The sequence below is a fragment of the Neltuma alba genome, unplaced genomic scaffold (assembly GCF_004799145.2).
Source record: "Neltuma alba isolate B1F8T4 unplaced genomic scaffold, ASM479914v2 tig00012729_pilon, whole genome shotgun sequence".
Classification (NCBI taxonomy): Eukaryota; Viridiplantae; Streptophyta; class Magnoliopsida; order Fabales; family Fabaceae; genus Neltuma; species Neltuma alba.
The window spans coordinates 6528-78362 of NW_021637150.1; the positions used below are offsets into that span (position 1 = coordinate 6528).

A 71835-nucleotide genomic window follows, 5' to 3' on the forward strand; every position below is an offset into this window, starting at 1 on the left:
CTTTGATTTGGAATAAGATTTTAATAACCAAGTGGTTGGGAGGTCAACAGTCATCACTTATCTTGTATAAAAGTTTTGTGCAACATATAGTGGACTTGTGTTTTGTCCCCACTTCAAGCCCAAGGGGCTTAGTCTTGTCGATAATGATTCCAATCACAGATCCTCACTTAGTTGGTCAAATTTTTTTATTAAAAATGGTCTTGAACTTATAAACTATCATTGACTCCCAAACTGTGCAGCCAACACATCAAGGAAACCATATTACTTAGACATAGTTTGATGGAATATTGACTTTTTACTTATGATGTAGGTGGTATGATGTCATTGATGGTTAAATCAAAGACGGCTGATTCAGTGAAATGTGAAGTTGTCGATGGAGGAGAGCTCAAATCAAGGCGACATTTGAATGTTCGAGGAAAAAGTGCAACACTGCCTTCCATTACAGGTTGGTCTTTACTTACTGATCCTGTTTTCTGTCTTTTCTGATGATTCATGTTCCATCTTCCCCTTTGTGTCTAAATTTTTTATTTGATGTTAAGCTGGTCTCATGAACAAAAATTCTGATGCAGAGAAGGACTGGGATGACATCAAATTTGGAGTAGATAACCAAGTTGACTTTTATGCCGTTTCCTTTGTTAAGGATGCTCAAGTGGTTCATGAATTGAAGAATTATTTAAAAAGTAAGAAATAGAAAAAGAGTTTTTAAACAATCAGTTATATGAGGGGTTATAACTGTAGATAATAAATTTCTTGTTCAATACCTCAGGCTGTGGTGCTGATATACATGTCATCGTGAAGATTGAAAGTGCAGACTCTATACCAAACTTGCACTCAATCATTACAGCTTCTGATGGGGTTTTGATCTAATCCTTGCTTTATTTCTTTATATTGCTGCGTTATATGGGGGTTGCTTTGCACTTATATTGTAAATACAGTGATTGTGAATAATTCTGTTAATGTTGATCGATCTATTTTTAAAATCCTGATTTAGGCAATGGTTGCTAGAGGTGATCTTGGTGCAGAGCTTCCCATTGAGGAGGTTCCACTTTTGCAGGTAATGTCATTTTGAATAGAAAGCAACTATACAAGTATTGTTCTGTTGGGTTAAACTTCCAGAAGTTGACATTAAATTGAGCTTATCTTAACATCTGTTGTGACTGATAATGTCAAACTATAGGAAGAGATAATCATGATTTGCCGTAGCATGGGGAAGGCTGTTATTGTAGCAACTAATATGCTGGAAAGCATGATTGTACACCCTACACCAACCAGAGCAGAAGTATCAGATATTGCTATTGCTGTTCGTGAAGGTGCTGATGGGATTATGCTTTCTGGAGAAACTGCCCATGGAAAGTAAGTAACTAGCTTCCTGCATATCTCAAGGTAGAAAAATGAATGGAGAATTTTTGAGGGAGAGTTTGTTCGGTCGCTTATTCAAGTGGTTCCGGACTCAAGTGCCCCCCATGCATCACATGTCTCTTTAAAATGGGTCAATTTTGGTAGGAAATTGAGAGGATTTGAACCTCTCAAATTACATTGATTTGCTAATGTAACAAATAGTGGGGGGGTTACTAACTTCAACAACATGTCATTCAAAAGGAATGAGAGTTGTAAATGACATTGATATTTCTCCTATATAGCTATGTGTTAGATAAAGTTAGTCACTTTAACAACCCAAAACACTACTAAAAGAAACACAGGTTGTATTATAATCAATTTTGTCTTTGCTGTGATTTAAGATAAATGGTATTTAGACTATGTGCATTATTAAGGGAGGAAATTATCATTTTGTCCTTTAGCTGAGTAGACAGTGAATTGCAATATTAGCATTTTGGGTCATTTGGAAAAACTTTGATGTTAACTGATAATATCGTTGGTAATCTACAGAAGCAAGAAACAGCTGAAAGTTAATAAAAGTTTTCAACTAGTATGCTTACCATCACTCCCTAAGAAAGGGAATAATTATATTTGTTGTCATGCAGGTTCCCACTCAAAGCTGTGAAAGTAATGCACACAGTAGCATTACGGACAGAAGCAACCATTCCAGGTGGTCAAGTGCCGCCTAATCTTGGCCAAGTATTCAAGGTTTGAAGTTACAATGCTCTGTAGCCATGCTAAATTTTTTTCATCCACTATAAAGTCTTGCTATGTTTGACCATCAGAGCGGATATATTGATTCTTTATCTTGGATATCTGCAGAACCACATGAGCGAGATGTTTGCATACCATGCAACAATGATGTCTAACACCCTTGGAACCTCTACTTTAGTCTTCACTAGATCAGGTTTTATGGCTATCCTACTGAGCCACTATCGACCTTCTGGCACTATATTTGCTTTTACTGATAAGTAAGTACTTTATCTTCCTCCTCATTTGTTATCAAGAAAATTTGGCCTTCAGAAATGTTCAATGTTTTTCTCCTTTCCCTGAAAGACATATTGGATGCATTTAGTTATGTTGTACTTATACCTTTTTTGGGCTTGAGTTCTCTCATCTTGGTCGATTGTCTGTGCACATTGGTGAATATTTACATTTACAATGTTACAATTTCCCTAATCCTCCAGGATTTAACCGATGCATCTGATGGAATTCATTCCATTCTTTCCCCGAAGATGTGTGCATTATGTCTTTAAAAGCTAAACTGATACATATTACTGTTTTTTGTTATACATTGTGTATTTGTGAAAGCTTTATGATCTGAAAACTGAAAATTTTGCTGCCCACACAGCAAGAGGATACAACAGCGGCTGGCTTTGTATCAAGGGGTGTGTCCCATATATATGGAATTTTCTGACGATGCGGAGGAGACTTTTGCTAGAGCGCTAGGCTTGCTCCAGGTATTGTTTTGAAGCATTTGTGTTTTACACGCCTGGTAAACAAGCTATTATTGATGTGTTAAAGTTGATATTTCATACTTCCATGTAAACACCCCTTTCGCCCAAAAAAGTAAAGGAGAAAAACGAAAAAATAAAGGGAAGAAAAGGATTGCTGTGCTACAATGCTTGTTTTACTCTTGTGTTTGGTCTTTTACGTGCACTTATGATGAGTATATATTCATGGTTTCTACCTTCAGAAGCAAGGAATGGTAAAGGAAGGAGAAGAAGTGGCCCTTGTACAGAGTGGCAGACAACCCATATGGAGGTCCCAGTCCACTCACAACATCCAGGTCCGGCAAGTGTAAACAGCAACAAAAGATGGGTTACAACCACTGGTTAAGTTTTGAGCTCATAAAACAGGATAATCTAGTCTAGAGTAGCATTACGTTACCTCTTTGCCTCTTGGTGGTTTGATGTCACAATTGCTTTGCTTGCTTGGTTTAGATTGTTTCTGTTTCAATTGTTTTATTACATGATATTGTATTTGTTCTCTTATGATTTAAAATTACTATATAGGTTGTATGTGGGACTGAATTTTGTTAGAGACTGGAAAGAGCAGTTTCTTCCTTGGTTGACGGACTCGGGATCGAATTGTTATATTCTGTTGTATTTTTTCAGAACTTGATCACTGTAAGAAAGCAATCAATAATACTGAATGGATGTGATGAATTTAGAGAGCGGTGGATTTTATTTATATTACCCTGTTCTCACTTGAAACCATCGATGCATTTATTTCGAAAATGTGGATGCAATGTCTTGTCTTTGGGAACACTTGCGTCACGTATCTAAAGTCGAAATAATTTGACTTCATTTAAAAAAATCAACTTATAAAATCAAAATAGTACTGATCCATTGAATTTTGAGATAAAATTTGTAGGAAATTGAAGAGGTCCCACTCGAGTTAGTCTCCTTCTGTCAACGGTTCCCTCGGTGTCTCTGTAGTTTTAAATAAATTTACTCGTTCAATGAGCTTCGTAGTTGCTATTTACTTTTCCTCACTTTTTTTCCCGTTTTGGTGACAAAGATTAAAAAAAAACAATTTTATTTCATTAAAAGAAAAAAGGTACGTTGACCCCCGCAGCCGAATGCATATGCCCCAAGCAAAGTCGTCTTATTCTCTAAAATATTTCAATATTTTCAAATGGATTTTTTAAATTATAATTGATGTAGATAAACAACATAATTAAATTTGAAAATATGTCTTGCATTAATAAAAGGAGGGAAGTTTTTTTATTTGGTGGATATACTTCTTCCAACAATTCTCATAACCTAGAGCCAGTACGTTTTCCTTTAAAGAAAAAAAGAAAAAAAATTATATTAGAGGTATCTATATTTTCTTTCAATTTTTAATTTGGTACCTATGTTTTTCCTTAGTTAAATAATTTGATTTTACTTTTCTTAATAACATTAACTCTTGTAATTTTATTCTATTAGCATTTTTAGTCTTCATGCAAGAGGAAATGACGTTACTAGAACAAAATTAAATATTTAATTAAGAGAAAAAACATGTAAGTACCAAATTAAAAATTGGAAAAATGTATACGTCCCTTTAAAATGGTTTTCCAAAAAACAAAAAAAAAAAACCTGGCTTAATTGAAATTCGCTTTTTCTTTATTAATAAGGTAAATAGAAATTACGCGCACAAACAATCGTATAAGTTGTACAAATAACTTCAATCTTATCAGAAACAACTTAATGCGAAAATAGTTACTATTTCATGCTCCAGCCCCTCACACGCTGCTAATAATGGAATCAGTGTATCCACTATTCTTATCATGAAACCGTGACCACAGCATCACTCCTCCGTACTTGGGCGACTTCTTGATCACAGGCAAGATTTCCGATGTCAACACATCAGCCGGAACATACCCACTTCCGGCTGCTGCCGGAGCTGCCGGCAACCCCAAAAATATCAGCCCCGCCGGCACCGAACTTGTCCATGTGTTCCACGAATTGACAAGGTTAGTGATGTTCCCATTAGCATACTGGCATGGACGGTTGTTATAGAACTGTACCCAGACAAAGTCAAAGAGGCCTGTGTTAAGGGCAGTGCCCAGAAATCTATCAGGGTAAGGGCACTGTGGGGCCCCACTTATGTACACCCTCCTTCCTCCTGCCCTGCCATAGTTCTTCAAGAAACGAGCAAGATAATCATAGTACTGTGTCGAGCCAAGTTCAATGTCGAAGTCTATTCCGTCCAAAACTGCGTCGCCTAGAGGCCTTGACGATGACTTACCTCCCAGGAAAGTGTCCCACAAGTACTTGGACACGTTTCTGGCATCCTGAACGGAGGAAAGAGAGTAGCTGCCGACGCCGCCGCCGATAGAGAGCAACACTTTGATTCCCTTTGCCTGACAGGCTTTGATCTCCGAGCTAAACTTGGCGCATGAGCCGGCAATTGCAGGGTTACAGTGCCCGGCGAGATTCATTTGTGGGGTTTGGCCGTTGCCGAACTGGATGAGAAAGGCTACGTTGACGTAGGCGTATTTCCCGGTGGCACAAGCCTCCGACAGGGTTCCCTCATTGCCGTTTTGGCCCCAGTAGATGGCGATGCCGCCTTGTGAGGCATCGGAGAATCCAAGGAGAAGAAGGAAGAAGAGGAGGAATGGGAAAGCTTGAGAGGATTTAGCCATGGTCGTACAAGTTGTTTGATTTGTGGCATGCTGGTGATTGGTGAAGCTATATATATCGTAGTCGAATATTTATTAATAGGGCCAGTTGGTTCCTTGTCACCAGCCACAAAGTTTGACGTTTGAATAGAAATTGGCCGGTTCGTAGAATATGAGGAGGCCATTAAGTTTAAGGGACCAGTTCACAAAAAAAAATAATAATAATAAAAATTTAGAGGACCATTTCCCACTAACTAAAGGTCGGTCCTAGATATTTTACTTGATTCCTCTGTCAATTAATTAACAACTCTTACGTCAATTAATTTTTGCTGTTTGTTTATATATTTTACCTAGAAACTTATTTTCAGTTCGTCCTAAGAGGAGGCATGCGTGTCTGTTTGGAATAAAATTGGAACGGTACACATTATGAGGGGAATTAGTATGTGAACTTTAATTGAAATATATGTTTAGTTTAACTTAATTAAGGTAGATGTTCCTACTTTCTTATATTCAAGCCAAATCTGTTTTGTGAGGAGCTTTAGCCCAACTAATATTAAGCCTCTCCTTTAATTTTTCAAATGTGAGTTGTGAGGGAATATGATAGATGTGTGAATATATCGCCAAAAAAAAAATCAAAATCTATTTTATGGGGAAAAATTAGATTTAACTTTTTTGGGTAACACCAATAGATTTAACTTTAATTAAATAAAATGACGTCCGAGTTAATCCGAACTTGTCCTTATATTTAATCCGTGTCTGTCATATAGATAATTATCGATTCATACGCAATATAATGAAAAGCTTCTTATTGAAACATTCATTTTTGTTTGGCTACGTACCCTGAAAGTTATCTTCAAAATATAACTGGGTTTGCCTAAACTGATTAACCATATGAGTTGAGCTAATATAAAAAATTATTTTTATGAGAAAAAAATGTGAGGGGAGCTGAGGTCAACAATTTTAATATTAATTGTTGTTTACTTACTTTTAAATTTAAGTTCCACATGTTTTGATTTGACTAAAATATATTAATTCTGCGAGCATGAGTATGTAAATGTTCTTATTGATAAAGATAAGCATAAAACTGAAATTTTCAAAAGTTTGCCAGCAAGTTATTTAACCAAGATAAGCTAAGACAAGTCAGAAATAAAAATATCGCTGCAAAAATAGATTTGACAAGCTTACGCATATCTTTATAATTAAGTTGATCCATTGTCTTTTGACAGATCAGATGCGTCAAGGAATAAAACCTCATCTAGTTTGTCCCGAAAACACATAAATAAATATCGATAGAAATTTTTCTTAGTAAAATAATATATGTTTGAGATAAGGGAAAGCGACAGAAGTGGGATAACATAGAACAGGACACAAATACTTGTTAATTGTTTGAATTTCATGGCCTACTGTTAATTATTTGATGTTAAAGTCAAGCGTATCCCTATCTGCAAGGAAGCATTAACTGCAACTGCAAGTTTAATGAAATTTGTCTCCCCACCTAATGTTCAGTTATTGTTATTTATTATATTTCCCTGTTACAAATAATTTATATATGCATGGTTCTATACAATATTGCAACGGATAGCGTTCATTCTTTAATCCAATTGTTGACCGAGAAGGGGATTTGATAATGATACTGTGATTAAATCAAGACGTTGAAAATGTCAAAAGTCTAAAGTTTAGTCGAATTTGTAGATTCATTAATCATAAAGATATGGAGAATAAGATAACATAACGATGTATGGAAGTCAATGATGTGGGAATCATATTTTGTCCTTTGAAAACATCAAACTATAATTTCTTGCTTAAGAGGATTAATATGTAGAGATGCTTCGTGTCTCTCTGGGAAAAATGTCAAAGGTCGGCCTGGTGAACCTGTAACATATATTATCTCCGATCTTTAATATAAAATATAGTTGATTAATTTAAGTAGACTAATAAAGTACTACCTCTGATCCTTAATATAACACCCTGTTTGACTTTTATTTTGGTTCTAAATATAAGACTCTAATTTACTTTGTCTATCATATTTATACTTTTTTTTTCCCAAAGTAGCCATTCTAACAATGATAGTTCTAGTCAATACACTTGATTAGTAAGGATATTTTAAGAAAGACAACACCTATTTAGGACAAATAACTAACTCAACTTACTTCCTTAATCTTCTCAAATTAGTCAACTAGCTCTTATAATTAGGATTGGAGGTAGTATGTTAACTTAGTTATTTCTAATAAATATATGTTGTCTTCTCTAAAATATCTTTACTAATTATGTGTATTAACCAGAACTACCATTTCATGAAACATCTAACGTATGCAATTACTATAAGGCATACCTAAAAAAATATAGATAAAGATGATAGACAAAATAGATTGGGGTTTTATATTTAGTACTAAATTAAAAGTCAAACTAGTTTTTATATTAAGAATCGAATATAGTATGCAATATGGAATGTATCATACTAGTACAACTTGAGATCGATCCATAAAACAATTAAATTAAGTATGAGGAATATAAACCCGATCGATCCGCAGGTTCGTGGTCGATCGCTGGCTCAATGATTTATGTGGAATCCGAAGTTTCTATAGTTTCTCCCGTAAATTGCTTGAATCCTCCTGATGGCGCGTTAAGTGTTCACCACCAGGAGGATGTAAGCAATTTTTTTTTAATACTCATTAATATTCGTTATTATCCACTCACTTGGTTTCTCTTTAATTATCCGTAGTTTTACTACTTTAATTATCCACTCACTTGGTTTCTCTTTCCTCATAAATAAGGGTGTGCTGAAAATAAGTTGGAATTTATTTTTATATTTAATATTTTTGACTAATTTTAACGAATTTTATTCACATAATTTGGTTATTTATATCTTATAAAAGAGGCTGAAGCCGTTGGCGGGGGGCTGAAGAGGGTAATTTTTATCGTGATGAATGACAATGCTGGATAATAACAAATTACACATTCTCAAATCAACATTTGTTTTCCTTGCTCTTCGTTAATTATTAATCTAATATCTTTATCACTCTTTTGGTGTTCGACGTTGTTGCCCAAATGCAAACCTATTAGAATGACGATATATATGGGCCAGCTTAAATACAAACCCAATGGTCAAATATTTTGCCACGGCATATCTTTGCATTTTTTAAACTTAAGATCAGTTAGTCATATTAATTTTTCATGAGCTCTAGCAGAGCATTGGTTAGTAAAAATGATTATCATTGTGAGTTTGCTCGTTATAATATTAAAAATGCTGGAAAGAATCTAATTTTTATATTTAACTAAATACAAATGAAAATGAAGAGGCCTTATTGAGAATTATATATAATTTTCCCCATCCCCTTTCCTTTTCCTTATAGCTTCTCCTTTCGACGTACTCCACCATCATAATTTATTGCGAGTAATAATTTTTTATATCAATAAAAACAGCAATTTTTTGGCCCAAAAAATATACAAATCACTCAACTCAAATCATCATATAACAATTAATATTCCGTGTCCCGCCCCCAAATTGGCTTTTCATTAATCAAGCAACTGTAGTTTTACTCTATTATCTTTTTCAATGTTTTAACTAAATAAACGTACAAGCTTGGCCTGTATTTTATTATTTCTGTTGTCACGATTTGCTTACAATCTAATACTATTAAAATCACATTAGAAGGAGTTGGGGTCCGTGTAATGGGCATGCTAGAAATGCAAGGATATATCAAATTAATTAATTAAACTGATTATTTTCAACGAAAGAATTTGAGAGTTGTTCTTGATGGGGTCCTTTCTCACAATTTTCCTAATTGTAATTGGAGAGGAATTTAGGAATTAAGAGCCTGGAAGAAATGAAATTTGATATAAGGCATTTAGAAGGCAACTCCAGTATTTGGAACGAAGTAAAGAGAAGACAAGCAAATGAGCTAAATACATGAAGGGAGAAATATAATAAAATTACAAATGAGCTAGTGCACAGTGCAGAGGATTTGTCTTTGTATCCTATTTGTTTATAAAATAATCATTTTGTCAAAACTACATGCCATATATATATATATGTTATTTACTAACCTATTTGTTTATCGATTAACATTATTCCATGTTAATCAAAAGAGGGTGGTAATAGTCTTTGAGAAGAATATTACGTAAATTTACAAATGTGAAGATCCATATTGTTTTTAAATTGTCAACATGTTATCACATATAAAAATGTATTTAAATTATGATTTTTTAATCAGATAATTTTATATGTTATAAAATCATATCCTTGATAAATACACAAAATAAAGAATTTGAGCCAACGTCCCCAACGCCCCCCCCCAAAAAAAAAAAAAGAAACTTCATTGTTAGCTTGGTACTTAATTATACAAATTGCATGTGGTTAATGGCTTTAATTTGTTACTTAAAGTTTCCCAATTTCTAGAATTTTGACAGTTGATATTAAATGTCAATTTTAAAGGCCTTCTAATTTAAATTGAGCCAGACCATCGATTTCAAAAAAAAAAAATTACAATCATACAAACAAAAACTAAAGAGTAATAATTATAGGATTAAACTTTTATTATAGTTGATGACAAACTGACGAGAATAATCAAGTTTGCCACGTAATTAAGATGCAAGGCACTAGCCTGCTCCTACAACTTATTCCATACATGATAGCAGCAAGAGAGGCTGCAGTCACAGTCTAGTAGTGCGATAAAAGGCGATACAGAACCTCCGACGCAGATTTCATCATGGCAACCAATGGTGCACGAACAACATTAAAAGCTTGAGAAGCATGGCATATGATCTGATCGCTATACCTAGACATTTTGTCATAGTCATAGCTCCATAACATAACCCCACCAAACTTCGAAGAGGTTTCTATCTGCGGAAGAATCCCATTGTTGAGCGTATCCATCGGGACATAACCACCGGCACTGCCATTGGCAGCGGGAGACGCGGGGAGCCCGACATAGAACTTGGTGGCGGTGAAGGTGGTGGTCCACTGGTTCCATGAATTTATCAGTTTTTGAGTGTCTCCATCATCAGTGTATTGGCAGGGAGGGTTGTTGTAGAACTGGACTCAGATGTAATCGAAGAGGCCAATGGTAATGGCTGTGTTTAAGTAGTAATCTGGGATTGGACATTGTGGTGTTGCTGATAAGTAAAATTTCTTTTGTTGGGTGTATGCGTAAAGCTCTTTAAGAAGGACATCCCAGTACAAGTTTGTACCTCCTTCGATGTCAAAATCAATGCCATCTAAGGCCACGAGTCCTAGGAGACCTGGGCTTTGGCCACTGAGGTAGTAGGTCCACAGGTGGGAGGTAAATTGTTTGGCTTCTTCAGCTGAAGTAAGGGAATAGGAGCCAGAAGCTCCTCTGAGAGAAAGGAAGATTTTGACGCCCAGGCTTTGGCAACTGGCTATTTGGGAGGCATATTTAGTACAAGGGACACCCCAGGACCAATGACAGTGTCCTGCTAGGTTTATGTCTAGAGTTTGGCCATTGCCGAATGTGTTCATGAACGCTATGTTGATGATCTCGTACTTTTTGGTTTGGCATGCTGCATCCAACTCTCCTTCATTCACATTCTGGCCCTAATAAGTGACAATTGGGCAACTTTGGGATGAGCTCAAGTGAGAGAGAAGCAACAAGGGCCAAAGGAGGAGGACCAAAGCTTGTGTTTTGGAAGCCATGGGGGTAAGGTTGAGAGAAGAAAAAGGCAATGCTTTCTTGTTGATTGCAAGAGCAAGAGAAACAGCCAACTTATAATGGGCTAGCTAGGGTCAGGGTCATTAACGTCAAATACTTAATTTTCATTTTTCCTCTTTTTATGCTCCTTGCCAACGTCAAATACTTATACTGTTCACATGTATGACTAGGAAAGGAAATGAATCATATTAAACTTTGTAGCTGCCAAGAACTTAGCCTTGTGATTCAAAAAACCAATGAACCCGTGCGGTAGATGGATTCTGCTTTTCACTATAAAGAATAAAATCTAGATAGGGGCAAGATTTTTACGTAGCCACTGTTTCTATAAGAAGCCAGCCATGCGACCAACAAATGGTCGATCTTTGTATTACATGTGATTTGGATGGGGATGTGTTTCTTTTATCTTCTAGTTTATGAGATTTTGATCACCACTCTAACGTCGGAAAGGTTTTCTTGAAAAGGGAACCTTATAAAGTGTTGGTTTCCTAACTCCTAATTTTTAAAAGGGAGAATTAATTTAGAGTTCCTTATAATTTATCTCAATTTTGTATCAGGTCCTTGAATTTTTTTTTATTGGATCATTTAATTTTTCACCGTTAGAGTTGTTAGTCCCTACAGTTTAAATTTGTTAAATAAGTATTAACACTGTTAAGAATTTCTGTTAAAAAGCACTGTCCACTTGATTGCCACTTCTAGAAACATCATCTTCTCTTCTGGTTAGTATCGTCTCGATTCATTGCAATGCCAGGACCAAGCTCTCCTCTCTCTCTTTTCTTATTCATCAACATCTCCCCTACCATTCTTGAACGACACCATTGTAAAACTGTACCTAGAAATGAATTCATAGATGAGAAGGGATTGGCAGTCCAGTTTGACATGATAACCAAGGAAGTGGACAAGTTGACTTGGCAATGACTCAAACCCTGTTGAGGATTTAGTCTAGTTTAGTTTTGGAGAAGTTGTTGGTTACTTCCTTGATCTCTTTGTTTTTCTATTACTAAAATAGGGGCTTCAGTAAAAATAGAATTGTTTTTCGGTGTTCCTGACAACTCTTTGGCCATTTGAATATCATTACCTTTATTTTCAAAGGCATTAGAAAATTGTTTAGAACCAATGCACCTTTACTTTTGTGCTTAAACATTGATCTGTGAAGCATCTACATGGCATGGCCAAGATTCTGGGTCCTATTTTTTGCTTTACCATGACAATAATATTTCGTTTGGTTAAAGGACCTCCAATACATTTTATGAGGTTGCGTCCATCAAAACTGTAAAATAATTTTCATTCATTAGAAGAAGTTTCAAATGGCCTCAAGTTGGACGGAGAAAGAGATGTGACGGTAGGGAGGTGTTATGGTGAGATGAGAAGAAATTGTGAGCCATTTATAAGTTGAGAGAGAATGGAGGAGAAGAGGAGGAATGAGCAAAAGGAGAGAGGAGAGCTTGTCACGGGGGAAGAAAATGCAAACAGAAGATAAGAGGATGCTTTTAGACATGGCTTTTTATTGTTGAGCAGGCCGTGTCTTGTAACGGAAATTCTCAACGGTGTCAATACTTAATTAACAGATTTAAACTGTTGGAACTAACAGCTCTAATAGTAGAAAGTTAAAATTCCCAATAAAAAGAAAAATAAATTTAAAAACCTGATTTAAAATTGAAATAAATTATAAGAACCTCTAAATTAGTTGTTTTTTTAAAAAAAGTGGTCCTTCTAAAGATTTATGCGCTCATTGAGAGACAACCAACGAGAGACGGCCTATTAAATTTTAGTACACACATGTTAAATGAGTATATTATTTCAAACTTGCAATTCCCTATTGATTCTTATCTCCAAGAAGAATGCAAAATTGACACGATTGGTTGATGACATCCATATATCTAACGCGTTTAAATTAATAAAATGTACGCGTGCGCGCGTGAGAGAGAGAAAGAGACGGCTACTCCTATTAAGTCGCTCTGTTCTTAATCTAAGCAACAGTTTATCTTTCTGCACTTCAAAGTTAACCCTAATTGGAGAAGGATAGCAGCATTGTTTACAGCAAAATACACAACTCGTAAATGGTGAAAAGTGGGACCCATTCTATCAAATGTTGAGTATAGAACCAATCAAGAAACCGTACGTGTCTCTCGTTTTAAAAGCAGCTTTGAAACGGCAACAGCATTTATCTAAGCAACAATATTTATCTAAACTACTTCTAATATGTTCACACAGACAAAATTTTTTTTAACTGTATTAATTTTTTATTAAAATATAATAACTATTTAATTTTACCTTATTTAATATCTACATTTTTAAAAAAAACTATCTATAATATAATAAATAAAGAATAAAATAATATACTCATACTAAAAATTTAATAAAATAACTTATAAATAAGATTAAGAAAAACCTTCTCTTTATCTTATAAATAAGATCAAAGAAGTATATCAAACGAGATCAACCAAATATCGATATGGATGCTTGGTAAGATTTCTTGTCATGGAGTATAATATTAAAGATTAAATTTATTTCTATTAATTCCTTATCCAAAATAATTAAAGTGTATTCCCTCCGTCCCCCTTTTATTTTAATCGTCACTTTCAAAAGATTACTGCTATATATTTGTTTGTCACCTCATGCTACTTTCCTATTTTTTATTATAAGATCTAATTTTTTAAATGAGTTTGTCTCTTTCTATAAGATCATCTTTAAATTTTTCTGAGTATTTAATACAGTATTACTTATTTTATCTTGAGAAAACCATATTGAAGGTACATATACTTTCTCTCAATTTTTAATTTGGTACCTATGTGTTTTTTTCCCTTTAGTTAAACATTTAATTTTATCTTTTTAGCAACATTAGTTCTTGTAACTTTGTTCTATTGATATTTTTAGTCTCTACATAAGGATTAATGATGTTAATAGAGGAAAAATAAAGATTTAGTTAATAACAAAAACACATAGGTACCAAATTGAAAATTGAAAAAAAAGTATAGGTACCTCCAATATGGTTTTCCCTTTTATCTTTAATTTAATATATTTAACACGTTCTCTTTCTTCATTTATCTTACTATTATTCTTTTATATTTATCTATTTACATATATATAGGGATATATTTGAAAAAAAAATATTTGCTGCATATTAATTACTTTTAACTAATTTTAATTATTTTTTTAAACTACAGAATTTAATTTAAAAAAATTTATAATAAGAGACAGAGTAACAATTGTTTGAAACAACAGGCACATCATTCGTTTACGAGGACAAAAACGTGAAGAATGAATAAATATAAAGCAGCCGATTGTTGAGACTGTGCGATGTGGGAGCCACGTCTAATCTAACTGGGCCTTCTGCTGATTCACGTGATGGAGAGTTGGAGGCTAGCGAGGGATGCATTCGGCCGTATTCTGAGATATGGATGGGTACATCGAATCCCGTGTCAAGTAAGACACAAGTGATCCTTTGATTTGGCAGTAGAGGTATTTAGATAAGATTAAAACTATAATTTCAAAAATATTTTTATGGTATATAAAATAAATATATAAAAAATTTGTTTCAATTTATGAAAAAATACTTTTAAAAAGTGATTATTGAAGTATCTAAATATCTTAGTGTCACGACTCATAATTGCTTACCCCATTACATGACACGGTGTATGTGTGTGTATATGTATTGGCAAAAAAAAAATGTATATACTCTTGGGTAATCCACAGTCCTGATATGATATTTCTTTTTTGGACTTCCCAGGTAAAATAATTAATCAACCACCTATAGATTTACCCTATTGTAGATTTACTCTATCATCTACATCAGGGCTCAACTAGACATGATGATTGTGGTTGGTGAGCACAAACTAATAAATAATGCCGTTGAGCTATGGGTCTGCTTTGATTTGTGTTGTTAATACCAGGATTTTGTTTTTTTTTACCAGAGGTGTTGTTAATACCAGGATTGCCAAAAACATCCAAATCAACAAGAAACAAAAGTTAAAACCTCAAAAGAATAATATCACGTACATACTCAGTTGAAGTTTATACTTCATTCTGGTCTTTAATATAAGACATAATCAACTAATTTGAAGAGATTAATAAAATTATTAAATTGTTTAATCATAACATATATTATATGACTTTTTTGAGCTACTTATATAGATTGTTAGATTATATCTCAATTTATAAGTGAAACAAATTAGTTTGGAGGAAAATAATAAATATAAATACTCCTCTGGTTCTTAATATAAGACCCTTTTTGTAGTGTAAACTATATTACAATTTTACACTATAAAAAAAGTTTTATATTTAGGACCGGATGAATAGTTTAAAATAATTTAATATTTTTTTAATCTATTCAAATTAGTTAATTAAATCTTATATTAAAAATCAAAATTAGTGTACGATGTAGTTTGTAGTTTAAATTGTTGAGTAAATAACGTGATCAACTTAGAGATTCAGTAACAGTCAAATAAACGCGGACGATGTTTTCTCATTAATTGTATCATGGTGCAATTAATTAGACGCCGCCTATGTTTTTATTCATTGTATTTTCTTTTCTAAAGTATTCCACGTTCTTCTTATGGAGCTAGTTAGCCAAACAACTGTTTCGTTACTGTCACTATTTTTCTAATAAATTGTTTTTTTTCTTCAAAATTTTTTCTTTAATTCTCACTTGAGAAAAATTTCTTGAGTTATGTGCATTTTTTTTTCCATTTCTTCAATTTTTGTATAGTTTGTTAACAAATTTATAGATTAAAATCGATATATTTTAAAGAAAATTTTAATTCATTTTGGTAATGCACCCCCTCACCAGACGTCATCTAATGACGGTACCCGAGGGTAAAACGATAGATTGTCATGGGGCTGCGAAATTGGAAAATTAGTGATCAATTATACTTTGCCTTTGAGACGGTTTTTAACGAACTTGGCTTCTCTCTTTTTTGGTTACGGTCCCTGCCTTCTTTTACCCTGAAACCACACCGTTTTGGGATAAAATGGGGTGATAAATATGTACTTTTCTAAGGATCATTTAACAAAGTGAAATATTTTTTACTGGCACCCAGTATCTTAAAATAATTTTTTTATGTACATAGTACTCTAAAACACTTATTAAAATGGTTTATTTTTTTTATTATACTTATTATATATATAAGAAACAATTTGCTAAGATTTGTTTTTATCAAGTATAAAATATATTGCATAGTTCAATGAATATTTGATGCGATCCTTAATGCCTTGACTACTCCCCATCTTTTATCCAATGATATACTGCAACTTAACCGTGTTTAACGATGGAGATACACAGTAAGAAAGAAAATATTTTCAGACATCCAACTATTTTTAATTATGTCACTATACTTTTTTTCCCCCTCAATATCATGATAATGTGGAGGAGTGAAATGCAAGACCATCGATAAAATTAAGAAACACTTTCTGAACCGAGTGCCTTTCCCCTCTCATATATAGCTCTTCAATTTTTCTTAAGATATACTTCGTTCTAAATATAAAACTTTTTTTATAATATCTATAAGGAAGATTACTTTTTAATATTTTTAATTTAATTTAATCTTGTGTTATACTACTTCCAGTTCTAAATATAAGAACTAATTGATTAATTTGAGCAGATTAAGAAAACAAATTAAGTTAGTTATTTGTAATAAATATGTGTTATCTTTCCTAAAATATCCTTGTTAATCAAGTTTGTTGGTTAGAACTATTATTATTAAAAGGACTATCTTGAGAAAAAATGAATCAATATAAGAGACAAAATAGATTGAGATTTTATATTTAGGACTAAAATAAAAGTCAAGCAAGGTCTTATATTAAAGATCGGAGATAATATATATATATATATATAATTATTAGTTTTTGAAGTCTTTGACTGAATCCTCCCATGCTCAGGTCGTAATACAGCTACTTAACAAAGTAGAGATATATAATAGATTAGTTTATGACAAATACAAAGCGGACAAAGACAAGGGCGTTTTCGATGTCCTGTTCCTTTGTGACGTCGCAATGGACATAGGTAGCAGAAGAAGAGGAAAAAGACGATGACGAATCTGTGATGCTTTTGGAAACGGAGTGACCCAAGTCATCTTGGATATCAGCGATCACCACTTTAGCTCCGTGCTGTGAAAAGAGTCTCGCAGTACACTCGCCAATTCCGCTCGCACCGCCTGTGATCAGAGCCACCTTACCTTCAAGCCTGAAAGTGAATGATTTTACTCACAAGTATACATATTAAAACTTGAAACATATTGGGAAGTTGATAGTCCCATTAACTGATAGATGAGGTTGTAATCTTTGCATACCTTCTCATGGCGACCGAGGCTAACATGGAGGCACTTCCCATGGTGGAGCTTTTGAGCCTTCTTCAATGCCGATCTTCAACTAATACGTCTTAGTTCGATTTTTGCTGTGTGCTATATAACAGAGGACGAGTTGGGCTATTTATGGACAACATATGAATGGTTGATTTCAAACACGGCGAAACCGTGCTTGGAGTGGGCAATAGTAATGTACGGTCGCTCTTTTTTTTTTTTAAGTTTTTTTGGTAGATTGGTTAAATTGTAGAGGAAATCACAAAAAAAGACCCTAAAATTTGAAAAATGTAGATAAAGACCCGTGACAACTTCAATATGAGTTTTGACAATTGTCAATTGTCAAAACCCTTACTGAAGTTGTCATATGTCCCTATCTGTTTTTTTTCAAATTTCAGAATCTTTAATTACGATTTTCTCTAAATTATATACTTTGGTTAATTTTTCTTCCGTCAAGAATTCAAGGTTTTCTGTAATATCCTAAATTTTATTTTAAGATTTAGGTAAAAAAATTCAAAAAAATAACAATAATAAAAAATAATAATATTTTATTATTATAATAAAATAATAATATTTTAATATATATTTAAAAAAAACAGCTTTCCAACAAATTTTGTGGAAAGCTGACAATGGAATTAAGAATTTGGGGAGGAGGATTAAATGCAAGAAGAAAATGAGAGATAAGTGGTTGAAATTGGAGAATAAAAAAAAAGTAGGAAGTAGAAGATAAAGGGCGAGAGAGAAAGAGGAAGAGAGAGAGAGAGAGCAACAGAGAGAGAGCAGCAGCAGAGCTACAGTCCTAATAAAGGAGATGATAAACTTTAAAGATAATCTAGGTAGATAAAATTTCTTCTTTTATCAAAATTTCTTTATGAATATTTTTTATATATTTTAAGCATCCTATTAACAGTATTATTGTGGTAATTAGAGAAAATTTTAAAATTTATATATGAAATAAGTTTTGAGTTTTGGTGTAGATGATCATAAAAATTTAGAGGTAAATGACTAGTTAATTTTAATCAATTTAGATTTGCTTGTTTATTAGTTTTTAGTATTTAAATTAATTTGTTTAGTTGAAAAATCTGTTATATATGACATATATTTTTTTACTGATTAAATTTAAGTTAAATAATTTATTTGAGTTGTTTGATACGTTATTGAGATTTTAATTTATTCTTGTTGCTTTGTGACGTCGCAATGGACGTAGGTAGCAGAAGAAGAGGAAGAGGAGGAAGAAGAAGAAGAATCTGTGATGCTTTTGGAAACTGAGTGACGCAAGTCATGTTGGATATCAGCGATCACCCCTTTAGCTCCGTGCTGCGAAAAGACCCTCGCAGTACACTCGCCAATTCCGCTTGCACCGCCTGTGATCAGAGCCACCTTACCTTCAAGCCTGAAAGTGAATGATTTTACTCACAAGCATACATATTAAAACTTGAAACGTATTGGGGAGTTGATACTCCCATTAACTGGTAGATGAGGTTGTAATCTTTGCATACCTTCTCATGGCGACCGTGGCTAACATGGAGGCACTTCCCATGGTGGAGCTTTTAAGCCTTCTTCAACTAATACGTGTCAGTTCGATTTTTGCTGTGTGCTATATAACAGAGGACGAGGTGGGCTATTTATGGACAACATATGTATGGTTGATTTCAAACACGGCAAAACCGTGCTTGGAGTGGGCAATAGTCATGTACGGTCGCCTTTTTTTTTTTGTTCTTGGTAGATTTGTTTAAATTATATGCTTTGGTTAATTTTTCTTCAGTAAAGACTTCAAGGTCTCTCTTTCGAAAGTAATTGGCCAAGGTATTTCTTGATGACAAGTGCTACTTTTTTGTCAATGATTTTCTCGTTTTTCTTGAACATTCCCCCCCCCCCTCTAAGGTCTCAGGGAAAGTTTGTTGTTCAAAGTTAGTATTTTCTTGTAGTGCTTGAGTGGAGCTTTCCACGAAACTGCACTAATTTGAAACTAGAGCGCAGATGATATTTCTAGCTTGAAGCTTTGGACGTAAACTTTGTCTCTGGCGTGTTATAGATTGATTGGAACCTAGAGTAAAAATGATAGTTGTTGCATCTTGGACATGGAGCTTGGGCCATTCAAAATGACGGATCAGATTATGCTTTTCTCTGCCATTTTTTCTAACAATTTACTGCAAAAAATGAAAATCATGGTTGAGAAAAGTCCTGGTATGATTGACAGGAAAAATGAAAGTAAATTCCCGACAATGCCCCAGTATGTTTTCCGAGTTAAAACTTGAATTTTTGTAGATTTCAAAATGAAAGATCACTTATTAGAATGTGTACAAACAAGTTAATTTAATCATATAAAAATTACATGCTCTCAGCAGTTATCTCTAAAAATACTAATAATGGATTCAGTAGCTGCAGCAAGTGAGTACTGTGTCTAGCATTGTCACTCAGCAGTCAAAGAAATGGGTATGATGTGAATGGGTTTTCTGAAATTGCTTGTGTTAGCTATGACAGTGTTTGAGCTTTGGAGAGCCATGGGTGCTGATGAGGTTCAATGCATAGAGAAGGAGAGGGAAGCCTTACTTCGCTTTAAGGCTGCTCATGGGAATGACTCCTCCCTTGGCAGATGGTCTTCATGGGGTAGCAATGAGCACAAGAGAGATTGCTGCGAATGGGAGGGAGTTGTCTGCAACAACCAAACTATCCATGTCAGAAGGCTTCACCTCCCTGCTGATTTCCCACATTTCCGCTTGAAAGGTGAGATCGATGCATCATTGATGGAGTGACAATACCTGATGTATTTGAACTTTAGTTCCAATTATTTTGAAGATAGCCCCATCCCCGAATTCCTTGGGTCTCCCAACCAATTGAGATACCTTGATCTCCATTATTGCCGTTTAACGAGAGCAAATATTCCAACTCAACTTGGACTTCTTTCACATTTACGATATCTCGACCTCTCGGGGAATTGGGTTGAAGGAGCAATGCCTCATCAACTTAGAAACCTCTTGCAATTGCAGTATCTTACCTGTCAAGGAATGGTCTTGAAGGAGCAATACCTCATCAACTTGGAAATCTCATGCATTTGCAGCATCTTGACCTTTCGCCAAATTGTCTTACTGGATCAATACCTTATCAACTTGGAAAGCTCTCACAATTGCAGTATATTGATCTCTCAGACAATACTCTTGAAGGAGCGAGACCTTATCAACTTGGAAATCTCTCTCAATTGCAGTATCTTGGTGTCTCGTGGAATTTAGATCTTACAGGAGTAATACCTTATCAACTCGGGAACCTTTCGAGCTTGCGAAATCTTCTTCTGTACTCTGCAGGTACTCTCATAGCTAAACACCTTACAATTCCTTGTGCTGGTATAACACCACAAATTAAAATAAAAGTGGCAACTCATAAACTTACGAATTGAAAATCATGTAGTACCGAGATTTAACTATAATGACATGAAAATTGTCAATGTCATGTTGTGCATAATCATTATATATTGCAAATAATTATCTATAGCCTGCCACTAATGGAAGGTTTTGAGAAAGTAACATAACCAACTAATCATAAAATATCTCTATCTGTTCTTTTAATGTTTACTTCTAGCTCCTATGTGTGTAAAAATGTAATTATATCTGTTTTCCATAACATCAAGCTAAGCTACCTAGTTCCTTGCTTTCAGCAGGAGAAACTCAGGTGAACATCTTCAAGCTTGAAGGTTGGAGTACATGCAGAGCAAGGGAAATGACATATATGGGCTAAGAGTTTGCTGCTGGAAGACCGACATAACTGATTGCAATGATCAAGTAGTTTTTAATTACTAAATTAAATAATCGAACGTTAGAGCATGTTGTCAAGCTATGAAATACTCCTCCGGTCCTTAATATAAGACCCATTTAACTAATTTGATCAGATTAAGGAAGTTAGGTAAATTAGTTAATTATAATAAATGTGACACATTTTTCCTAAAACACCATAATCATCTTTCTTAATACCCTCTCTCTCTCTTCTACTTGATTATGGTTGAGGGAATATTCATAAGGGTAATTTAGAGAAAATTGATAAATATGAGAAATGGGTCTTATATTTAGGACCAAAACCAACTCAATAATTGGGTCCTATATTAAGGACCGGAGGAGTACTATGTATTGCTGGTTTCATGCTCTGTTTCTGAAATGAGGTGACAGCAACGTGTTGTGGCTCTGCTTTCCATTTCCAACAATGTGTGTTATTTCGAATTCTACTTCGTTATATAATAGACGACTAGGCGGACTATTTATGGGGTACATGTCAATGGTCGATTTCAACTTCAGTCAACCCGTGCTCGGGGTGGCTAATAGTCCGGTCCAATTTAAACCTCTGCCTTTCATTACTTTACATGTGGTCTGTTTCCAGCTCAAGATGAGTTTGCAATTAAGAGAGATATAAGATGGATCGGAACAAAGTTTTCTGACACCCCTCCTGGCTAAGTCGAGTGTAATTAACATGAATATGAAGGATTATTTAAATAAATAGCTTGCTGGTAAATTTTTTTATTTTGCCAACAAAATAGCTTCGTACGAAGTAAATTGATACTGAGACTTTTACTTTGATTTCCATGGGAGCCTTTTAATATACTAATGTATATAAATGTCTTATATTTAGAACCAAAAGAGTATATATGTATGTATGCTTGTTTTCTTATTGAAGTTTGTATTAACTTTCGGTCATTAATAAAAGACTTAATTAACTAATTTGGGAAGATGAATAAAATTACTAAATTACTTACTTATAACATATGTTACATAATCTCTTTAAACTACTTATATAAATATTAGATTATATCTTAACTTATAAATGATGAAAATTAGTTTTGAGAAAAATGATAAATATAAATATGCAATTTAAAATAATTTAGTAACTTTTTGAATTTTGTTAAATTAGTCAATTAAGTATTATACTAAAAATTAGAAACAGTATTTATCAATGAGTGTGGAAGGCACGGTGGCCTCCCATAACTTATTCCATACACGAGTAGTACAAAAGGTTGCTGTCTCACTGGTATTGGGATAAAAGGCGATACAGAAACTCGGAGGCAGATTTCATCATGGCAACCAGTGGCGCACGCACAACTTCAAAAGCCCCAGCATGGGGAGTACAGACGATCTGATCGCTGTACCCAGATAGATAATCAAAGTACCTGCTCCATAACATAACCCCACCAAACTTGGGAGAGGTCTCCACTTTTGGAAGAATCTCGTTGTTGAGCTTATCGATTGGGACATAACCACCGGCACTGCCATTCGCAGCGGCGGACGCCGGTAGGCCGACATAGAACTTGGTGGCTGTGAAGGTGGTGGTCCACTGGTTCCATGAACTTATAAGTTTCTGAGTATCTCCATCATCGGTGTATTCGCACGAAGGGTTGTTGTAGAACTGAATCCAGATGTAGTCAAACAGGCGAGTTCTGATGGCGGCGTCCATGTAATCTGGGATTGGACAATGTGGTGCTGCTGATAAATAAAACTTCTTGATTTGGCGATAAGCGTGAAGGTCTTCCGCAAGATTATCCCAGTACAGGGTTCCACCGACTTGTTCAATGTCAAAATCAATGCCATCTAAGGCCACAAGTCCTACTAGGAGACCTGGCTTTTGGCCAGTGAGGTAGTAGGTCCAGAGGTGGTCTGCAATGTCCTGGGCATCTTTAGCAGAAGAAAGGGTATATTGACCAGAGGCTCCTCCGAGAGAGAGGAAGATTTTGATGCCTTTGCTTTGGCAGTAGGCTATCTGGGAGGCATATCTGGTGCAATCAGGTTCACCGGATGGAGTGTTCCAATTACAATGCCCTGAGAGGTCTATCTTTGGAGGTTGTCCATGGCTGAAGTTGTTCATGAATGCTATGCTGATGATCTCGTACTTTTGGGTGTTACACGCATCTGTTAGCTCCTGTTCACCCCCATTCTGTCCCCATTAGGTGACAATTGGGCAGCCTTGGCCTGAGCTCAAGTGAGAGAGCAGCAAAAAGGGCAATACGTGGATGACCAAAGCTTGTGCTTTGGAAGAAGCCATGGAAGTAGAGGTTGGGAGAGAAGCAAAGGCAATGTGCTTCCTTGGTATAGGACGAGCTACAGAAGCCACCAATTTATATTTGGCTGGGGTTAGGGTTATTAGCGTCAAATTCTATTATTTTACTCATGTAGAGGCAAGGAAATGTATTATTAAATTAAAGTTTATCCTTAGAATAATTAGGACTTTTAGGTATGTAGCACGTGTCATGAATGCACACGGTCCTTGTTAAGTGATAAGACAAGCATTAGAATTAGGTCCAATTTAACCTCACTCAAAGTATTATTTAATTCAAAGTTGCAAACTTGTAATTGCAGTCCTCTATATAAATTAAGAGAGAACGATATGATTGCCAGCTGATGGGGTAGAGAAATGGAATATATATATATATATATATATCACGTTTAAATTCATAGATTATGTAAGAAATATGATGGTACTAAACATATAGGTGATTATTGGTCATGGAATATCGAAAGTTTAAACGTGAAAATCGCATACATCTTTGATTAAATTTATCGCTACTCCTTCCATCTCATATCAGTCACATAAGCATCATCCTTATCTTATTGTTAGACAAAATATCTTTTATATATATGTATATATTTGTGTGTGTGTGTGTGTAAATACACATTCATTCATAGGATGATATATAATAACGTGACAGTGTAATGTCTAATAATATCATTATCACGCTGGCCAAAAAAATAATAATATCATTATATCACAATCGTCATCTCTTTTAATATGTTTTGTCTCCCTCCTAAAGCATCTGCGATACCATTTGGCTGTGCATTCATGAAGGCCCTTAACAACTACATTCTTTCTTATCCTATTCATAAACAAAATTAAAGATACTCACTGCATCATTTTCACCACCTACTCCCGAAAAAATATGTATACAAGAACTTCATAATTAAGAACTCTATATCTAGAGAGTTGTCACTCATACATGCATGTTGCACAAATACCCTTCATTATTTGTCTCTGTGCACGGCCTTTTTTCTTGCAGGTAATCAAAACTTTTGTCCTTAGCGCTGAACATGTTGCGAAGTCGTTTGACAATACAAATAACAACAACAACATATTCTTGTTTATAAATATATATATATATATATATATAATGTGGCTTTAGAACTTCAACCATGTACCAAAAAACCTAGTTCAACAATCCCTCGTAGCGTTCAATTTTGGTTACAAGAGATGGTCAGGTGATAAATTCATCCCTCAAGCAGTTTATGATTGAACATGACCCAAATATTGTAAGATAAAGAAAGTTTTAAAAAATGAAGAAAAAAAAAGATTCACATCGAAAGTTTAATTAACATGACAAGCTTGGCTTTGAATTTATGTTGTGCTAACTACGAGTACAATATCTACTTTTTCAAGTCAGGCTTGTTAGAACGGCTTTCTGTTAACTGTAGGGATTTGAGAGAAATAAGAAGAAAAAAGATGGAAATCAAATGTATTATTCATGATAGAGCACATGTTCATACATTCATTATAACCCACTTGGATTAACACTAACTCCATAACTTATAAGGATTCTTAAGGTGAGAGACCCAAGTTAACCTCTCTCTTTTATGGTGAAGCTTACATTATCTCACACCCTTAACCCATGCAATAAGACCCTATTTATATGGTCTAACTCAATCATCTAATGATATTTTTGCCCTCTCTTAATTCTTTCAGATCCAGTACATGCACCTACTATAAAGAAATGCATCCAGGGCATTTGCCCCTTATAGAGCCCTCTTTCGTCGTCGTTGATTGGTCTATGATCCACCAGCTTTCTTGATATCAATGTCCCGAAAACGACGTGGTTCCAAGGACAGCGTGGCGGGAAGGTTTTGGGGATCAACGAGTCATTAATTAACTCAGTATCGATCTGTGCCAGGCTGGTTTGTGGTCATCTTCGTTAACATGCACATACCAGATCATGCATCGCGATATATGTGAATACTGAATGTCAATTTTAGAACTTTTTCCCCTTTATTTTCGGTTTAAAAAAATTAAATAAAACCTTATATATATATAAAAGAAGAACTTGTGCATGCTACATATGATTAAAGTTGCATTTCATAATGATAACTTGGCAGAGCTGAAGTGAGACAACAGTAAGAAGGACGGAAGTAGGAGGATCGAATCTTGCCTTTTGGAAACCATGAATGAGGATTGATAGAAGAAAAGACTTGCTTTTCTTGTTTAGGACGAGCAACACAAAAAACAAATTCATAATAAGGGCTACAGGTTTATTAAGATCAAGTTCATTAATTTTTTCCCTATGTCTTAGTTTTCTACTTTAGCTGTGATAAAAGAATCTTTGGTGGTCTGGTTACGTGGTAGATTGATCCTATTCCCTATGTTATGAGAGAGCATCGCATGAGATAGAAGATTTACGTGGGAAGCGTGTTAAAGTTGAATTTTTGCAGTCATTAGTTGATTCTGGGAACATAACAGCAACAGGCTAGAGGACTATGCCTGGTTATCGTTATATTTAATTAATTCGATTCCTCTCATTAATGCGAATTGGCCAATGTTTTTTTATCCTAATAATTGCTTCTTGTTACACTGCGTGTGCGGTTGTCAGTGCTTTTCAAAGAAGAATTAATTGTTCGGATATTGCATGGATTCCATATGTCTATACCTTGAGAAGGCATTACAATATGAACTTGAAGCAATCTTCTAAATTACGATCTAGCGATTTTTTGCGCCTAGCTAGCTTTAGTAGCGTGCTTAAAATCATCGATAACTGTTCAGAGTTATAAATATTTCAGAATCTGGTTGAGGATATAATCTCTCCCGCCCTCCAAACACAAACCTGTAACAATGCTTAAAGCACTTTCACAAGAACATCCCGTAATACGAGTTTCCGCCGCCTTCGATCGATATCAAAATCAATGCCATCTAAGACAACGAACGGTTCGAGTATGCAACTCGTCATTGGTTCATCAGCTGAAGAAAGGAAAAGATCGACTACGTAATATCTGACTAAACCTGAACTAACTGTCTGAGAGTTGGGCTTGGGCTGGTTTTCTGCTTCAACAGGCCCCCAACGGTGATGGTATTATAGCGAGACTCGACCTCAAGAGTTGAAATCTCAGAGCATCTAATGGTTTAGTGAAAAGATCTTTCAATTGATATTTTTTTAATAGGTACAAGTATCCTACTATCAGAAGTAATCATATTTAAACTGGAGTTGAAATCTCAGAGCATCTAATGGTTTAGTGAAAAGATCTTTCAATTGGTATTTTTTTCATAGATACAAGTATTTTCATATCAGAAGTAATCATATTTAAAATATGGTTAAATACTAAATATGAGCACCTTTCTTAATAAAAATTTAAATCTTAGTTTATCATATTTTGAAAGACTAACTAACCAGCCCATTCCCATGTGTATACCCAGCTCTTGTTAGTCAATTGCTACAAGCCCAATTATTTAATATATACTGCCCTGGCATATTGTTATAGTCTTTTTGAAATTTTAGAGCTTGTAATATTAATTTGGAAAAATCCCATTAAAATACCCCCAAAATATAGAAATCCCGTAAAGGTGACTCGAATTTGCAACATTTTTTTAATGAATTTCGCACTTGGAAAGATTAAAATAAAAAGGCCCTATTTCAGAGAATTTACACTATTAGAGGAAGAATATAATACCCTTGAAGCAAGTTTGACCGCTTCACACAAACTAAATGACATCGCTAGCGTAGTAATTTCTATGAAACATGTTCGTGACGAGTTATATGAAACATTTCCTTTTTTTACTTTGATTTTTCCAAGTGTGAAACTCAAAAAAATTGTAAATTGGTGAAATGTGCTTCTAGTATAGTAAATTTCTTAAATTTCTTGAAGTATGCTCGTCTACTTTGATTTTTCGAAGAGTCCAATTTGTAACAAAACCTTGCAAACTGTTAATATGAAATGGTGAAACTTATTTCAGGCGCAGTGAACGGTGTAGTAAATCTCCTGAAATATGCCCTTTTATTTGATAGTTTATATATTATTACTTCCGGTCTTTAATATAATATTTCATTTGACTTTTATTTTGGTCTTAAATTTAAGATGTCAATCTATTTTGTCTCTTATATTTTTGTATTTTTTCTCAAAAAAGTTTTTCTAATGATAATAGTTCTAGCCAATATACTTAATTAGTAAGAATATTTTAAGAAAAACAATACATATTCATTACATATAATTAACTTAACTTATTTTCTTTATTTTCTTAAATTAGTTAACAAGTTCTTATAATTAAGAGCGGAGGTAGTATTTTACACCATTTTAATAAAATAGTTTGATGCTCAATAGTTATATAAATATATATATACATATATATATTTATACAGAATTCAGCGGGCGGATCGAGTTCCCCTTTGACCAACTTTTCCCGAAAAAATCTCGGCCGCTGGAGCGTCGGCAGCCTTACTTTTGAAAAGAGCAATGTTATGAAAAAACACTATCTCATGATTCTATTTAAATACACTTGAGCATTTTATTATTTCTGTTGAAATTGGAGTCACCGTTCTAAGTTTTGTATATGTCCAAGGTATTTTTAACGTAATTTTTCTCAAATTTAATTTTTATATTTAATCAAATGAAAATGGAAATGGAAAAATTGAAAAGGCCTTTGACAATTATATTTTTCCCTATCCCATCCCTTTGTCCTCATAGCTTCTCCTTTATTTTTACTGCACCTTCATAATATCATTGAGCGTAATAAAAAATTTTATATAGCTAAAATAACCTTTGAAAAAATCACAAAAAAATCCCTGAAAATTGAAAAATTGCATACAAGGAATCATCCATAAAAATTTTATTATTAGCTTATCAATTGTTGTCAAAACCAACATTAATGTTATAACGGGTTTCTATTTGCAATTTTTTGCTGTCTTTTTTTGTGATTTTCCCATAACTTTTTGGCCCGAAAAGTATTCAAATCACTCTACTCAAATCACAACGAGTAATTTTTCGGCCTGTTGGCTTTTCATTAGTCATAACCAAGCAACTGTAATTTTACTCTATTATCTTTATTAAACATAACTAGGTAGACGTGTCCAAGCTTGGCCTGTATGTCATTATTTCTGTTGTCACGACTTGAGCAAAATCTAATATTAAAATCAGATTATTAGCAGGAGTTGGGGTCTGTGTAGAGGGATTAGGTGGAGAAGCAAGGATGTTAATAATCTCGGTTATTAACAAAGTCTTCGATCTTACGTGAAATTTCGGTTTCTTCCTGATGTGATTTGGTTGTTTTCTAGTTAATAATCTCTTTTGTCAAAAAATGTGATCATCCTATCGGAAGCATCTTAGAAAAACAAAGTATATATGATGAGAAGTTTCACAGTACATATAAAAATAATGGACTAGGGCTTGGGTGATTAAAGCATATAACCACCAATAATATAGCCTAAACAGTGGGTGAAAGAAAGCAACTTATGTACTAGCCAAAAAAATGGACAAATATAATTATCAAAATGGTTAAGACATACTCCATCAAATGGACAGGCCCTTGATGAGCTTGAGTTTAGAGAGGCCAAGTCAAGACATACGTCAAATGGCGCAAAAATGTTACGGTTATTAAGTTAATCGACATTGACAGTTTAATACTATTATGAGTAATAATTTTTCATATCAATAAAATAACAATTTTTTGTCCCCAAAAATTATAGGAATCACTTAAATCATAAATATAAAAATTGATATCATCATTGGCTTCTTCCACTAGTGTCAAGCAACTGTAGTTTTACTCTATTATCTATTAAAGTTTAGCTAGACGTAGACGTACAAGCTCGGCCATTTTCTGTTGTCACAATTTGACCACAATCTAATATATTACCAACCTAATATTACCTCTTATAAGACTTCATTTATAATTTATAAATAAAGTCTTATAATTAGAAACAGAGATAATATTAATACCAGATCCATTATTAGAAAGAGTTGGGTTATGTGTGAAGTGGGTACGAGAGATACTTAAAGATATCAAATTATTTATCCGATCTTAAATATAAGACTCCTTTTATAGTGTAATTTACACTATGAAAAAAATCTTATATTTAAGACCGGAAGAATAATTAATTATATACGTGGCGCCTTGAGTTACGTTACACGTGAAGCTTTGTCGCCATTGATCTTGTGACCATGCGAGGGTGAAATTTCGATTCCCCTCTAATGCGACTTGGTTGTTTCTAGTTGATAATTTCCCTTGTCAAGAAATTAGGCCACTTTGTCGGAAGCATCTTAGAATAATATTAAAGTACAACGATGAGAACTCTCACATATGAAAACAATGGACTAGGGCTAGGGTTGTTAACGTCAAATTTCCTTTTTTCCCTCTTTTCCACAATATGACGAGTGACGACGCAGGCAAATGCCTTGTACATATCTTAGTTGTAATTATCTCTTAGTTGATTCTTGATTCTTACTTATTGTCTCTAGCAACGAGAATATATACAAAAATATTATGCATGGCAACTGCGGATAGGCTTATGGATATTTTAATATAAAGCTGAAAAATATTGTAAGTAATAATTAACAACTACGTTATATTGTACCTCAAAGCATTGCAAAAGATTCATCTTGTCCTCTAGAATAGCCATGCCTCCTTGTGAAGGTAGAAGGAACACGTATTGTAAGTGTCTGGAACTATTTTTGCATACAACAACGCGTTGGTACTTTTAAAGCCTGGCTGATGAGATCCTAAACCGACAAGAAAAGGTGAAGCAATAATGGAATATTAATTTTCATATAGCGCGTTTGGATGAACAGATTGTGTGTGTGTGTGTGTGAGAGAGAGAGAGAGAGAGAGATGATTTGAAAAATCGTCAAATACCAGTGAAAAAAGAAAAAGGTTTTGAGCTTTTCCTAAATATATGGTCATCGAGCAGTTTTTAAAGGTAAATTTAAACTAAAATTTAATACATGCATGTCCTTAGAGAAAATACAAATAAATAATTTGAAGCACAAACATGTGAAATATTTGTCCATATATTGGGGAAAAAAATTATGGCCATTGATAAAAAATATATATTAACAAATGTCAACTAAAACAGAAAAATGTTTTAATATGTTCTTTCAAGGTATGATAGATCATCAAGCATTTTTAGATACAAATCTATATTAAAATTTAAAATATTTTAATCAAGAAAAAAATAGATAAATACTATGAAGTACAAATATGAATATGGTCGCATTATTAATAAAATTAAGTTATGGATATAGCCGAACAAAAAAAAAAAAAACCAACGATGATTGGAAAATAGGAAGAAGTTGTGAGCGAAGGAGCGTAAGTTAACTATGGCCTTGGACGGTGGTCACATTAACGTCGATATATTGTCCGCAAAGTAAAAGGAGTATTATCTTGAAATTTTACTTCTCATAACTTAGCTATGGACAAAAGAACCTATGATTGACCTATAGAAGAAACTATCGCGAGGTAGAAGGACGTTTTTATGTGTCTCATGTTAAAGGCGAAGCTAGCTAGCTAGACATTCCTGGCTTGTATTTTAATATTAGTACCAGAATATTAGAAGGGGCTGGGGCCTAATTAATTAAATAAGTAATGCCGTCGCTTAGTTATGGATGCAAGTTGATTTGTATTAATTAGCTGTGTCAGCTGCACGCACCAGACGGATACGACCGCAAACATCATCAAAATGAACAAGAAACAAAAACTAGTAAAACCTTAAAAGAACAGTATCACGTACCCAAAGTTTTTATTTCTCATTGATGATAACCTGAAGGCTTTCATCACTTGATAAGGAAGAAAGGCACTACCCTCCGACAACTGATTCCATACATGACATAGTAGCCAGAGAGGTTGGAGTCACAGTCTAGTACTGCGATAAAAGGCGATACAGAACCTCCGACGCAGATTTCATCATGGCAACCAACGGAGCGCGGACAACCTTAAGAGCTGCAGGGGCAGTACAGTTGATTTTACCGCTGTACCCGGACAGATAATCGTAGTACCTGCTCCATAACATAACCCCACCAAACTTGGGAGAGGTTTCTACCTGCGGAAGAATCTCCTTGTTGAGCACATCGATCGGGACATAACCACCGGCACTACCATTTGCAGCAGGAGACGCCGGGAGGCCGACATAGAACTTGTTGGCGTTGAAGGTGGCGGTCCACTGGTTCCATGAACTTATAAGTTTCTGAGTATCTCCATCTGTGTATTTGCAGGGAGGGTTGTTGTAGAACTGGACCCAGATGTAGTCAAACAGGCTAGTTCTGATGGCGGTGTCTAAGTAGCAATCTGGTATTGGACATTGTGGTGCTGCTGATAAATAAAAGGTCTTTACTTCCTTATAAGTGTAAAGATCTTTAAGAAGGACATCCCAGTACAAGTTTGAACCAGCTTCGATGTCAAAATCAATGCCATCTAAGGTCACGTTTCCGAGGAGACCTGGGCTTTGGCCACTGAGGTAGTAGGTCCAGAGGTATTGCGCAACCTCCTGGGCGTCTTGAGCTGAAGAAAGGCCATATTGACCAGAGGCTCCTTCGAGTGAAAGGAAGATTTTGATGCCTAGGCCTTGGCAATAGGCTATTTGGGAGGCATATTTAGTGTAAGGGACACCCCAAGACTCAGAACAATGTCCTGAGAGGTCTATATTTGGAGTTTGCCCATTGCCGAATGTGTTCATGAATGCTATGTTGATGATCTCGTACTTTCCGGTGTCGCATGCTGTGCTCAACTCTCCTTCATTCACATTCTGTCCCCAGTAGGTAACAATTGGGTAGCCTTGGGATGAGCTCAAGTGAGAGAGCAGCAATAAGGGTGAAAGGAGGAGGACTAGAGCTTGTGTTTTGGAAGACATGAAAGTAAAGGTTGAGAGAAGCCAAAGGCAATGTGCTTTCTTGTTTTAGCAGGAACAACAGAAACGACCAATTTATAATAATGGGCTAGCTAGGGCTAGGGTCATTAGCGTCAAATTCTATTATTTTTAACTCATGTTGAAGCAAGGAAATGCATAATTAATTAAACTAAATTGATCCTATTCCCTATAAGAATATTAAGACTTTTACGTAGCACGTGCCGTGAATGTTGAATTTTGTAGCCATTTTCTTCAAGGACCCCCCAAGCTATGTAACCACTAGCTAGGTAACCACGATCGTCCATCTTTGGTCTTCCTACGCTTCTAGATACATCATTTTTTTCAAGAAGTTTATGTCTCTTTTTTATACTATATAGTTTGGAATTTTACGATATTTTACAATATTTTTTAAGAAAACTTCTCCTACTGTATAAGTGTTTTCAACTTTAAGAAGTGATCTTTTAAAAAATATCTCTATTTAATTAAGGACATATTTAAAGAGAACCAAAAATAATTAAAAAAAAAAAAGATATCATGTGTGTAATGATCACTTTTTGCGGTGCACTTGCTAAATGATGATAAGCCAAGCATTACATCCAATTTAACAATACTCATCGATTCGGCACACATATTTTGTAATGAATGTGTTATATAATTCAAATTATTATCCAAATGTTAAATTATAAAATAAAAATAAATAATTAAATTTATGCTACTAAAATTTGATATGAATAGTTGCATTAAAAAGATTAAAAAAACATTTTAATTTGTAGGGAAATAAAATCTAAACCATTTAAACATTGATTTTATGATTAGAAAAGGAGGAAGAGCAAAAAAAAATGGGAAGGGAAAAGGAAAGAATGGAATTATATCTCTAATAAAACAAAAGAAAAAGACACGATTGCCAGCTGATGATGTTGTGGAGAAATGGAATTATATGTATAGCACATTAGCACGTTTAAATTCATGATGTAAGAAATATAATGGTACTACACACAGGTGATTATTAATCATGGAATATTAAAAGTTCAAACGTCATAATCGCATACCTTTTTGATTAAGTTTATCTCTAGTCCTTCCATCACATCACATTAAGTTTATATAGATTATATAATTATTTCATTTTCATATTATTTTTTTCATCTCTTAAAAATATGTCATATATAGTTATTTCTATAAAATATAAAAATTCAGATTTCTATCATGGTCCTGCGAAGTGTATGTGTGTGAGAGAAGCATCATCCTTATCATTTTGCTAAATTAAATTTTGTATATCTATACATTCATTCAAAGGATAACATATAATAACATGACTGCCTAACGTGTAAATACCATTTAAAAATGTTGAGGCACCCAAGCAAGACAATCAATATACACTATAGGTTGGGAAATGTATGTGTGAGGTGACAGCAATGAGGATGCATGTGAAACCTTTTTTTTTGGCAGCATCCTTCTGCACATTAAATTTATGTGTGATATCAGTATGCATATGGAACTTTTTTTTTTTCTTTTGGCTTCATCTTTCTGTATCAGTCGTTGTATGGATACATGTGAATACTAAATAATTATTGTTACATTTAAAAAATTTTCCCTGTATTTTCAGTTTTGACATCTAAATTTAATGAAGGAGAAACCAAAAAAAATTAAATAAAACTTTATATATATAAAAGAAGACTGGTACATGCTACATATGATTAAAGTTGCATTCATAATGATAATTTGAGCATAATCAAGTCGCCACTTAAGGACCGAAGGCACTTTGCCTCCCACAGCTTATTCCATACATGATAGTAGCTGGAAAAGTTGCAGTCACACTAGCTATAGGAGAGCGATAAAAGGCAACACAGCACTCTTGAGGTTGATTAGATCTTGGCAACATTATTGAACGCTCCAAGAGTAGTACCAGATTTGATCTTACCGCTATAGCCAGAATCTATATATATATATATATATATATATATATATCATAGCTCCATAACATAACACCACTGTAATTGGGAGAGCTTTTTATGCGTGGAAGAAGCTTATGGTTTAGCTCGTCTGCTGGGATATAACCACCAGCCCTGCCAGTTTTCGTCGGAGATCCCGGGAGGCCAAGATATAACTTGGAGATGGGGAAGTCAGTCCACTGGTTCCACGAGTGCATAAGGTTCTGAGTATTCCAAGGAGAATATTGGCACGAAGGGTTATTGTAGAACAGAACTCAAACATGGTCGAAGAGTGCAGTTTCAATGGCTGAGTCCAAGCATGGATCTGGGATTGCACATTTTGGTGAGGCTGATTGGTGAAAATCTTTTACCTTTCAGTAGGAGTCAAGCTCCTTGGCAAGATCATCATGATAATAGGTTCCACCTTGTTTGATGCCCAAGGCGATGTCATCTAAAACCGTGTTTCCTAGCAGGCCTTCTGAATTATTCTGATGGCCACCGAGAAAGTTGGTCCAGAGGTAGTCTGCAACTCGTTTGGCGTCTTGACCTGAAGAAAGTGAATATCTCCGGGAGCCTTCTCTGAAAGAAAGAAAGATTTTGACGTCTTTGCTTTGGCAGTAAGCTATTTGGGAGGCATATTTAGTGCAAGGGGCACCCCAGGATTCAGAACAATGTCCAGAAAGGTTTATGTCTGGAGTTTGTCCATTGCCGAAGATGCAGAGGAATGCTATGTTTACTATCTCGTAATTCCCGGTGGCACATGCTTCATCCAACTCTCGTTCACGCACATTCTGGCCCCAGCACGCGACAATTCCTAGTTCCTTGGCAGAGCTGAAGTGAGACAGCAGTAAGGACAAAGAAGGAGGATGGAACCTATGTATATATTGGAAACCATGAATGCGGAGTGATTGGAGCAAAGATAATGTTCTTTTTTTTTTTTTTTTTAGAACAGGCAACAGAAACAACCTATTTATAAAGGGCTAGGGCTGGGGTCATTTAACATCAAATAAATTCTTTTCCATGTTTTAGTCTTCAGTTTTAGCTGTGACAAAAGAACCTTTGGATACGTGGTAGCTAGATTGATCCTATTCCCCATATCATAAGAGAGTAATGCGTGAGATAGAAGATTTACATGTGACACAGGGAACATAACAGCAACTGGCTAGAGGACCATGCCTGGATGCTTGCTATGTTTAGTTCGGTTCCTCTCATTAGTGTGAATTGGTTTTTTTTCCCCCATAATTATTGCTTCTTGTTATACTGCATTTGTAGGTAGCAATGCTTTTCAAAGAAGAATTAATTGGTCGAATATTGCATGGTTTCCATATGCCTGTACCTTGTGTGCGTAATATTTGATGTGGCAAATAGAAAACTCATGCATGTCTGAGGTAATTATGTGGATGTAGTTTTATGAGGCTTGAAAAGGCATCATAATGTGCACTATTGAAGGAATCTTCTAAATTATAATCTAGCGATTTATTGCCCCCTAGCTAATTAGTAGTGTGCTTATAATCTCACCCATAGTTATTCAGAGTTATAAATATTTCAGAATGTGGTCACAATGTGGTGCCGCTAATAGGTGAGTCTTATTTTGGGTGTATGCGTAAAGCTCTTTCACGAGAACATCACATATGGTACAAGTTTTCACTGCCTTCAATGTCAAAATCAATCCATCCAAGACAACGTTTCCTGGTATGCTTTCTAGTAGCTAGATTGATCCTAATCCTATGCAAGAAAATCTTGAGGAATGGAAGATCTATTTATAGCTATTCGTTATGAAGGACGAAGCTTAATTAGTCACTGATTGTCTCAACTACGATTTCCATTCACTTCACATTCATCGTGAATCAACCATCAAATTTGCAGTTAGCAATTCGAACGTAACTATTATTTTTTTTTAAAATATTATTTCTGATTTTTAATATAAGAGCTAATTTAACTTTTAATTTGATCATAAATATAATATCTCAGTCTATTTTATCTTTCATATTTATTTATTTATTTAAAGTAGCCTTTATAATAGTTGCACATATTAAAAAGTTTCATCAAATATTAAAGCAAATATATACATTTGGTTAGTAAGGGTATTTTATAAAAGACAATACATAGTTATTACAAATAACCAACTTAACAAACCTCCTTAATATACTTGAATTAATCAATTTTTATATTAAGGATAGGAGATAGTATATATTAATCTTATCCATTTACTGCAAATCCAACGATCTAGATCTACAGTGAAATTAAAATGGTGTGTTGGGGGAAAGTGCTGCAGGGAAAAACTTTTTTGTTGATACTATTCTAGGACCATAAAGCAACAACGAGCGATGAGAACGTGATAATCGGATGTACCTCTAACGCACTATTTTGATAGTTTCTAATAATTGCCTTTGTCTTATTGCCAGCTGGTTTACAAAAGTGATATCCTTTGGATATTGCTTCGTTCATCAATTCCCAGAGGCCACAAGTTTTGCCCTTGCTGGGCGCGTATGCGGGAAGTAGATAATGCATATGGCGAATAAGTTGAGGAATTCTTAGGTACTGGGTACCAGCTCACCTGTACACTAACCGATAAAAACATACCATTTGGACAAATTTAAACCTACAAAGCAGCTTGTGTGTGAATTTTCAGATTTATAATATTTTAATAATTTTTTTAAAAAGCTCCTTTTTTTTTAATTTTCCAACTCTCTTTTTGATGCATCTTTTTACTCATTTTCTTTCTTTCTCTTATTATCCTCAACAACAAAGCAAGGCCTGAGACTTTTGGCTTTCATCTGGCCTCCTGCAATATTCATTGGTTTGCAAGCAGTCACGCTGAAAGGGGGAAAACCACTTAATACTGTAATAGATGGGCCTTCACAACCAAAAACACTCAAGCATATACAAGATACTTTGGGTGTGAGAAAAGAGAAAAGAAAGAAGATGGGTTTGAGGAAGAAAATGATGGTGAAAGTGTGTGATGAAGTGCTATTCCCGACCGCACAAGCCAGGTTAGACTGGAAATTGGCCAACGATCACCTGACCGGTCCAGTCAGTCATAAAAACTGGCAGGTGGGTCGACTGATATGACCGGTTACTAGGGATGACAATAGGCTATGTGGCTTGTCAGGGGCTTATGGCTTGACCTGTTTTCCAAAAGAAGAAGGTTCATGCCCGTTTAAAGGCCTGTTTAACTAAACAGGCCAGGTCTAGGTTCTTTAAAAAGCCTGTTAAGCCTGATAGACCAGCCTGGATCTGTTAAAAATTTAATTATAATATATGAAAAAATTAGTTAATGATATTATTGTTAATGTGCTCTTTTAATTTATTTTTTAATTTTAATATATAGTTAATAACTTAATTCTTCTTTAGATTTTAAAGTTTAGTTGACAAGTGAAGATAAAAATATAATTTAAAATAATGATATCAATAAATAATGTGATCTTTAAATCTTAAAAATATAAATAAAATAGGAAAGAGAAATTTTGTTCCAAGTATAAATTAATTAACTTATGTATTATGTTAATTAAGTTATGATACCTTCTTTATTCATTGTAAAATTAATAGTTTTTTCCTCTTTATTTATTTGTCTTAATTTTAATTTTTAGTGTGTACTTAAACGTAGTCTTGTTCCAAATTTTAACATACAATTACAATTAGTTTTCAATTAGTCTTGTTCCTTGTAAACTGTAATTAAGATTTAAAATAGTACTTATGATACTAAAATTTAAATAAAAGACAATACTAAAAATTAACTATTATGTAAGCTTTTTTTTTTTTAAAAACATAACTATAATTTAAATTTTTTAAAAATATAGGCTTTTTAACAGGCCAAGCCTTTACACAAGCCAGACTCAGGCTGAAAAATAAGCTTGTAACAGGCTACAAGCCAGGATCAGGCCAATAGGCTACAAAATAGGCCTGACCTGTTAAGAGCAAGGTTTGGCCTAACCTGACCTGTTTCCATCCTTACCCGTTGCAACTCAGGAGAAACCCAGTTAACCGGACCGGTTTGGTGGGTTAACCAAGTTGTGTGTGTGTTTTTTTAAGTTATTTTAATGCTAAAAATATTACTCCTCTGGTCCTCTTTATAAGTAGAGGTGAAAATAGGCCAGGCAGCCTGTCAAGGGCCTGTGACATGGCCTATAAATGGCCTGACCTGGCCTATTTAGATGTCAGAACAGGCTTAGGCCTGTAAAAAGGCCTGTTTGCTTTATCAGGTCAGGCTCAAGCCTGATAATAAGCCTGTTAGGTTTGTCAGATGGCCTGGACCTGTGATCCTTTTTTTCTTTTGAGGTTAAAATTATAAATGGACAGGAGGGAATCTGTTATTCTGATTGGTTAATTGAGAAAACTCCACCCACATAAATGTGTTATCCAGAGCTCATTGTATGCTTCATTTCATTTCCATTCTCTATAATAAAAATAATTGATGTATGTATAATAACACATATTGGAACAGAGAAAGAAAACACAAGTGCATTAAAAAAAATAAAAGCATCATTCATTTATTTGATCCATGCTTTTCATATTAATTTTATATAAAATATATAATTGACCTATTATGTTATATATATATATATATATATATATAATTGACCTATTATGCTTTAGACTGTATTATATAATAGATCCTGCAGGGCACAAGTTCGCAATTGAAATATGCATATTCGCTTCTTTTTTATTTATTGAACTTTTTCTTCACATTTGTGTCGCTGACGTGTCAATTAGATCCAGTAGGATGACGCCATCTCATGTTAAACACGTATCAATTGGCTGCTAATGGAATTACATAGCTCCAAAATCATTTTGGTAACGGACATCTGTTTTTTAATTTGTTAGGCCGAATACAAGGAAAAGTCTTCAAATGCTGCCAGAAAATAAGTTAATAAATTAGTCTTTGCAAAATGAATTAATAGTCAATGATGTGTGTGTAATGTGTATTAATTATTTAGATAAAATTGCATATATACAGTCTCTATATATGTGTGCTCAATTTAATTCTTATTATAACAGTTACTTAATTAATTTAAATAAATTATAATAAATGTAACATATTTTTTTTTAAAACAACCATGTGTAACAACAGGATCAACTATTAATTTGTTAGTAAATTAGTTTGAACAAATGACAAATTTAAAATATAAAGGGGATTAAGGATGTCTAATATTTTAAACTAGATCTAGTCATCAACTAATTTTTATACTAGAGATGGGATGAAGTGATATTTTTATACCAGAATAAAATTATATTTTCTAATAATTTTTCATATTTGATTTTTGGGAAAATGACAATAAAATACCACTTCAATTCCAAAAGGACAAATAAGGGACCTGAATAAGCAAAATGACAAATAGGGCACTGGGTACCAATTTGGAATTCATATTTTCGGTGAAAAGACTGAAATGCCCTTATCAGTGAGGTAAAATGAAGTGAAACTGAAATGAAAATAAAGATGGAGCAGAGCACCGGTTGAGCTGATTTAATAAAGAAGGAAAGAGAAACACTGGAAGAACACATCAGAGCTGAAAAGAGGTGAGTTTAAGTTGGTAGTCTTTGGAAATGGTATAATCTTACTCCTCCGCATCATAATTTTTTTGGGATTGCTGATTTAATAGATTTTGGTTGTGGGCGAGAGGTTTTGTAGCAAGAGAGAGAGTAAACATGTCGCATTAACTGATGGTGGGGTTTGGGTAGTTCCTTTTTGTGTCTGCTTTATGGCGCAATGGTGGGGACGGGTGTGCTGGAGATGAGGTTTTATACTTTATATTGACTATTTCGAATGACGTAGCGGAAATCAAGAAAGGTGGCAAGCAATTACGTAGGCGTGAAGTTTGCGTTCAAGTGGTGAACGTTGTTAAAATCAATAATGGAGTTGTGAAACCCTATAATAAAGTTGCGAATAGAAGAAAAGTTTCTCTCTTTGTGTGTGTTTTGGGTGTCACGTACGTTGATGGAAACTAATTGGCGGAGAAGTTAATTTTTTTATATTTAATGTTGTTTGCTGCAGGTTAGCAAGTGGTGATGTCTTGTAACATTGTATCAACATCTTCAAAAAGACTTGCTTGTTATTTTCACGTAGATGGGAAGTTTGTGGAAAAGGACAATGGCGAAGTTAAATACTGTGGTGGGACTGTCAGAGTAAGAGTAATAAATGAGGGTACAAAACTTGAAGATTTGAGGGCAATGATAGGCGAATGGTTCAGCATGGATTGTCATGGCTGTGATATTAAATACACTTTGAGTTTTGATGAGAGGGTATTGGTAGATCTTATAGATGATGGTGAAGTTGATAATCTATTTGAATATAATGACCGTAATGCACATATTTATATAGCACATAAAGGTAATGACAATGTGGAGGAAGGAATGGGTTATCCAGAAATGTAAGTGAGAAATTTTTTTTTGGTGGTTATGAAAGTTGATAATTGTTGTAATGTTGTAGTAAATCTCTTAACAACAGTGGTAATTATAAATGCAGGATCTCAAGAATGGAAGGACTGTCAGAACAGAGTGATGAGCCTACGTTGGAGGGAAATGCTTTGGAAAGTACAAGTTCTGGAGGCAGTGAAAGACCTAATGTAAGCCTACCATACGGAGTAGTGAGTGCACCTACACCTTTGCCGGAGATGAATTCTTTGAAATGGAAGGAATTGTTGTTAGGACGGAACCAAACTTTTGCAAATGCAGAAGATTTCAAGAAGAAAGTACATAAGTTCAGTATTGCAAACAAGTTTGAGTACAAGTATGTGAAAAATTGTAGGGGAAAAATGTATGTGAAATGTAGTGTTGAAGGTTGTCCGTGGAGGATAAGTGCAAGAGTGGGCAGAAAGAGTACTCCCTTTTTACGTGTGGCAACATTCATAAATGAGCATGTCCATAATGCACAAGACAATCTTTGTGTGGAACATTGTGGTTCAGCTAGCTTGACAGCATCAATCATCAGAGATGAGGTAAATGATCACATAGACAGGCGTCCAAATGATATAAGGAAGACTTTAGAAAGAGATTATGGTATGAAGTTGACATATAAACAAGCATACAGGGCAAAGCAAAAAGCTTTAGAGGACATACATGGCAGGCCTGACCAGTCTTATATGCTTATTCCGTGGATATGTGAACGGTTGAAGGAAACAGATAACAAAACCGTGGCCAAATGGGTGGCTAATACTAATAACACATTTGAGCGTGCATTCATAGCATATGGGTGTTGTATAGAAGGCTTTATAGCTGGTGCTAGACATGTACTGTACATTGATGGATGTCATTTAAGTGGACCGTATAAGGGGACGTTACTGTCGGCGTCTGCTTATGATGCTGACAACGAATTGTTACCTTTTGCGATTGCTGTTGTAAAGGGAGAGACACTTGAGGATTGGACATGGTTCTTATATATGATTAAGGAGATAGTTGGCTCGATGGAATTGACAATTGTGTCAGATCGACACAATGCAATAATAGGCGCCGTGCAAGCAATATTTGGTGGTGAGAGGCATGCATACTGTTACAGACATGTTAAGGAAAACTTCAGTGCACAAATGATTAAATTAAATAGAGGAAAGAGGAAGACTAGTGGGAAAGCAAGGGAGGAGGGACTGCAATACCTGGATGCCATTGCATATGCAAGGCTTGACACCGAGTTTGATGGTGCAATGGATAACATGAGAAAGTTCAATCCACAATTATTTGAGTGGCTTCTTAATCATGGTGATGTTGAAAGGTGGGCCTTAAGTAAATTCCCATTTAAACGGTGGGATAACATCACAACAAACCTTGCTGAGTCATTCAATGCTTGGATGTTGAAAGAGAGACGATATAATGTTGCCCAACTTATACATGAGCATCGTGAGAAAGTGGCAAAGAAGATGTATGCAGCAAGCATAGCAATGAGTAATTGGAAAAATGGTGTAGGCCCAAACATAGATGCAAAATTGGTGGACAATGTTGCTAGATCAGCATGCATGCTGAGTGTACCTTATGGAGGAGGTAGGGTGTGTGTCCATACAGCAAAAGGAGCTGTACATGTTGATCTTGGTCTAGGCGAATGCACCTGTGCAGCTTGGCAAATGTCAGGCATTCCATGTCCCCATGCCTGTGCAGCGATTAAGGCTGTGAATTGCAATGTCTATGATTTTGTTGATGAATGCTACAAGATTACATCACAGCAAAAGATTTATGGCAGGAGTATGATTCCAGTGGCGACAGTAGACATGCCAAATCCTAACAATTACTGGGTGGAAAATATAGGAAGTCAAGTGTTCTTGGCACCGCCTTTGACTAATCGACCGCCAGGAAGGCCTAAAGTAAAAAGACGAGAGTCACAGTTCAGAATAGGAAGATCTACCATTGTAGCACATGCAAACAAGTTGGGCACACAAGAAGAACGTGCAAGAATCCAAACCCAAGTTGAACTTAGATGTCAATAGATATGGTGATTTTTTGGTGTAAATAGTGTTGCGTGAATGGTAAATCCCATTGCACGTGTAGTGTAGTTAGTATGAAAGTTATGGTTCAATGTTTACCGTGCTGTACTTGAGGTGCAGACATTTGAATATATGTAATGCATCTGCTGTCATATTGCTGCTGGTTTTTGGTAAATACTGTTGGGTGAATGGTAAATCCCATTGCACGTGTAGTTAGTATGAAAGTTAATGGTTCAATCATGTCATAAATACTGTATCAGCTGTCATATTGCTACTGTTTTTTGATAAATAGTGTTGCGTGAATGGTAAATCCCATTGCACGTGTAGTGTAGTTAGTATGAAAGTTATGGTTCAATGTTTACCGTGCTGTACTTGAGGTGCAGTCATTTGAATATATGCAATGCATCTGCTGTCATATTGCTGCTGGTTTTTGGTAAATACTGTTGCGTGAATGGTAAATCCCATTGCACGTGTAGTTAGTGTAGCTACTATGAAAGTAAACGGTTCATGTTTATCGTGATGTACTTGAGGTGCAGTGATTTGAATATATGTAATGTATCTGCTGTCATATTGCTGCATTGTATTGTTCATGGCAGAAAATCTGCCCAGCCCGGCAAGAGGGTGCAAAACCCAGTATAAAAGTAGTAAATACCACTGAAAGAGTTGTAAATCCCTCCGTGTGTTTTGCAAAATTGACCTCCGACCTTTACCGTTTTGAGACCAAAGTTGCGCAGGCCAATTTTTTTGGGATGCAAAACCCACTGTAAAAGTAGTAAATCTCAGTTGGAGAGTTGTAAATCCCTCCGTGTGTTTTGCAAAATTGACCTCCGACCTTTACCGTTTTGACACCAAAGTTGCGCAGGCCAATTTTTTTGGGATGCAAAACCCACTGTAAAAGTTGTAAATCTCAGTTGGAGAGTTGTAAATCCCTCCGTGTGTTTTGCAAAATTGACCTCCGACCTTTACCGTTTTGACACCAAAGTTGCGCAGGCCAATTTTTTTAGGGATGCAAAACCCACTGTAAAAGTTGTAAATCTCAGTTGGAGAGTTGTAAATCCCTCCGTGTGTTTTGCAAAATTGACCTCCGACCTTTACCGTTTTGACACCAAAGTTGCGCAGGCCAATTTTTTTGGGATGCAAAACCCACTGTAAAAGTAGTAAATCTCAGTTGGAGAGTTGTAAATCCCTCCGTGTGTTTTGCAAAATTGACCTCCGACCTTTACCGTTTTGACACCAAAGTTGCGCAGGCCAATTTTTTTAGGGATGCAAAACCCACTGTAAAAGTTGTAAATCTCAGTTGGAGAGTTGTAAATCCCTCCGTGTGTTTTGCAAAATTGACCTCCGACCTTTACCGTTTTGACACCAAAGTTGCGCAGGCCAATTTTTTTAGGGATGCAAAACCCACTGTAAAAGTTGTAAATCTCAGTTGGAGAGTTGTAAATCCCTCCGTGTGTTTTGCAAAATTCACGTCCGACCTTAACCCTTTTGAGACCAAAGTTGCGCAGGCCAATTTTTTTGGGATGCTAAACCCACTGTAAAAGTTGTAAATCTCAGTTGGAGAGTTGTAAATCCCTCCGTGTGTTTTGCAAAATTCACCTCCGACTTTTACCGTTTTAGGACGAAGTAGCACAGCCCAGTAAATTCGCTTCTGCAGTTGTAATCTCGTCACATGTGTTGTAACAAATTGGGAAAATGGTTTAACATTACTTGAAAATGAGTTGCCTTTACAATCCCTGAAAACAGTTTGCAAATTCCCTTACATACATGACATTAACTAACACATCACTAAACTTAGACAGCGTCATTTACTGCCGTGATGCACGCTGCTTTTTCCTCGGTGTGGGTTCTGGGGATGACAGCAAGTTTAGTGCTTCTTCACGTCTTGAATTGAGCTCATGATTAACAAGCCACCACATTAGGTTTCGTCGGAAATCAGCAACATGTTCTTGACCGTAGTCAAGCGTCACACCGGGCTCCCATTTGCTCAACCATATTAAAACATGAACGCCACAGTCTCGCCTGCACATGGCAACAATGTCCATGAGTGAAACACGAAGTAGCATTCATACATTATTACATCAACAACTAATACCACTCACAGATTGTTCTGTTGAGGAACAGGGGCCCAAATAATGTCACTCATCTGCTTCTTTCCAATGGTATTGGGCTTTACTATCTCAATCATGTCATAAAATCGATCCCTCTGCACAACACATACTTGCATTTGTAAATAATTTGGTAAACAAAGAGCATGCTACACAAGAACAGTAACAATAGTCTTACACATCCGGTCACCACAGTCATCATATCATCATCAGCTGCACCTTTCTTCTTACTCTTCTTAGCAGGGAAACTTGGCTTCATTGAGTCCAGCACATAGAAATTCATTGTCTTAGGCTCAAGCACAAGACAAAACCAGTGAGCACCAACAAGTGTAGGTCCAAATATCAAGTCACAGTCTCCTATGTTGTAACCGACATATTCAGGCAGCAACTGCTTTTCTCGTTTTCTAGCATCCCACCGAGATGGGTTCGCAGCTAGTATTGCCTGCAGCATCAAATGATTAGTCATGTAGCAGTAATTATTTTGTATTAATCTTAGTAACCTTACCATAAAGTCAGCATCAAATATGTGTCGCTTGACTTCTCCTTCGCTCTTCATATCAGCCAGTAAAGTCTTGCACACAACTGACATAAGCTGTTTGCAAGTAAATTTTAGTTTTTTGCACAGGTATACATGAGCATCAAATATAAATTTATAGTACTCAGCCGAAGATCACAATACTAACTTACCCGGTTACCTATTCTCTCAATTCCTCCAAGTGTCCTTAGCTGATCTCGAGTGATATCCTCATCAGATATTTGAACTAAAGTCCTAAAAATGTGTTCCCAGTATCATTATGTGTGTAGTTAATTAGTAAACAACCGATAAGTAATATCATTCACAGTCATGCGAATAGTAACTTACACGTCACCATCCTGCCTTGAACACATGCGGGATATCATGTTAAAAAACTTTTCCTTTTCCTCCATATTCCTCTTCTTCCTCTTCACAGGCATCGTCAAAATCCATGGAGAATTTATGGCCGACTTCACCTCCCTCTGTGATCTCCTGGGCTGTGCATTCTTGTCCATGGGGGAAACATCAGGGGAATCCATATCTCCTGCTTGTATTCCTTCTTCCTCAACATCAACCATGTCAGCCTCGTCCGAGTCATCTCCATGATGAGGTATGTGTCCTGAGTCCTGTCCATCATCATCATCTCCCTCATTTTCATCATCACCATCATCAGCTTCATCTTCTCCCTTATATTCAGCTCCAACTTCACTAGGGCCCTCATCTCCCACAGTACGATTTTCCTCCATCGTTATGTGCACCTTATGTAGCTCATCCTCTACTGCACTAACAAGTCTCTTGTAGCTTAAATCAATTACAGCCATCAACTTTCGATGTAAGCTTTGCAACTCCTGCATCACATCATTAAAAAAAGGTCAAACACTTTATCTTTTTAATGCACATTGAAATTACGAAGCAAATAAACACACCGGGTGTAAGTCAGCGACACTTCTCCTTCTTCTCTCCTCATCTCCAACCCTAACTTTCGAGCCCTTCTGCTTATACAATAGGCCTCTGTTGCTCCGCCTTTCCTTCTTTGTCATCTCCTTTATCCTCTCATCAGTCCAGAATTGAATAGCACTTATTGACCCATCTCTAACAGATTTAGATAATGGGAAGCGCTCAGCAAGATATAACTGCAACATCAAATTATTAATTTTATCATCACTCCATTCAAACATAGAACAAAAAACAATGGTAGTAAATACATACCAATAAGAGGTAGATGCATCCTCCGACGTTGCAACTCCCTTCATCATTGTCTTCCCCTACGTTTCTATACACTTCAACATAATCTTCCATCTCTTTCCACAAGTTGTTCACAATGTATGTGGCCCAATCAAATTGGTGAAATTCATGCATAGTACAACACATCACCCTCACTAGCTTGTCACTGACTGTTGTTTGTGAGGTAGGAGCTAGAAAACTCCCAAGTGTGTACAGCATGAACAAGAACTCGAAATTCTCCTCATTCTCCCCAGATTTAATGTCTTTGAGTATCTTGGTAAAAGAGACTTTACCATATTCATTCTTCAACCTCTTGTATGTTTCATCATCATCATCCACATCCGTTCTTACCTTTTCCCCTGTGTGGGGTACCTCCAACAACTCCGCAACATCTTGTGCATCAATTTCCTTGATCTTCCCCCTTATTGTAAATTGATGAGTAGGCGGATCATATGCTCGAAGAATGCGTACTATGAGGTCACGAGGGAGTCTCTCACATCCCATGTCAAGCAAACTTGCAAATCCCAAACTTTGTACCTTGGCTTTCAATCTGTCATTGCTATTTATAAATTCCACCAATGACTTGTACTGCCGGACTGAGCAACGAGTGCTAAAAGCAACTTTTTTCATCCGCTTCTTCTTCGTCCCTTGCTTCTTTGGTTTGTTCACTTTATCATTATACTTCTTCCTCTCCTCTGGTGGCAGCTCCCTCCATGCCTTTGCTCCCTCCCTAACTTCTTCTCTCCTATTCCTAAACTCTTTGCCCGCCTTAAATTCATGCAGAAACAGCATGTACCCACTCTTCACTTGTCCACTTCCCTCTCCTTGTCCTTCTACTTGTACTTGTAACTCCATTTTCCCTGCTGCAATGACACCACTTGTTAGTCATTCATAGTACTATATTTCTTTCACAACAATGTCGTCAATTCCATCAACAAATGTGGTCAATTACACTAACAAATATAGTAAATTTTATTAACATATCATCAAAATACCATTGTCCACTCAATTAACAAGTGTAGTCAAGTCCACTAACAAATGTAGTAAATATCATTAACATATCACCTACAAAACCATTGCACAGTCAAATGACTTTGCATCACGACGATGTTGTTATTCCTGTAACAAATCTGGTCACTTTCATTGACTAATGTAGTAAATTCCACTAATAAATGTTGTAAATATCATTAACATATCACCTACAAAACTATTGCAGAGTCAAATGAATTTGCATCACGGCGATGTTGTCATTCCCATAACAAATCAGGTCACTTTCATTGAATGATGTAGTAAATTCCACTAATAAATGTAGTAAATCTCATTAACGTGACCTACAAAACCATTGCACAGTCAAACGAATTTGCATCTGCTCACTTTCATTGACTGATGTAGTAAATTCCACTAATAAATGTAGTAAATCTCATTAACGTGACCTACAAAACCATTGCACAGTCAAACGAATTTGCATCTGCTTACTTTCATTGACTGATGTAGTAAATTCCACTAATAAATGTAGTAAATCTCATTAACGTGACCTACAAAACCATTGCACACTCAAACGAATTTGCATCTGCTCACTTTCATTGACTGATGTAGTAAATTCCACTAATAAATGTAGTAAATCTCATTAACCTGACCTACAAAACCATTGCATAGTCAAATGAATTCGCATCACGACGTTGTTATTCCCCTAGCAAAACTGGTCACTTTCATTGACTAATGTAGTAAATTCCACTAATAAATGTAGTAAATCTCATTAACATGACCTACAAAACCATTGCACAGTTCAATGAATTTGCATCACCACAATGTTGTTATTCCCGTAACAAATCTGGTTACTTTCATTGACTGATGTAGTAAATTTCAGTAATATATCACCTCAATATCATTGTCCACTCAATTGAATTTGCATCACAAGCATGTTGTCATTCCCTTACCAAATCTATTATTTTCCATTGCCGAATGTAGTCAATTACTCTAATTAATGTTGTAAATTTCATTAACATATCACTTAACAAATGTAATCATTGCCAACACAAATTTAGTCCTTCTCAGACCAACAGTTGTTATTTCAAAACCAAACCCGCTAGTACTATTTACTACTTACCTCATCAAATTTACTACTCGGCTAATAGAATTACTGCTTGCTAAATTACTACAACAGGATAACCTTTGCAAATTTTACCCACGCAAGGACAAACTTTTCACCCTAAACCATTCAATGAAAATGAAAGTAACTTTGTCATTGCCGCGCATGCAGACCAAATTAGTGGAATTCTACTTCCTTAAAATCCCACCCTCTCCACATAGAAAGCTATACTCTTTTTAGAAAAGTCAAATAACACCGACAAAACTATCCTTTCCATTTTGTTCTTTTCTTCAAATCAAAATAAACCAATCCCCACAACAAAAGCAATCCCCTGTTCCAATTAAAGGCCACCCAAAATGGATTAAACACTATCAATCACAATCATTTCCAAATATGTACACAACCAAACACATCAGCAATAACATGGAAACAACTTTTTTCGTCCTAGAGCAACTTCTATGGGAACAACAAAGACGGAACCACAAAGAGCATCACTGCATAATTACATTTTAAGCTTCGGGGACCCATCGAATGAACAACAATATTCAAGTTCCCTACCTGTTTAATTTCGAAAGCGACGGCGGCAATGTGATTTCGGCGACCGCTTTTTCGTTACTAGAGGACCTTCGATTTGGTTTCGCCGAGTGGGGGCACTTTCTGTTTCGGTGGGTTGCTCTCGTCGGGTCGGCGGGTTGCTTTCGTCGACTGGGCGAGGTAGTTCTAGTTCCTGTTTCACTTAGTGGGGGTTGCTTTCGCTGAGTGGAAGCAGTTCCTCTTTCGTCGAGTGGGGTGTTGTTTTCGCCGAGGAGTCGGTTTCCGCCTTTTCTCCATCTCCTCAAGTTTCAAACATCTTAAGGGCATTTCGGTCTTTTCGCCGAAAATATTAATTCCAGATTGGTTCCCAGTGACCTCCTTGTCATTTTGCTTATTCAGGTCCCTTATTTGTCCTTTTGGAATTGAAGTGGTATTTTATTGTCATTTTCCCTTGATTTTTTTGGGCCTAAGGGGACATGTTTTACAAGTTGTGTTAATTTAATAATTTCATATTTTCTATTTGTATTTTAGATAAATTGGGTTGAATTATTGTAATCTTGAATTGATTTATGTGTATTTAAAATTTGTTAAAAAAAACAAACCTCTTAACAGGCCACAAGCCAGGCTCAAGCCGAACAAAAGGCCTTTCACAGGCTGCAGGCCAGGCTCAAGCCAACATGCCTCATCACACAGGCCTGGCCTGGCATGTTTTCACCACAAGGTACTTTCAACATATTTCACATAAACCAAAGAAAACCTTAAAATACATTAACTTTCCATTAAAATATAACAATTTTCTAACTTTACCCATATTTAATATTATATACTTTTCAAAAAAGATAACTACCTACACCATAATGAATGAAAGATAAAATAGTACATTCACACCGAAAATTTAATGAAATGACTTATAAATAGGAGCAAAAAAATCTTCTCTCTCTGCCGCATAAATAGGACCAGAGGAGTATTATTTAATGACTAAAGGATTGTAGATTGGAGTATTTTGTTGTCATAACTCTATCTTGATATTCTCCTCGAATGAATATTTAGTGATTTTAATAATATGATAATGTGATGTCAACTTATCAAGAGAATTGTAGGAAAAATGGAAAGACAATGTAAGTATATGATTATTTTGTTAGAGATTTAAGATATTAAATTAATATTTAGTCTTTTGGTGGCATGATTAGAATTTACATTAATTTTTAATTTTTTTTATTCCTCATTGTTTTGACCCTCTTTTAACTCTAACTTACCCATTAACCTTTTACCCACTATCTCGACTTATTCAGAGTCCGGTGTAGTTTTCAATACCTTGTTATAAAACACTCAAGTCAAATCTTAACAGCATTTTGGGCCAAAAAAAAAATCACAGGAACCACAAGATCGATTAAACTTTTATTTATAGATGACAATTTGAGTGGAATCAAGTTGTCACTTATGGATCGAAGGCACTAGCCTTCCACACGACTTAGTCCATGCACGATAGTAGCTAGAGAGGTTGCAGTTACACACTAGTACTACTATAAAACGCGATACAGAACCTCGGAGGCAGATTTCACATGCCAACCAATGGCGCACGCACAGCTTCAAAAGCTAGCTCCAGTGGCATTACACACGATTTGATCGCTGTATCCCGATAGACTATCGTAGTACCTACTCCATAACATCACCCCACCAAACTTGGGAGAGGTTTCTACCTGCGGAAGAATCTCCTTGTTGAGCACATCGATCGGGACATAACCACCGGCACTACCATTTGCAGCAGGAGACGCCGGGAGGCCGACATAGAACTTGGTGGCGTTGAACGTGGTGGTCCACTGGTTCCATGAACTTATAAGTTTCTGAGTATCTCCATCTGTGTATTCGCAGGGAGGGTTGTTGTAAAACTGGACCCAGATGTCGTCGAAGAGGCCAGTGGTAATGGCTGTGTTTAGGTAGTAATCTGGGATTGGACATTGTGGTGCTGCTGATAAGTAAAACTTCTTTTGCTGGGTGTATGCGTAAAGCTCTTTAAGAAGGACATCCCAGTACAAGTTTGTACCTCCTTCGATGTCAAAATCAATGCCATCTAAGGCCACTAGTCCGAGGAGACCTGGGCTTTGGCCACTGAGGTAGTAGGTCCACAGGTGGGAGGCAAATTGTTTGGCTTCTTCAGCCGAAGCAAGGGAATAGGAGCCAGAAGCTCCTCCGAGAGAAAGGAAGATTTTGACGCCCAGGCCTTGGCAAGTGGCTATTTGGGGGGCATATTTAGTGCAAGGGACACCCCAAGACGCAGAACAGTGTCCTGCTAGGTTTATGTCTGGAGTTTGGCCATTGCCGAATGTGTTCATGAATGCTATGTTGATTATCTCATACTTTTTGGTTTGGCATGCTGCATCCAACTCTCCTTCATTCACATTCTGGCCCCAGTAGGTGACAATTGGGCAGCTTTGGGATGAGCTCAAGTGAGAGAGGAGCAACAAGGGCCAAAGGAGGAGGACCAAAGCTTGTGTTTTCGAAGCCATGGAGGTAAGGTTGAGAGAAGAAAAAGGAAATGCTTTCTTGTTTATTGCAAGAGCAAGAGAAAGAGCCAATTTATAATGGGCTAGGGTCAGGGGCAATAGCGTCAAATTCTATTATTTTTAACTCAATTTGAGGCAAGGAAATATATAAATATATATATATTAATTTAAGTTGTAGCGGTCTATAAGCAACAAATAGGTGAGAAAATTGGGTGGAAGTATATATCAAATATTGAAGGTCCTTGAAGGTGCATGCAGACCTGCAATCCAGTTTCAAGAACTATTAATATAGATTCTTAAAAATTTCCTGAAGGTCAATCGCAAATTTTGGAGTCTGTAATGATGATTTTCAAGTTTTAGTCCTTCTTCCTGCCAAATTTGTCATTCCATTTTTCCAAGAATCAATCAATTAATATCAAATAGGACAGCTTGGCAGCATGTGTTTTGAATGTCAAAATTCATATAGAATCACTTGTTTCCCAAGAATCAAGTGTTCTGGTATTTGTTAAGAGAGCCGCGCATCATACAGTGGTAAACCTCTATTTTGCCTTGTTATTTTGTATCTTTTTGGAGGTTTTTATCAACTAAAATAAGTTATTTTGCAATTATTATTACTATTTTGAATTAATGAATAATTTTAGTAAATAGAGCAAACAGGTTATTTTTGTCATATTTTTATGCTTGCTTTTAATTAATAAATTTTGGGATCTTTGATATTACAATTTGTTAAATTATTTTTTAGGTTAGTCTGAAAAATTTGGATTAAAAAAAAGGAAAAGAAAGAGCTAAAAGAATTGCAGGAGAAGGACCACAAAATTTTAAAATTGTAGTGACGGACCCTTGCTATCAAAACTCACCGTTTTGACCAAAGCATCAGGGCAAATGGATTTGAAAAAGGAGATTCTATGGTGAAAGGAGGCGGCCGCCACCCATACCTCCGGTTTCGGACCTCCACCACTTCTCTCAAATGACCGCCTTTGCCCTTCTCCATAACCTTCATCATCTACATTTGACCTCTCCACAACCTTCACCATAACGCGACCATAGCCGTTCATCCGCCTCACCCGTGTCCTTCTTCATCATCTACCAGCATCATATTCTTCTCAGCCGAATCAGAACCAGGGGGGCCGTGGCTTCATTCTGCAGAACCACAACGACGACTCATTCTTCCTCAAGCTTCGACCACCAACATAACCATCTACAATGGCTGCGGAATCCTTGGAGCTCGTTGTGGTTGGGTTCAAGATCACGAGTGACTGATACTTTTTCTGGTGCTCTTTGGGATTGGATTTAATGGCTTGAGCTTGGGAGCTACAAAAGGGAGTCTAGTTCTAATATTTAGTTTAAACTATGTATTGATGATTTCTGGTTTGAAATTTGTTATGTGTAGTTTAAAACTTAGAATTACTAGTTGTAATTTTTGGTTTGGATTGGAATTGTTGAGATTTGGGTTGGTAATTTTAAGTTTGAGTACTTAGGTTTATAAATATATATTTAATTATATGTTTATACCTTTGTTGATTTATTGTTAGTATGATTTTTATGCTAGTTGTGTAGAGATTATGCTTGAAGTGAATTTAACAAATAATTAGTATTCCCATTGAGCATTAATTTGAAAGGAATAACTTCTTTAAAATGATCCTTATCAATTAATTTACTCCCACATCATTAATCAAGCTAAGATAGTCATTGGTTCATTTTCAAAGAGCATCTCATTATTAAATTCCTTAAAATCCAAATTAATATTTTCACTTATCATTTTATTAAAAAGCCCAAAAAATAGTAATTAGGATTTATCTAATTTGCATTGTTTACAAAGTAGTTTTATTAAAGAAAATTAATTTTAAAACCCTCTCAATGTTTTTGGTACTTAGTTTAACTTAGATTTTTAAATAAAAAGTTTCCGCGAGGGAAACGATCCGGATTATACACTATATTGCATTTATATTCGGTTTTATTTTTTATTTAACCCAAAGCGACTACAAAGGCTTAAATCATACAGAGTCACTTGTTTCAAAGTTCTAATTTCCTATAATTGATTCTTACTTCATCCATCATCAATTAATATGATAGCACAAACATTTGGACTCGATCTTGGCACAAACATCTGGACTTTTGCCAGTAGTTAATTGATTCTTACTTATCTCTAATTAAGAACAATACAACTCATGCATAAAATTCTTATTTTATTTTTGTATTTCTACTTTTATCTTTTAAAAAATATGTCTATATATTCTCATGCTTATAAACATAAAAATTTCAAATTGTTAGCAGTGGTCCTGCGACGCAACGTGAGGGGAACACCAAGGCGTAAGAGCAGCATCAACCTTATCTTCTTGCAAATTAAATATTTAAAATTTAGATATTTATACTTTGAAATATTTGGACAAAAATAATATGATATGTGTGTGTATATATGATTTGTGTAATATATATATATATATATATCAATATATGATTTTTTTTTTTGATACAGCATATCAATATACGATTACATCAATTTGGCGGTGCATTATTGTTCTTTTAAGGCCCTTAACACCTATTAATTCATACCCCCATTAATTCAATCCCCTGCATTTTTTTCATAACACGTGCGTTAATTATAAACGCGGTGATTCTTATTAGTCACTGCTTCCGATGAAAGATTGGTCTCCACTACGCTTCCCAACAAGTTAACTCAACCATCGACTATATACATAGAACCTATATGGCGAATAATTCAAATCTAACTAGCTTTTTGGATTAAATTTCAACAATACTATCTTCTATCCTAATAAATAAGACTTTATTTATAGTTTATAAATAAGAACTTATACTCCTCCGGTCCTTAATATAAGACCCATTTAACTAATTTGATTAGATTAAGGAAGTTAGGTAAGTTAGTTAATTATAAGAAAAGTGACATATTTTTCCTAAAACACCATAATCATCTTTCTTAATACCCCCTCTCCCTCTTCTACTTGATTATGGTTGAGGGAGTATCCATAGGGGTAATTTAGAGAAAATTGATAAATATGAGAAATGTGTCTTATATTTAGGACCAAAACCAACTTAAGAATTGGGTCCTATATTAAAGACCGGAGGAGTATTTAAGATTGGAGATAGTATCTTACACCGACTTCTATTCACTTATTTGAGGGTCCAAATGAGAAAGAGAGATGTGGCCTGAGGGGAATAAAATATTAAATCCATCCAGATCATTCACTACAAATCTAATGAATAATGATGGAGGTTTGCGGTGACAATGGGTGGGAAGTATTGTTTTTTTTTTTGGGGGGGGGGCTAATTTTTTGTGATGATTCGAGGACCATGAAACAACAAATAGGTAGATTATGGACATGGGCACGGGACATTAATCTGAATTCACGTTTAAGGTTTTGTTTTGGAAGTTTCTAATAATTGCATGCCTTTAATTAATTTACTTTAATGTAGTTCGTCCCCATGTGGTTGTACTTTCGCCAGGCGCACGAGATAAGATCATCTTATTACTTTGACGTGGCGAATAGACAATGCATATGTTTTTATGTGGGAAGGGGGGGGGATCCTATGATTACATTTTGGTGCCTTTTAGTGGGATGTTTGGATACGATAAAAACTATTTTTTAAAAGTATTTTTTTTTTGTAAATTGAGATAATTTTCATCACATATTTGCTTCACATATTTACTTTATATATTCTAAAAGTATTTTTAAAATCATGATTTTGATATTATCTAAACACCTCCATAGTCAGTTTTTTGTTAAAGATAGTTTAATTTGTATATATAATGTTTTCTATGTACTAGGTTCTTTTCATTATTTGTTACTACAGATTGGGAACAGCTTAGCTTGTAAAGAAGAGCTCAGATCAAAAAAAAAAAAAAGCTTGTAAAGAAGAGCGAGAAGTCATTATTTGTAGATGATTAATGAAATTAAGGTCACTATATTTATTTGTAGTTAATATCTCTTTCCCTTTAATCCTCCTAAATCCTAACCATGAGAACATAATAATTCATCAAAAACTTGTCTAAGCTTTTTATGTTATGATAGGGTGACCACATGATATTTCAGTCGATAAAATAGTGACCACATGTTATGACAATAAGAGTACACAGCATTGTCGGTTTTCTTTTTCCTGTCCGCCAAGTAATTAATAGTACGTTCGTGATTGAGGCAAAAGTGTTCGTTTCCCAGTAAATGAAAACGGGCTTCTTTTTACGTCCGTATGTGAAAAAGAGAATCACATTAAAAAATATATTTAAACGTTGATATTATTGTAAATCTAATCTATTTTATTCATTTAACGGTAGATCTAATACTTTATATTATTTTTTTTATTATATCTAGCATCCTAAAGATTAGAATACAAGATAAAGTATTTGATGTACCAAAAAAAAAAGAGGACGTCAGGATCACGATACTTGATGCATATGAAAAATAAAATAAGAGTGCTGAATTCATATTTACGTTTTAATTTATATTTTGTATCTACATAGAAATATACTTTTTTCCCCAAATTTTCATTGAAAAATGTAAAAAAAAAAAAATTAATGAGAAGTCTCCGACAAAACTCAATTCCCTTTCTTTTGAATTTTGATGATATTCTCTCAACTTAATGCAGGGCACAGATATTATAAGCTCTTAAGGAGTTGGTGACATATTTTTTTATAAGAATGAGAATTAAAATGACAGTAAAATTTGATAAAAAGACATAACTATATTAGTTATGTTATAGAATGAAATATCCAATACTATAAAAATAAATTTTATATTTAGTAGCTGATGTAGTATAAAAAAACCCAATCTATGGATGCTGAAGCCCGCTCGCTGGCCGGGGGTGCTGAAAATTGAAGTGAGTTGAAATAACGTGTTCTCTCCATATTTATTCTTCTGATGAATTGTCTTCATCAGAAAAATGTACAAGTGATCCGTCAAGTATAGCCCCACAATGAACTCTATAAATTCGACGATCTATTTTCTGTGCCTCACAACATCTCATGCAGTGAGAAAAATAAACAAAAGAACCCACAGTTATCCAAGAACTGTGTATTTTAATCCTCTCTAGTTGTTTCGCTTTTGAACTTGTATCAAAGCTATTTCGTTGCTGTGATGAGGTGTTTGTTCAAATTTTGTTATGCATTATTGGCATTGCTGTTGTTGCTGCATAGAAAACTCAGTTTGGCCACTGATGGTGAAGCATTGAAGAAGTGCATCGAGAAAGAGAGGAAAGCTCTTCTGTTGTTCAGAGAAGGCATCTATGCTGACTCTGGTATGCTGTCGACATGGAGGGACGGGGATGATGAAGATTGTTATAACTGGAAAGGAATTCATTGCAGCAACCAAACAGGTCACATTCAAATCCTTGATCTCCATGCTTCAGGTCCACTTTATATGGCTGGTACCATTAACATTACTTTGTTTAGTGATTTGCATGATCTGAAACATTTGGATCTCTGTCACAATTGTTTCTATCCATGTGACATCCCTCAGTCCACAGAGTCCCTCACCAACTTAAGGTATCTCAGCCTCACTTATTCTAATTTTGTTGGAAGTATTCCCAAGGAATTGGGCAAGCTCTCAAATTTAGCGCAAGGGACACCTCAGGATTCAGAACAATGTCTAGACAGGTTTATGTCTGGAGTTTGTCCATTGCCGAAGATGCTGAGGAATGCTATGTTTACTATCTCGTAATTCCCGGTGGCACATGCTTCATCCAACTCTCCTTCACGCACATTCTGGCCCCAGTACGTGACCATTCCTAGTTCCTTGGCAGAGCTGAAGTGAGACAGCAGTAAGGACAGAAGGAGAAGGAAGCAACCTTGTATATTGGAAACCATGGCGGACTGATTGGAGCAAAGATAATGGTTTTTTTTTTTTTTTGTTTAGAACAAGCAACAGAAACAACCTATTTATAAAGAGCTAGGGCTCGGGTCATTTAACATCAAACAAGTTCTTTTCCATGTTTTAATTTTCAGTTTTAGCTGTGACAAAAGAACCTTCGGATACGTGGTGGCTAGATTGATCATATTCCCTATATCATAAGAGAGTATCGCATGAGATAGAAGATTTACATGTGACGCGTGTTAAAGTTGAATTTTTGCAGTCATTAATTGGCTCTGGGAACACAACAGCAACAGGCTAGAGGACCATGCCTGGATGCTTGCGATGTTTAATTCGGTTGCTCTCATTAGTGTAAATTGGTTTTTTTTCCCCATAATAATTGCTTCTTGTTATACTGCATTTGCAGGTAGCAATGCTTTTCAAAGAAGAATCAATTGGTTGGATCTTGCATGGTTTCCATATGTCTGTACCTTCTGTGCGTAATATTTAACGCGGCAAATAGAAAACTGATGCATATCTGAGGTAATTATGATGTAGTTTTATGAGGCTTGAAAAGGCATTACAATGTGAACTATTGAAGGAATCTTCTAAATTATAACCTAGAGATTTATTGCCTCCTAGCTAATTAGTAGCGTGCTTATAATCTCACCCATAATTATTCAGAGTTCTAAATATTTCAGAATGTGGTCACAATGTGGTGCCGCTGATAGGTGAGTCTTTGTAACGTTAGTACTTCAACAACACTCACAATTTAATCAGTTCCAGCTCTGAATGTATTATTAAGTACTCATATGAGATTACAGAGCATACGCATGGGAGAACGTAAGGTATGTAATATGCGGAAATATAATCTCAGATGATGCAGAAGCTTAGACAGAGAGAGAAGGGGGGGGAGAGAGAGTACAGAAAAAGCTGTGAGAGAGAAAGGATCCCAAAATCATTCCACACACGTCTAACCGTTTCTGACCTCCATATATTATTCTGCCCCCTCCAATGCACGCAACTTCCACGTTTTCTTCCGCATCCTCATGCTTCTACGCAATGTTTCGGGCCTATGCATATACGATGGGCCTCCATTTCCTAAGCCCATACACTCCGGCCGGTGTTACAGTCTTATTTCGGCTGTATGCCTAAAGCTCTTTCACGAGAACATCACATATAGTACAAGTTTTCACTGCTTTCAATGTCAAAATCCATGCCATTTAAGACAACGTTTCCTGGTATGCTTTCTAGTAGCTAGATTGATCCGAATCCTATGCGAGAAAATCTTGAGGAATAAAAGATCTATTTATAGCTCTTCGTTACGAAGGACGAAGCTTAATTAGTCACTGATTGTCTCAACTGCGATTTCCATTCACTTCACATTCATCGCAAGTCAACCATCAAATTTGCAGTTGGCAATTCAAATGTAACTACTATCTCCGATTTTTAATATAAGACCTTGTTTAACTTTTATTTTGGTTCTAAATATAAGATCTCAATCTATTTTATCTTTCATATTTATACATTTTTTTTCAAGGTAGTCCTTCTAATAATGATAATTCTAACCAACACACTTAATTAGTAAGGATATTTTAGGAAAGACAACACATATTTATTAGAAATAACTAATTCGATTTTTTTCCTTAATTTTCTCAAATTAGTTAACTAGTTCTTATAATTAGGACCGGAGATAATATTTCTTTATATAATGCTACCTTTGGTCTTTAATATTAGAGCTGGTTTGATTTTCAATTTGCATTGGTCATAAATATAATATCCCAATTAACTTTATCTCTCATGTTTATTCATTTTTTTAAGATAACTCTTGTAATAGTTGTATATGTTAAAAGTTTCATTAAATATCAAAACTAATACACTTGATTAGTAAGGATATTTAAAAAAAACATCTATTTATTACAAATAACTAACTTAATAAACCTTCTTAATATATTCAAATTAGTCAATTATCTTTTTATACGAAAGACATGAGGCAATATATATTAATCTCATCCATTTACTAGAAATCCAACAATCTAGATCTACAGTGAAAATAGTGTGTCGGGGGGAAGAACTTTTTTGTCGACACTATTCTAGGACCATAAAGCAACAACGAGCGATGAGAACGTGATAATTCGGTGTACCTTTAACGTACTATTTTGATAGTTTCTAATAATTGCTTTTGTCTTATTGCCAGCTGGTTTACGAAAGTGATATCCTTTGGATATTGCTTCGTTCATCAATTCCCCCGGACCACAAGTTTTGCACTTGCTGGGCGCGTACGTGGCAAATAGATAATGCATATCGCGAATAAGTTGAGGAATTCTTAGGTACTGGTTACCAGCTCACCTGTACACTAACCGATAAAAACATTCCAATTGGACAAATTTAAACCTACCTAGCAGCTTATGTGTGAATTGTCAGATTTATAATATTTTAATAAATTTTTAAAAAAGCTCCTTTTTTTTTTTTAATTTTTCAACTCTCTTTTTTATGCATCTCTCCTTGCCCGTTTTCAGCATCCCATTTTCCCCTCAGGTCTATTGTCTCTCCTTCCTGTTCCCCATCCCTCTCTGTTCATTCCACCAATAAAGCAAGGCCTGAGACTTTTGGCTTTCATCTAGCCTCCTGCAATATTCACCGGTTTGCAAGCAGTCACGCTGAAAGGAGGAAAACCACTTAATACTGTAATAGATGGGCTTTCACAACCAAAAGCACTCAAGCATATGCAAGATACTTTGCGTGTGAGAAAAGAGAAAAGAAAGAAGATGGGTTTGAGGAAGAAGATGATGGTGAAAGTGTGTGAAGAGGTGCTATTCCCGACCGGACAAGCCAGGTTAGACGGGAAATTGGCCAACGGTCACCTGACCGGTCCAGTCAGTCACAAAAACTGGTAGGTTAGTCGACCAATATGACCCGTTGCAACTGAGGAGAAACCCAGTTAACCCGACCGATTTGGTGGGTTAACCCAGTTGTGTGTGCGCTTTTTTTTAAAAGTTATTTTAATGCTAAAAATATTACTTCTCTGGTCCTATTTATAAGACAATTTTAACGTATTTCATACAGACCAAGAAAAACTTTAACATATATTAATTCTCTATTAAAATATAACAATTTTCTAACTTTACTCATATTTAATATGTACACCTTTCAAAAAAGATAACTAACAATACCATAATAAATGAAGGACAAAATAGTACATTCACATTGAAAATTTAATGAAATGACTTATAAATAGGACTCAAAAAAATCTTCTTTCTCTGTCCTATAAGTAGGACTAGAGGAGCATTATTTAGTGACTAAAGGATTGTAGATAGAAATATTTTGTTGTCATAAATCTATCTTGATATTTTCCTCAAATAAATATTTAGTGATTTTAATAATATGATATTGTGATGTAAATTTATCAAGAGAATTGTAAGAAAAGTGGAAAGACAATGTAAGTATATGATTATTTTGTTAAAGATTTAAGATATTAAATTAATATTTAGTCTTTTGGGTGGTATGATTAGAATTTAAATTAATTTTTAATTTTTTTTATTCCTCACCGCCGGTTTGACCCCGTTTTAAGTCCGGTCTTATCCACTGGCTCTTTACCCACTGCTTCCACCGATTCAGAGGCCGATCTAGCTTTCAATACCTTTTAATAAAGCACTCAAGTCAAATCTTAACATCTTGGGCAAAAAAAAAAAAAAATCATACGAACCACTCGATCGATTAAACTTTTATTTATGGATGACAAACTGTGTAGGATCACGTTGTCACTTAAGGATCAAAGGCACTAGCCTTCCACACAACTTATTCCATACACGACAGTAGCTAGAGAGGTTGCAGTCGCACACTAGTACTAAGATAAAACGCGATACAGAACGTCGGAGGCAGATTTCATCATGGCAACCAACGGCGCACGGACAACCTTAAGAGCTGCAGGGGCAGTACAGTTGATTTTACCACTGTACCCGGATAGATAATCGTAGTACCTGCTCCATAACATAACCCCACCAAACTTGGGAGAGGTTTCTACCTGCGGAAGAATCTCCTTGTTGAGCACATCGATCGGCACATAACCACCGGCACTACCATTTGCAGCGGGAGACGCCGGGAGGCCGACATAGAACTTGGTGGCGGTGTATGTGGTGGTCCACTGGTTCCATGAATTGATAAGTTTCTGAGTATCTCCATCATCAGTGTATTCGCAGGGTGGGTTGTTGTAGAACTGGACCCAGATGTAGTCGAAGAGGCCAGTGGTAATGGCTGTGTTTAAGTAGTAATCTGGGATTGGACATTGTGGTGCTGCTGACAAGTAAAACTTCTTTTGTTGGGTGTATGCGTGAAGCTCTTTAAGAAGGACATCCCAGTACAAGTTTGTACCTCCTTCGATGTCAAAATCAATGCCATCTAAGGCCACTAGTCCGAGGAGACCTGGGCTTTGGCCACTGAGGTAGTAGGTCCACAAGTAGGAAGCAAATTGTTTGGCTTCTTCAGCTGAAGAAAGGGAGTAGGAGCCAGAAGCTCCTCCGAGAGAAAGGAAGATTTTGACGCCTAGGCCTTGGCAAGTGGCTATTTGGGGGGCATATTTAGTGCAAGGGACACCCCAAGACGCAGAACAGTGTCCTGCTAGGTTTATGTCTGGAGTTTGGCCATTGCCGAATGTGTTCATGAATGCTATGTTGATTATCTCATACTTTTTGGTTTGGCATGCTGCATCCAACTCTCCTTCATTCCCATTCTGGCCCCAATAGGTGACAATTGGGCAGCTTTGGGATGAGCTCAAATGAGAGAGGAGCAAGAAGGGCCAAAGGAGAAGGACCAAAGCTTGTGTTTTGGAAGCCATGGAGGTAAGGTTGAGAGAAGAAAAAGGCAATGCTTTCTTGTTTACTGCAAGAGCAAGAGAAACAGCCAATTTATAATGGGCTAGGGTCAGGGGCAGTAGCGTCAAATTCTATTATTTTTAACTCATTTGAGGCAAGGATATATATATATATATATATCAAGTTGTAGCTGTCCATAAGCAACAAATGGGTGAGAAAATTGGGAGGAAGTATATATCAAATATTGAAGGTCCTTGAAGGTGCATGCAGATCTGCAATCCAGTTTCAAGAACTATTACTATAGATTTTTAAAAATTTCCTGAAGGTCAATCGCAAATTTTGGAGTCTGTAATGAGGATTTTCAAGTTTTGGTCCTTCTTCTTCCCAAATTTCTCATTCAATTTTCCCAAGAATCAATCAATTAATTAATATCGAATAAGACAGCCTGGCAGCACGTGTTTTGAAAGTCAAATTTCGTAGCCACTGATTCTAGGACGACGCCACCAACCAACATCGTACGTCCATAATTGAGCTCTTGGAGACAAGTGTCCTGGTATTTGTTAAGAGAACCGGGCATCATGCAGAATCACTTGTTTCAAAGTTCTAATTTCCTATAATTGATTTTTACTTCATATCAATTAATATGATAGCACAAACATCTGGACTCGATCTTGGCACAAACATCTGGACTTGTGCCAGTAGTTAATTGATTCTTACTTATCTCTAATTAAGAAGAATACAAACTCATGCATAAAATTCTTATTTTATTTTTTTATTTCTATTTTTTATCTTTTAAAAATGTGTCTACATATTTTTATGCTTATAAACATAAAAATTTCAAATTGTTAGCAGTGGTCCTGCGAAGCAACGTGACGGGAACACCAAGGTGTAAGAGCAGCGTCAACCTTATCTTCTTGTCAAATTAAATATTTAAAATTTAGATATTTATACTTTGAAATATTTGGACAAAAAATAATATGATATATATGTATATAGATTATTTGTGTAATATATATATATCAATATATGATTACATCAATTTGGCGGTGCATTATTATTCTTTTAAGGCCCATAACAGCTGAGCTAGCTAGTTTCTTTCTTATCCTATTCATACACCCATTACTTCAATCCCCTGCATTTTTCCATAGCACGTGCGTTAATTATAAAGGTCATGATTCTTATTAGTCACTGCTTCCGATGAAAGATTGGTCTCCAATACGCCTCCCAACAAGTTAACTCAACCATCGACGTCTATATACATATAGAATCTATATAGCGAATAATTCAAATCTAACTAGCTTTTTGGATTAAATTTCAACAATACTACTTTCTATCCTAAATATAAGACTTTATTTATAGTCTATAAATAAAATCTTATATTTAAGACAGGAGATAATATCTTAAACCGGCTTCTATTCACTTATTCGAGGGTACAAATGAGAAAGAGAGATGTGCTTTAAGGAGAATAAAATATTAAATCCGCCCAGACCATTCACTACAAATCTAATGAATAATGATGAAGGTTTGCAGTGACAACGGGTGGGGCTTTTTCTTTGGGGGGGGGGGGGACTAATTTTTGTGATGATTCGAGGACCATGAAGCAAAAAATAGGTAGATTATAGACATGCGCACGTGATATTAATCTGGATTCACGTTTAAGGTATTGTTTTGGAAGTTTCTAACAATCGCATGCCTTTAATTCATTTGCTTTAATGTAGTTCGTCCACATGTGGTGGTACATTCGCCAGGCGCAAGAGATAAGATTATCTTATTACTTTGACGTGGCGATCGAATAGACAATGCATATGTTTTGACGTGGGAAGATTCGATTTTTCAGGGGGGAAAAAAACATCCTATGAGTACATTTTGGTGCCGGAGTGTTTGGGCATCATAAAAATTATTTTTTAGAAGTATTTTTTTCATAAATTGATATAATCTCTTTCACATATTTATTTTAGATATTATAAAAGTATTTTTAAAATCATGATTTTGATTCTATCTAAACACTCCTATAGTCAGTTCTTTGTTAAGGATAGTTTAATTTGTATATATAATGTATTTTTATGTACTAGGTTCTTTTCATTATTTGTTACTACAGACTGGGAACAGTGTAACTTGTAAAGAAGAGAGAGAAGTCATTATTAATTTGTAGATGATTAATGAAATTAAGGTCACTATATTTATTCGTAGTTAATATTTCTTTCCCTTTAATCCTAACAATGGGAACATAGTAATTCATCAAAAACTTGTCAAAGCTTTTTTTTTTTTTTAATATATATGATGGGGTGACCACATGATATTTCAGTCGATAAAATAGTGACCCCATGTTATGACAATAATAGTACATATCGTCGTCGGTTTTCTTTTTCCTGTCCGCCAAGTAATTAATAGTACATTCATGATTGAGGCAGAGGTGTTCGTTTCCCAGTAAATGAAAACGGGCTTCTTTTTTACATCTGTATGTGAAAAACAGAATCATATAAAAAAATATATTTAAACGTTGATATTCTTGTAAATATAATCTATTTTATTCATTTAACGGTAGATCTAATACTTTATATTATTTTTTTAGTTATGTCTAGCATCCTAAAGATTAGAATATAAGATTAAAGTATTTGATGTGCACTAAAAAAGAAGAAGAAGAGGTCAGGATCAGGATACTGGATGCACATAAAAAATAAAATAAGAGTGCCGAATTCATCTTTACTTTTTAATTTATATTTTGTATCTAAATCGAAATATACTTTTTCCTCACATTTTCATTGAAAAATGTAAAAATAATAATAATAATAATGAGAAGTCTCCGACAATACTTAATTCCCTTTCTTTTGAATTTTGATTATATTCTCTCAACTTCATGCAGGGCGCATATATTATAAGCTCTTAAGGAGTTGGTGACATATTTTTTTTATAAGAATGAGAATTAAAATGACAGTGAAATTTGATAAAAAGACATAAATATATTTCTTATGCTATAGAATGAAATATTCAATACTATAAAAAAATTAAATTTTATATTTAGTAGCAGATGTAGTATAAAAAATTCACTCTATGGATGTTGCAGCCCCTCGTTGACGGGGGGCGGGGGTTGCTGCAAATTGAAGTGAGTTGAAATTAATGGAATGATTTGACGGTTCTAAATCCAGGCGTTATGGGCGTTATTTGGTATAAAAAAACTCACTCTAGTCTCTAGGGAAGGACCTTTTTTATTATTGGGCTTTTGGTTAATACTCTTTGGCCCAATGGAAAATTGGGCAACCCAGCCACAAGTGAGTCCTTTAGGATGTCCAATCATATAAGCTTTTGAACTGAATAGGCCAGCATATTTTCAAACCATTAATTTCAGACCCAAACCCTCATTACATTATATTGCTCAGTGATGAATGCACTATAGAAGAACTTGTGATTCCATTAGGATCTGTTTGAAAATGCAAAAAGTTGAGTGATTAACTTATTTTCAGTCACAACTGGATTCTTCCTTTTCTCATGCGACGCATAAAAGAGATGATAACTTTAAAAAATGCTTAAAAATAAAATAAAGTTGTACACAGTCCAATAAAGTCTACATCGTGTTTGTAACATGTAATAAACGCATAATTTGTCCAAGTGAAACTGGACCATTAAAAAGTTTATAGCAAAATCACAACTTTTCAAGTCTACAGTGATGTCATTACATATCAAAAACACTCTAAAAAAATATATTTTCACGTGAGTTGAGATAATTTTTTTCATATACTTATTTTGTATACTGTAAAATTATTTTTAAAAAGTTAATCTAAACAACTCATAACATTTTAAGTACGTTAAATTAATGATAGCAATGATCTTCAGTTTTTTTTTTTTGTCAACGAACGATCTTCAGCTTTTGAAGTCTGTGAACTTTCCAAGTCATTTTCATTATTACTTTCATGAAAACGTGAGTCTCCCAAATATTACTCTACTCCTATTAAGTCTCTACAAATGTAAACATGATTCTCATAAATTATAATTTATTTAAAGTGAAACTTTAACTTACAGATTAAATATATATACCACGTAAAGGTAAGATCATTGCAGCTTCGTGATCACTCATTTTAGTCTAATATAATCTAATATGGCTGCGAAGCTTCTTGGAAAATCAGTGATGGAATATATAACGGCCACAAAGCTTATGTTGAAAATAAAAATTTAGCGGTCACAAAAGCATGGTTACGATAGAATAAAAATTCAAAATAAAAAAAGATGGAGTCATTAACCTACTATGAATTAATATTGAGAGAATTGCTATGGAGTTCTAAGCAAATAACATAATTATTAAAAAGTCAAAATAAATGCATAGCAGCTTATAATAACAAGTTTTGATGTAGAAAATGATAACTGCTTACTTATCATTAATATTTTTTTATAATTAACTTTTTTGAGACCCTGTAGTAATTCCCTTATTGATATTGAGGTGCATCCAATTTAAATAATCCAATATTGGAAATAACACGGTATTATTAGCTATGAGGACTTGGGATTTGATAGAAACATTGTTGTCACACGTTAGACCATCCCAAATAGGGCTAGCAATATGGGCTAACCCGCGGGTTGTGAGTTGGCTTGTCGCGGGTTAAATCTATATAGATTGGGTTGAAGCAACCCATTTGAAGGCGGGTTGGCTTTTAACCAACCCTAACCCGCTAAGATGGGACCCACCAACACTTTTTGTGTGTGAATTTTTTTAACTTTTTAGTATTTTTTTCTTATATGATATCCAAAAATAATAATAAAATTTTTGTTTTTCCTTGAAATATTTGATTGAAAGCACCAAATAAATTATATAGGTATTTTTTTAAAGATAGAATATAATATATAATAATATAATTATAATAATTAAAAATTTTGAAAAAATAAATAAATAAATATGGGTTAGCCTGCGGGTTGGGAGGTTAACTCGCGGCAGGTTGCGAGCTTGACAGGACAGGTTTAAAAGACTCGTTTACTGGCGGATTAGCTTCTAGCCAACATTAACCCGTTATGTTTGGCGGGTTGGCAGGTTGGACCTGCGGGTACAACCCATGTTACCAACTCTAATCCCAAACGCCCATCTAAAGGCTGAAACGCACTTTAGCTTAAAAATTATTGTTTGGGATCACAGTGGAAGAGATGAGCTTTTCATGGAAAAGTCATATTGAATGAGGAGCTCAAAATTTTTGCTTCTTAGCCGCAACATGGAGAGAGAAACATAGAGAGACAAAAATAAAGATGAAAAAAGAAATTAAAAGGGTATTTAAATGGTCCCACTTAATTCAATAATTTTATGTTTATAAAAACATTATATGAAAAGAATTAACTAATAAAATTTAATTTGGAGAGTTTACTTTTAATAATTTTATTTTCCTTACCTCTTTTAAAATAGTCACATTATATATATAATTTCTTTCTAATAATAAATTAAATTTTTTTACTTTTAATAATTTTATTTTCCTCACCTCTTTTAAAATAGTCACATTATATATATCTAATATTAGATATGTACTATTTAATAAAATCCATATCCTTTTAAGTCATTTTGCATCTAAACTTACTTTTACATTTATCATCCAAACAAGTTTCAGTTTTTTAGACTGACTTTTTCACAAAACCCAATCCAAAGATAAATTACATTACACAATTTGACTTCTGTAAAAGTCAAATTGAAAAAAAAATTACTTCTGCCATTGCTATCCCAAGCATACCCTAGATAGACGTGTCCAAGCTTGGCCTGTATTTCATTATTTCTGTTGTCACGACTTGAGCAAAATCTAATATTAAAATCAGATTATTAGCAGGAGTTGGGGTCTGTGTAGAGGGATTAGGTGGAGATGCAAGGATTTGCTATCGAATTAATTATCTATATACAAGTGGCAGGCACGTACGGGTCAAACGCTAAGAGCAAGATAGGGAACAAAGTCGTCGGTCGTACGTGAAATTTCGGTATCTGCCTGAAGTGATTTGGTTGTTTTCTAGTTAATAATCTCTTTTGTCAAAAAAATGTGGTCATCTTATAGGAAGCATCTTAGAAAAACAGAGTATACATTATGAGAATTTTCACAGTACATATGAAAATAATGGACTAGGGCTTGGGTCATTAAAGCAGAAAACCACACCAATAATATAGCCTAAACAGTGGGTGAAAGAACGCAACTTATGTACTAGCTAAAAAAAATGGACAAATATAATTATCAAAATGGTTAAGACATACATCAAATGGACTGGCCCTTGACGAGCTCGAGTTTAAAAGAGGCCCTTGACAGTTCAATACTATTGTGAGTGATAATTTTTCATATCAATAAAATAACAATTTTTTGTCCCAAAAAATTATAGGAATCACTCAACTCAAATCATAAACATAAAAATTGATGTCATCATTGGTTTATTCCACTAGTCATAGTCAAGGAACTGTAGTTTTACTCTATTATCTATTAAAGTTTGCCTAGAGGTAGACGTACAAGCTCGGCCATCTTCTGTTGTTACAACTTGACCACAATCTAATATATTACTTTTACCCTTAATTATAAGAGATCATTTATAATCTATAAATAAAATCTTATAATTAGGACAAAAAATAGTATTAAAACTGGATCCGTTATTAGAAAGAATTGGGTACTGTGTGAAGTAGGCATGAGAGATATGTAAAGATATCAAATTAATTAATTATATACGTGGCGCCTCGAGTCACACGCGAGGCTTTGTCGCCATTAATCCTGGGACCATGCGACTGCGAGGGTGAAATTTCGATTCCCCTCTAATGCGACTTGTTTGTTTCTAGTTGATAATTTCCCTTGTCGAAAAATTAGGCCATTTTGTCGGAAGCATCTTAGAATAATATTAAAGTGCAACGACGAGAACTCTCACATATGAAAATAATGGACTAGGGCTAGGGTTTTCCACGTCAAATTTCCTTCTTTTTTTTCCCCCTCTTTTCCACAATATGACGAGTGACGATGCACGCAAATGCCTTGTACATATCTTAGTTGTAATTATCTCTTAGTTGATTCTTGATTCTTACTTATTGTCTCTAGCAACGAGAATATATACAAAAATATTATGCATGGCAACTGCGGATTGGCTTATGGATATTTTAATATAAAGCTGAAAAATATTGTAAGTAATAATAAACAGCTACGTTCTATTGTACCTCAAAGCATTGTAAAAGATCCATCTTGTTGTCCGGAATATATATGCCTCTATGTATAGATAAAAGGAGCACATATTGTAAGTGTCTGAAACTATTTTTGCATACGACCACGCGTTGGTACTTTTAAAGCCTGGCTGCTGAGATCTTAAACCAAGAAGAAAAGATGAAGCCATAATGGAATATTAATTTTCATATAGAGCGTTGGAATGAACAAATTGTGTGTGAGAGAGAGAGGATTTAAGAAATCGTCAAAGACCAATGAAAAAAGAAAAAGGTTTTGAGCTTCTCCTAAATATATGCTCGTCGAGCAGTTTTTAAAGGTAAATTTAAACTACAATTTAACACATGCATGTCCTTAGAGAAAATATAAATAAATAATTTGAAGTACAAATATGTGAAATATTTGTCCATATATCGGCAAAAAAAATTATGGACATTAACCAAAAAAAAACAAATATCAACTAAAACAGAAAAATGTTTTAATATGTTCTTTCAAGGTATGATAGATCATCACGCATTTTTAGATACAAATCTATATTAAAATTTAAAATATTTTAATCAAGAAAAAATATAGATAAATACTATGAAGTACAAATATGAATATGGTTGCATTATTGATAAAAATAATTTATGGACATAGCCAAAAAAGAAAAACACCAAAGATGATCGGAAAATAGGAAGAAGTTGTGAGCGAAGGAGCACCAGCTAACTATGGCCTTGGACGGCGGTCACATTAACGTCGATATATTTTCCACAAAGTAAGAGGAGTATTATCTTGAAATTTTACTTCTTATAACGTAGCTATGGACAAAAGAACCTATGATTGATTCTATTCCCTATAGAAGAAAATCTCGCGAGGTAGAAGGACGTTTATATGTGTCTCATGTTAAAGGCGAAGCTAGCTAGCCAGACATTCTTGGCTTGTATTTTAATATTAGTACCAGAATATTAGAACGGGCTGGGGCCTAATTAATTAAATAATAAGTAATGTCGTCGCTGAGTTATGGGTACAAGTTGATTTGTTTTAATTAGCTGTGCCAGCTGCACGCACCAGACGGATACGACCGCAACCATTGTCAAAATGAACAAGAAACAAAAACTAGTAAAACCTTAAAAGAACAGTATCACGTACTCGATTAAAGGTTTTATTTCTTATCGATGATAACCTGACTAGAATCAGGCTTTCATCACTTAACAAGGAAGAAACGCACTAGCCTCTGACAATTGATTCCATACATGACATAGTGGCTAGAGAGGCTGGAGTAACAGTCTAGTACTGCGATAAAAGGCAATACAGAACCTCCGACGCAGATTTCATCAGGGCAACCAACGGCGCACGGACAACCTTAAGAGCTGCAGAGGCAGTACAGTTGATTTTACCACTGTACCCAGATAGATAATCGTAGTACCTGCTCCATAACATAACCCCACCAAACTTGGGAGAGGTTTCCACCAGCGGAAGAATCTCCTTGTTGAGCACATCGATCGGGACATAACCACCGGCACTACCGTTTGCAGCGGGAGACGCCGGGAGGCGACATAGAACTTGGTGGCGTTGAAGGCGGTCGTCCACTGGTTCCATGAACTTATGAGTTTCTGAGTATCTCCATCATCTGTGTATTTGCAGGGAGGGTTGTTGTAGAACTGGACCCAGGTGTAGTCGAACAGGCCAGTTCTGATGGCGGTGTCTAAGTAGTGATTGGGCATTGTGGCGCTGCTGATAAATAGAAGGTATTTACTTCCTTGTACGTGTAAAGATCTTTAAGAAGGACATCCCAGTACAAGTTTGAACCAGCTTCGATGTCAAAATCAATGCCATCTAAGGTCACGTTTACGGGGAGACCTGGGCTTTGGCCAACTGAGGTAGTAGGTCCAGAAGTGTTGTGCAAACTCCTGGGCATCTTGAGTTGAAGAAAGGCCATATTGACCAAAGGCTCCTCCTAGAGGAAGGAAGATTTTGATGCCTAGGCCTTGGCAATAGGCTATTTGGGAGGCATATTTAGTGCAAGGGACACCCCAAGACCCAGAACAATGTCCTGAGAGGTCTATATTTGGAGTTTGCCCATTGCCGAATGTGTTCATGAATGCTATGTTGATGATCTCATACTTTCCGGTGTCGCATGCTGTGCTCAACTCTCCTTCATTCACATTCTGTCCCCAGTAGGTAACAATTGGGCAGCCTTGGGATGAGCTCAAGTGAGAGAGCAGCAATAAGGGTGAAAGGAGGAGGACTAGAGCTTGTGTTTTGGAAGACATGAAAGTAAAGGTTGAGAGAAGCCAAAGGCAATGTGCTTTCTTGTTTTAGCAGGAACAACAAAAACGGCCAATTTATAATAATGGGCTAGCTAGGGCTAGGGTCATTAGCGTCAAATTCTATTATTTTTAACTCATGTTGAAGCAAGGAAATGCATCATTAATTAAACTAAATTGATCCTATTCCCTATAAGAATATTAAGACTTTTACGTAGCACGTGCTGTGAATGTTGAATTTTGTAGCCA

The 71835-nt window shown here is 35.2% G+C and overlaps 8 protein-coding genes across 8 annotated transcripts in view; 2 read left to right on the forward strand and 6 right to left on the reverse strand.

Moving 5' to 3' along the window:
• LOC114730384 (plastidial pyruvate kinase 2-like) overlaps positions 1–3570 on the forward strand; it is a 5458-nt gene extending 1888 nt beyond the window's left edge. Inside the window, exons 4-12 of the mRNA XM_028917442.1 lie at positions 311–445; positions 570–680; positions 767–855; positions 992–1054; positions 1178–1353; positions 1983–2085; positions 2200–2348; positions 2729–2837; positions 3074–3570. Coding sequence (XP_028773275.1) covers positions 311–445; positions 570–680; positions 767–855; positions 992–1054; positions 1178–1353; positions 1983–2085; positions 2200–2348; positions 2729–2837; positions 3074–3181 — 1043 coding nt within the window. The 3' untranslated portion in view covers positions 3182–3570. The remainder of the gene's footprint in view (positions 1–310; positions 446–569; positions 681–766; positions 856–991; positions 1055–1177; positions 1354–1982; positions 2086–2199; positions 2349–2728; positions 2838–3073) is intronic.
• An 895-nt stretch (positions 3571–4465) lies between these two features.
• LOC114730383 (hevamine-A-like) lies at positions 4466–5513 on the reverse strand. The gene has a single exon (XM_028917441.1). It carries the CDS (start codon positions 5507–5509, stop codon positions 4607–4609), a length of 903 nt encoding a protein of 300 aa, XP_028773274.1. The 5' UTR covers positions 5510–5513; the 3' UTR covers positions 4466–4606.
• Positions 5514–10145: 4632 nt separating this feature from the next.
• Positions 10146–32286, reverse strand: LOC114730371 (hevamine-A-like). The gene is made up of 3 exons (XM_028917430.1): positions 31472–32286; positions 22544–22632; positions 10146–10231 (listed from the first exon to the last, which is right to left on the reverse strand). The coding sequence occupies exons 1-3, from the start codon at positions 32284–32286 to the stop codon at positions 10146–10148; spliced, it is 990 nt and encodes a 329-aa protein (XP_028773263.1).
• Positions 32287–34585: 2299 nt separating this feature from the next.
• Positions 34586–38160, reverse strand: LOC114730372 (acidic endochitinase-like). The gene is made up of 2 exons (XM_028917431.1): positions 38120–38160; positions 34586–35084 (listed from the first exon to the last, which is right to left on the reverse strand). Exons 1-2 carry the CDS (start codon positions 38158–38160, stop codon positions 34586–34588), a joined length of 540 nt encoding a protein of 179 aa, XP_028773264.1.
• A 2057-nt stretch (positions 38161–40217) lies between these two features.
• Positions 40218–42619, forward strand: LOC114730373 (uncharacterized). The gene is made up of 2 exons (XM_028917432.1): positions 40218–40579; positions 40675–42619. The coding sequence occupies exons 1-2, from the start codon at positions 40218–40220 to the stop codon at positions 42617–42619; spliced, it is 2307 nt and encodes a 768-aa protein (XP_028773265.1).
• Positions 42620–44421: 1802 nt separating this feature from the next.
• On the reverse strand, positions 44422–47314 carry LOC114730374 (uncharacterized). The gene is made up of 8 exons (XM_028917434.1): positions 46445–47314; positions 46162–46368; positions 45584–46083; positions 45409–45490; positions 45227–45313; positions 44900–45163; positions 44716–44819; positions 44422–44635 (listed from the first exon to the last, which is right to left on the reverse strand). Exons 1-8 carry the CDS (start codon positions 47312–47314, stop codon positions 44422–44424), a joined length of 2328 nt encoding a protein of 775 aa, XP_028773267.1.
• Positions 47315–50671: 3357 nt separating this feature from the next.
• LOC114730375 (hevamine-A-like) lies at positions 50672–51615 on the reverse strand. Its single transcript, XM_028917435.1, has one exon. It carries the CDS (start codon positions 51587–51589, stop codon positions 50672–50674), a length of 918 nt encoding a protein of 305 aa, XP_028773268.1. The 5' UTR covers positions 51590–51615.
• A 9616-nt stretch (positions 51616–61231) lies between these two features.
• Positions 61232–71592, reverse strand: LOC114730376 (hevamine-A-like). The gene is made up of 2 exons (XM_028917436.1): positions 71428–71592; positions 61232–62053 (listed from the first exon to the last, which is right to left on the reverse strand). Exons 1-2 carry the CDS (start codon positions 71590–71592, stop codon positions 61232–61234), a joined length of 987 nt encoding a protein of 328 aa, XP_028773269.1.
• Between the last annotated feature and the right edge of the window lie 243 nt (positions 71593–71835).

Coding starts and splice junctions, on each gene's coding strand:
- LOC114730383 (XM_028917441.1), bottom strand. CDS start 5,509: ATGGCTAAATCCTCTCAAGCTTTCCCATTCCTCCTCTTCTTCCTTCTT.
- LOC114730371 (XM_028917430.1), bottom strand. CDS start 32,286: ATGTCTTCCAAAACACAAGCTCTAGTCCTCCTCCTTTCACCCTTATTG. Junction 22,633..31,471: donor ATTCTTCCGCAGGTAGAAAC/CTCTCCCAAGTT, acceptor AAAAGTGGAGAC/CTCTCCCAAGTTTGGTGGGG. Junction 10,232..22,543: donor GATCGTCTGTACTCCCCATG/CTGGGGCTTTTG, acceptor GCCATGCTTCTC/AAGCTTTTAATGTTGTTCGT.
- LOC114730372 (XM_028917431.1), bottom strand. CDS start 38,160: ATGGAAACAGGTCAGGTTAGGCCAAACCTTGCTCTTAACAG. Junction 35,085..38,119: donor CCAAACCTTGCTCTTAACAG/GTCAGGCCTATT, acceptor ATATATACATAG/GTTCCATCCTCCTTCTTTGT.
- LOC114730373 (XM_028917432.1), top strand. CDS start 40,218: ATGTCTTGTAACATTGTATCAACATCTTCAAAAAGACTTGCTTGTTAT. Junction 40,580..40,674: donor GGAATGGGTTATCCAGAAAT/GTAAGTGAGAAA, acceptor TTATAAATGCAG/GATCTCAAGAATGGAAGGAC.
- LOC114730374 (XM_028917434.1), bottom strand. CDS start 47,314: ATGGAGTTACAAGTACAAGTAGAAGGACAAGGAGAGGGAAGTGGACAA. Junction 45,491..45,583: donor TCAAGGCAGGATGGTGACGT/GTAAGTTACTAT, acceptor ACACATTTTTAG/GACTTTAGTTCAAATATCTG. Junction 45,314..45,408: donor TTGAGAGAATAGGTAACCGG/GTAAGTTAGTAT, acceptor ACTTGCAAACAG/CTTATGTCAGTTGTGTGCAA.
- LOC114730375 (XM_028917435.1), bottom strand. CDS start 51,589: ATGGCTTCGAAAACACAAGCTTTGGTCCTCCTCCTTTGGCCCTTGTTG.
- LOC114730376 (XM_028917436.1), bottom strand. CDS start 71,592: ATGTCTTCCAAAACACAAGCTCTAGTCCTCCTCCTTTCACCCTTATTG. Junction 62,054..71,427: donor GAAAGTATGAGATCATCAAC/ATAGCATTCATG, acceptor GAGATAATCAAC/ATAGCATTCATGAACACATT.